General features: G+C 33.6%; 1 long non-coding RNA gene across 1 annotated transcript; it reads right to left on the bottom strand.

Moving 5' to 3' along the window:
- Window positions 1–44,614: 44,614 nt before the first annotated feature.
- On the bottom strand, window positions 44,615–63,138 carry LOC150064636 (uncharacterized). The gene is made up of 3 exons (XR_016535176.1): window positions 63,048–63,138; window positions 55,302–55,454; window positions 44,615–44,814 (listed from the first exon to the last, which is right to left on the bottom strand). It is a non-coding gene; the product is annotated as an uncharacterized LOC150064636 (long non-coding RNA).
- Window positions 63,139–72,089: the final 8,951 nt, after the last annotated feature.

Below are 72,089 nucleotides of genomic sequence, written 5' to 3'. Positions count from 1 at the left end.
TGTCTTGACTTTCTATATAGATATGTTTATAAATGCTTTAAGTTATTTTAAAAGGTTAGTGTATTTAGTGTTATTCATGTACCTTAATCAGAACAGAGCAACTCTTTGAATCTCAATAAGGATCTTCTACCTGTATGATGAAACTGTGACTACAACAATTGGCCCACTCATGAGATGAAATATGTGTCCAAATTTAGTAAAATACATTATAGAACTTCACAAATATAAGAAAAGAGAATGTTCATCCTTCTGAAATTGTGTGACTATGTGCACTGGTAATTTAGGACAAAAGCAACAGGAAAATACTCCTAAGAATATCAGTTTTGTCTCTTTATGGATTCATCAATTGTAAGTAAATGCTGAAAACCAATAAGTAAAGTTGTTAGGATGCAAAAAAAAAAATTGTTTGTGTGCTAAGTCTTGGGTTTCCCTGTAGGGACTTGGTACTATCCCTGTGCTTTTTTGCTCAAAGTTAATGCTCTGTCAGTTGAACCACAGCTCCACATTTTGCTGTTTAAGTGATGATAAAAATCTCACGAACTTTCTCACCCAGGCTGGTTTTAAACCATGATATGCACATATTGGTCTGTGGAATAGCTAGGCACTGGCACCTAGTTGATGCAAAATTTTGACCCAGACTCAAAATACTTTGCTTAAATATTGAGTTATAGTGTAGGAATAGCCCTTGTTCTGAAAGTCATTAAATAATTCTGATGCACATAGACTTTGGACCACAAGAAGAAAAACTAACTCAGACCACAAGAGAACAAAACTAACTCAGTTCAGATTACTTTTAAAAAGAGGTAATTTTACTTATTCTATTTCCTTGAAGTAGTTTTAATTAGTAGGTTCAAATTAGAGATGAAGATCTGTAATGGAACAGTGAACTTCAGTGCCCACCAGATTCTATAATTGGCATGCTACGCATTTGCTGGGACCAAATGTCCTGCTTTAAGGAGAAGCTCGCAATATTTCCTCACTGTCTCAAATTCCTCCATGCCACAGTAATGTTTGCAAGAGGCTTAAGACATAGATACAATAAATTTATCGCATTGAAAATTTAAATAAGGAAAAATGATAAGAAAATGAATACTTATTTAGGAGTAGAAAAAAGAATATCAGGAAAGATATTGTGTGTGGGTGTGCGCACGCGCACGTGTATGTGTGTGTGTGTGTGTGTGTGTACATGCGCGCACATGTTTGTGTGCCTGTATTATGGTGTTGGGGCTTACACTCAAGGTCTGGGGTCTTCCTTTTAGTGTTTTTGCTCAAAGCTAATGCTTTTTCACTTGAGTCACAGCTGTACTTCTGACTTTTAAGAGTCTTAGGGAATTTCATTCTTTGGGCTTCTAACCACAATCCTCAGAGTTCAATCCATAGCACAGCCCTCCTGAATATCTTACATATTTCTTTATAAGACTTTTACCATCACCTGTTTTTCATATTGCTTACATTAAAACTAGTGTGCTTCTACCCACAAGGGAAGCTTTTGATTCACTATGCCTCAAGGGCCATGACGAAGGTATTTGATTACTTAATCAATGAGAAATCAATCTCTCCTTGATTTTAGAACGATTTATGTACTGTATTTTTATTTCCTCAGAATCTTACCTTGCCTCATAATAAATTGTTAAGACATCTATCACTTAAGTAGTGAATGCAGCTCACAAAACTGTTACCTAGATTTGGCCTAGGGTAAGACACTTACAATATATTAAGTGTATTCTGGGAAATACTTGAGTGGTATACACTGCAAGCCAAAGAACTCTCAAGATAGTGGCTATATGTCAAGCCATTCTTTGTCCCAGTGGAAACACTGTCACCAAGACTCGTGCATTTCAGAACTGTGCACTCCTGCCATATTGCTGGGAGGAAACAGACTCATGAGGAAACAAGGGGCAAGAAAAGGCATAAAGGATTTTGAACAGATTCTAATAATAATTTTAATCCAAAACAAATGGAAACTTTCTGTTTTAACAGCATTACAAGAACCAAAGTAAAAGCCTTTGCCTTTCTGTTAGTGTTGAATTATACATAATGGCAAACTGATATCAGCGATTACTCCTTTTGAAAAGGATCTATGCCAAGAAGTTAATACATCTTCCTCTTTTTTCCAATGAATATAATTGGAAGTAAAAGTAATTTGCATAAGCTCTCTTTGTCAAGGTAATGGCAAAATGAAGAAACAGAGATATATGTATATCTCTAAGTCAATGTCCAAGAGGAGGATAGGACTTAGAAGCTTACTTCAAATATCTTCTATTATAGAGACAAAGCAGACAAAGCCAGCCACCACTGGCTCACCCTTAATTATCAATAATTGGCAGTTAACCTGTAGAGTTTCCCATGTTCTTTTGCTGTATTCAGGCAAAATATATACTTTAGAATACAAGGAAACAATTCTTAAGATGATTAGCATAGAGTCAATAGACATTTGCCTGGGACTTTGGAAGCTTGATAGGTCTGAAATGAGGATGTTGAGATGACTACCTCCGTCTGAGGTTTATTTAATTTTGGAGTTCCAAAAAGTCAGATATCCAAATATCACTTTCTAATAAAATCAGGCTCTATTGAAGACCTCTTATTAGACTGTAGCTTGTCAGCGTCTAGTAGTCCTGTGGGGGAAAAAAATGTAAAGTTTCCTAGGTCCTCTTGTGCAAGAGTACTAATTCCATTCATAAAGATCTAATCCTCTCTAAAGGGCCAATTTCAAAATATTACCAGTTGTAAATTAGGTAACTTGGGAAATTTTGGAGATCAATCATTTAGACCATAGCAAACGTCTATGATGATAATCTCCTTATCTCATGATCCTTAATTGTGTCTATAAATCCTTTATCAAAATGAACTAACATGCACAGTTTCCAGAGACTTCATCTGGGAATCTTTGGATCAAAGTTTATTGCCTTGCTGCAAATATCAGTGATACTAAATGTAACTTTTCAACACAGAGATCTTCTACAGCATGCAATTCAGTTTTCAGACATGTGAAATAGTTCATATATTATTTGGGGTGAAGCATAGATGTATGAAGAATAATACTAGCCATTTTTTCTGTCAGGATAAATTAAATTAAGAACACATAGATTAATAAGACACACAATTGACAGTAAATGATGGTTTATAATTATATATAGGCTTATAGATAAATATAGATGATAGTAGAAGATAGATGATACAATCGAAGATTAAAAAGATAATACATTATGTATATAATCTATCATATATACATATACACACAGAGAAAAACACATTTTCATACAAATTTGAATGGTAATGTCTAACTGTACTTGGAAGAGAATGTTGAAATTACATAGCATCACCTAAAGCCACTATGTGACTATGGAAATACCTTAGAACCAGAGAAACCAGAGCTTCATGTAAGGTCTTAAACAGTTAAATGAAGCTCTTCTAGGTTATCTAGCATATTGCTATTTATTTAAAACTCACCAATTACTAACTTTAGTATTATCTGCCCACACAAAAATATCAAATTTTGTTTAATTTTATAACTGTAAGCTAGCACAGTTTTCTCATCAAGTAAACTCTCCACCACCTACAGTCATGATTAAGTTTATGACTCTTAAAGGTTTAGAGTTCAATGCTTTCCCAGCATTCAGGGGAAGAAATCTGGTGTCATGCTTGATGCTTGTTTATCTCCCTCATTCCGCATTCAAATCATTTACAAGTAGAAAATCATATTCAGATATGTTCACCTTCTTAGCATTCTGTGTCCATCCATATCTTTGTGGCTCAGGACTCATAATTCCCTGTTTGAATTATGTCTGTACTTTTTAAATGGTCTGTAAAGTCCAATAGATTTTTGGTATCATCAGCACCTATTGTGACTCTTTTTGCCTTTCATCCTTGTGGTTCATCCCCTTCATGATATTCATTGGACTTCAAATAAGACTCTCAGTATAAACTCTCTGTGTTTTCATTGCAATTTTCTTTACAAACTCAAGTGAATCTAAGTCATACCCTATTTGTGAATTTTTAATCATCTTATTAATTCTTATCTATTACTAAAGTTCATCATTTAAATCACTTTACATAAAGTAGCTTGATCAGTGTCTCTCAAAGCTGCTATAAGGCAATGATAAATGAGTCATTAGCAACTTTTATCTTTGATTTTTATTTTAATTATCTCTCTCATGCTAGGTGTATGATTGCATATAAATACTTGTAAAATAAGTGTTATAATTAAGCAGTGTAACAATTCATTGAAGGAAAGAGACTCACTGAGATGTATTCATGCACTAAGTTTAGCCGAGACTACCATATTAGTAACACAGGGAAGTAGAATTCATTGAGTGAAAAAGCCCCTCACTAAATGTAGACTGTTTCATCTATAAAATACACATAACAGTGAAACTCGTTGATAGAAATGCCTTCACTGAGGTATTCTCTTACACTAAATGTATCTCAGTTCACTATCAATAGCATTGGATAGAAGAATCAATTTGTTTCCTGATAAGAACATGTTTATTTTCATTACTGTTGTTCAGGGGCTTCACTTTCTACTTTATATACAAGTTAATAAGAGTAAGTAATCAGTCTTTAAAATAGAGAAATAATAGAATTAATGTCTTTTTTGTTTGTTCTATAGATGCCATTTGTGATATATAGTATATATAATGTATATCACACAACATTTGACATATTATATGTAAGTATATATCATATGATATGTGATATAAAATGTAAATAGAAATGTAAGCATTTGGGATGAGGGTTTGAAATCAGATTGAGAAGGGGGGTAAACAAGATGAGGGGCAGGGATGGGGAGAGGGAAATGGAGACCAAGACATGAGAAAGGGTATCAATGTTTGTGAATTTATGCACCTTCTATCTGGTGAATATAATGTAATCCTTCTATTAATCACAATAAAAATATGAAAAAAAACATTATGACCAAAAAAGTAAGCATTGTTAGAAAAGTTAAAATATTAACATGTTAATTTTTAAAGTTTTGATCTATATTCTAAAATTTACCTATGACCATAAATTGAATTTCCTATTAAAGCTAAAAAGGTGTTTAACATTTGTATTGATATCAAGATTTATTGATGTCTTAATATTGTTTTTACATTTTTACCTTGCATATTTTAAATGTGAAATTAAAGTTAATAATTAATTTTATATAAGCTCAATATGTATATTAATAAGAAATTACATCTGCTATTTGTAGAATATGAATATAAAAATAGAATCCAGTCATTTATCATTATTTATCAAATATTTTTTGGTTTGCATCTTGCTAAATAAGAATAGTCAGATAGTTCACATCCTCTGTTTGTGAAAGGCTTTGTTCACCCCACTTCATGAGTGGATAATGAATGTAAAATGACTGTCAGAATATGTGCTATGAATTAAAATTAGAGAAAATGAATTAATTGCATGACATGAATTGCTATTTTACACTCATTGATGAAGGAAGATATGGTAGTAACTATCTCAAGACACTGAGACATTGAGTCATTATATGACTCTAAAAAGGAGCAGCAAGGAAACTGAGAAACTGCTAAAGGAATAAGAAAAGATGTTATCAAGTAAGTGGCACAAAGAGGTCTCTGAAAAGCGTTTAAGGAGTTGGGGTTTTTGTACCTTCTTTCTGTTTTGCTTTCATCCTTCAGATCATCATCCAAAGACAGCGAATGTTTCTGAGAACTAGGTGAACTGCTTGAGTCTACAGTTTCCAAAGATAACTAGTGCAGACTGACAAGAGAAGGATAGCAAGGATGAAATCAAGGAAGCCTGTGAGGTGAAAGAGATTTAGGAGGCTAACGGAGCTTGAAATTAGTAAAAAAAAATCATTCCCCTGACACTGATAATAACACATTACTTTATATTATCATGTGAGCTGTGCAGGACAATGCTGATATTTTATTTTCTTTCACTTCTGGTTTCCAAATATAAAAAAATACTAACTCGTGAACCAATTTATATGCAACCACAATAAAATATGCAGCAAACTTTGTTAGCCATCCACATCGATGAGCCTAATAAATTGTCTCCATGTTTGTACTCAAAATAATAATTATGCTATGCAATCAAGAACAGTTTGAAATACAACTTTCCATCGCAACAGAAGAGCAAATTTATTATGATGGCCACATCACTAGAGAGTGATAGCATAATGCCAAAGGATTTGAGGCTACTTTTTTTTTCACTACACTTTAAATTAGTACATTCACATGATTGGAATATAGAAATTAGGACATTTTCACCAACACTAAATTTCCTCATCATGCTTAAGTACCTCAGAGATTTCTAAGCACTGTAAACTCTTTTGTAATCATAACATAATTGCTTCTGTTTTAGATTTACTTTACTTTCCAAAATATTAATATTTAATGAAAAATAGCATCATTATACCCTTTGCAATATAAGAAGTGCTTAGGTACTTATTAGAAGTATGTACTTAAATATGTTTACAACTTGCTTTAAAAATATTGAATTAACAGGACATCATTATAAAAACTGAGTATGTTCAGTAATGTTCTCTTTAGGGCAGGGGGAAATTTAGCTACTACTAAATCTGTACCTTTTCTAATACTAACACACACAGGGTAGTTGCAATTCATAGTATCTCTAGGTATAAGTCAAATATACCCCATTCAAAACTGTTGAATTTTCCTACCTTCATTGAGTCTTTTGATCCATTTTTAAAGTATTTTTGCATAATAAATGTGTGAGCTGGGAATCACATATCATTTATCTTTATATGAATATCTGATCTTACATAGTATATTCAAGCAATTTTCTTATCATGGATGTATAATTTGCCTCCGTCATTCAAAATCCCTGATTACATGAAAAGAACTATTTCTGGGCATTTTGTTTTCTTTTACATTTGTGTGTTGTATGCATGACCATCATGCTGGTCTAATTCTTTTTCCATATACAGAATTCTGTATATCAATTTATGATCAATGGTATCCTTTTGTGAAATATTTTACCTTTCCCACTTTTCCCTCTCCTCTCTATTCTCTCAGTTTCATGCATATATGTATGTAAATGTATGATGAATGGGTTCACCTATCTTTTCTCTGTTCATTAATTTTACTATCTTTCAAAGACCTCAACTCTCATGATACTAAAAGTGACAGATTTCTAATGTTTCTTTGTTGAACTGTAAATTATTTGTTCAAAGGAGTTATACCATTGGAAACCTCCCCTGCATATAACATAGAGCAATATATATATATATATATATATTTGCAATATTCTATGTATATGTATATTTATAATATAATTCCAACTACCACATATGAAAAAAGTCTATATAGATCTCTTTGAACCTTAACATAATTTTTCCAGGCTCATGTTTTTTAGTGAAAATGGTGCAATATCATTTTTTTTAATAAAAAGTAGTTAGGAGACAAATACTTATAATTACATGGACTTCATCTGGACCTTAACTTGAACAACCAAATTGCTTTCTTTCTTTCTTTCTTTCTTTCTTCCTTTCTTTTTTTTTTATTTTGCCAGTCCTGGGATTGAATTCAGGGCCTGAGCACTGTCCTTGGGCTTTCTCAAGACCAGAACTCTACCACTTGAGCCACAGCACCATTTCTGGCTTTTTCCGCATATGTGGTACCAAGGAATAGAACCAAAGGCTACATGCATGCTAGACAAGTACTGTATCAACCCCAAGAGAAACTCTAGGACATAGATTTAATCTGAAACTTGAGACATATAATTCGTAAAAGTAATATCCAAAGTTTGCATAGTTTCTTTCATTGAAAAGAAAATTCTGTTAGATGGATCATAGTCAATCAAATCAGCACAGCATCCAAGTGCTTAGGACTTGTACAGGGCTTATTTTGATGATGACATAAACATGGGTGTAGGAGGGAGTGAATACGTATGTATTATTGGTTGAACACCACATTGGGAATCAAATACTTACATCAGACATTTCATGAAAAATTGACTAATAAGACAGAAACATTCATTCCTAGAGCATTTCATCTTTCTCTCACATCTGTGTTTAATATGAATGAAAAACTATGACAACCCAACAACATAAACCAGGCAGGATTAGTGAGGTCTTATTTACCAAAACAGCATGGAATGACAACCAGCCAAGTACAGACAACAAATTGAATAGCGTAGTAATCAGTTGTGTATTCCAATGATATCCACAATACCCTAGCTGGAATTTATGATTATGAAATATATGAATACTTGATTTTTTATTTTGTGTATGTTTTCCATCAATTCTCTCCATATTGTCATATATGTAATGGAGATTACTACTGATTTCTATTTTGATATTTAAGATACAAAATAGAAAAATGAATTATGAAGGAAAAATAAAAGAAAATTGTCACAAGACCAAAAGGGATGTGTATGCTTTTCTGAAAAGAATCTGTAATTTTCATCTTACATAATTATATTATGAAAACATAACATCAATATTGCATATTTCTGAAAAGTAATTGTCAACATATGTTAACAAGTTCCCTAAGGGTGAGATGTGGGAATGTCTTTACAGATAATCTACTGGAAAAAAAATTCAAATTCCCCATTATTGTCTTTCAATTATGTTTCTGATTAGAGTATAGCAACAAAATAACTTTTTGTAGTGTTTGAAGTGTGAAAGTTAAATAAAAAGTTGTTTTTGCAGAATAGATATATTATCATTAACATACTGGTGCACTAAATTTCCCTTAAGCACTGAACTTTTCACATAAAGCTTTCTACCTTCTTCAGTTCTTTCTTTTTTCTTTTCTTTCCCTTTTCTTGTTTTTTTGGGGGGTGGGGGGAGTGGGGATAGGGGTGTGGTCCTGGGGCTTGAACTCTGGGCCTGGGTGCTGTCCCTGAGCTCTTAAGTTCAAGGATAGCATTCTACTTCTTGAGCCACAGCTCCAATTCTAGTTTTCTGGTGGTTAATAGCAATAAGATTCTCAAGGACTTCCTTGCCCTGGCTGGCTTTGAACCACGATCCTCAGATCTCAGCCTCTTGAATAGTTAGGATTATAGGCATGAGCCATGAGTGCTTGGGTTCTTCTGTTCTTTAAAAGCCTGGTCCAAGTGTGAATTTCCTTCTTCAGGTTTTTAAAGTTTTCATCATAAAGTTGCTTCGCATCCTTAGTTAATTCCCAAGTATTTAATTATTTCAAAGGGATGCCATAAAGTGATCATTTTCTGTGTATGAAGTAACATTTTGAGAATTCAGGGATGGATTTTATCTTATAACAGCAAACTATGAACTTGGTTATAGATGGAAAAACAACAGAGTGTGCGTGGAATTTATTGCTCTTTTTGACAACATTGGAACAAGTCAAAAGCTACAAATATCAATATATGTATATTTTTATGTATACATATATACACATATATATGTACATATATATTCACATTTGTGGACTTGAACTCTGAGAAGCTAGAAATATTTTAACTGTAGTAAGAAAATTATAAAAACCATAAATCTCCATTTCACAGGAGATAGGACAAATGTAAGTTTTAGTAAAATTGTCAAATATACTCAACCACAGCTTCAACAACTTGATTTGTTTATTGTAAAGAGGAAGTTATTCTACATAGAAAATTTCTATAATTTATTTAAATGCAGGAAATCCACAAATCTAAGCTACATCCATATTTACAGTCCAGACAGTTGATTCTTTTTGTCACCTTAAAGATGCAGTTTTATAGTAAGTATAGAATATTTAAACTCAGAACACCAGGAAGTGATGTCTAGACTCTCACTGCTGGAGTCATAAAACACATAAATTATTTTCATATACCGCAGCTGGAAATGTTTGAACAATACAAAAATAGTGGATATTCTTTACCTTCAGAAAGGGAGACCTAAACAGACAGTCTATTTGTAGGTATATTTCTTTGTATGTTTGATGAAATAATTATATATATATATAGAGAGAGAGAGAGAAAGAGAGAGAGAGAGAGAGAGAGAGAGGGAGAGAGAGAGAGGGAAAGGGATTTTACAGTAGTTATTTCTACTTAATTTTTCTATTATATTCTTCTGAAATGTTAAGATATTTCAAGTCATGTGCAATTTTTTTCTGACCTAGGAATTGTTTTATTCACATGGCTTATTGATAAAACAAAACAATATTTAGTAGAAACCTTAAATTATTTAAACTTATTTTTAGCCTTGTTTATTGCACCCGAATAATTCACATATTATATTATTTTTTCAATTAAAAATGACTGCTTAATAAAAGAACTAATAGCTATATAGAATAAAATTGAGTTAAAATCTATTCTCAGCAATATTAGATATCTATAGTACATTGGCTTCCTAGAGTGCTAGAGCAAATTCAGTTTTGAGAGATATACATTCCACTGAATGACTATAAATATATTGACAAATATTTTAATGTAATGCATTTCTCATGAAATTATTTCTTAAAATTCTCATGGTTCTACAACTTTCTTCATTCTTTAAAAAGAAGTTTCACTTAGTTCTACATTTTCTACTTTTGACTGCAAAATTACTATTTAATCACATTCTTGGCTTTATTTTATTTATTAAAAGAATACCAAGACATGTGAAAAGGTATCAATGTATGTGAATTAATGCACCTTCTATCTGGCAAATATCATGTAACCCTTTCATTAATTACAATAAAAATATATTTTTAAAAAAAGAATTAAAATCTTAACGTGTTATAATCAGATGTAAATATCTACTTGTCAACTTTAAAACTCCAGAAATTTGCTTTTATCTGTTCAGCAAGAAATTACTAGTCTCTAGAGGAGGCAAATTAATTAGTGAAATGGATCACTATTTGAATGCATGAGAATAGCAACTTTCCTACTTATACTGTATTTATTATATCATCTTATTACTATGCTGGAGTGGTAGAATATTTATTATATTAAAATCTAGGCTTGGCGTGGTGACTCTTACCTGCAATCCTAGCTACTCCAGAGGCTGAGATCTGAGGATTACGGTTCAAGGCCACCCCAGCAATAAAGCTGAAGGATTCTTACCCCCAATTAACCACCAGAAAATTGGAAGTGATGCTGTGGATCAAGGGTAGGGAGGTAGCCTTGCGCTGAAGAGCTCATGGACAGTGCCCAGGCTCAGAGTTTAAGCCCCACGAACAACAAAAAAAATGTAGAATATTCAAGAATATGGTGTTTGTGGGAGAAGAAATGGATGCTATTTATTTGAAGGAAATTTCTACTCATTGAACTTCACCTGTTGAATGTATAATCCTTCTTGTACTTTAGAGATAAGTCTGTTTCCTAAAAAACTAAACTCTAGGATTAGGATTCAGACAAACTCTACTTGAAATAACAAAGACTGATACATGTTCCTTCAAAGTGATTCTATGATGTTGTATTAAGTGTATTCCTTTCCTCTGCACAAAAGCAAAAAGAATATTTGAGATGGTTGTACCATATTTGGCCTAATTTCTATTATACTTGTGCTTCACCTACGCTTCCCGATTCATCAGTAAAAATAAAGCTAAATTCACTTTTAAAACATAGATAAAATTGAGCAATGAAGACTCATGTCTTTAATCCTAGCTACTGAGGAGGCAGAAGTCCAGAGGATGGTGTTTCAATAGCAGCATGGGCAGAAATGACAGTAAGGCCCCACCTCCAAATTTCCAGTGCAATGCTGGACCGGGAGTATGACTCAGGGGTTACAGTACCAACCATGAGCCATGAAGTCAAGCTGAATGGAGATCCTGAGTTTAAGTGCCAGTACTAGCAAAAAAAGGATTTATAATTAATTAATCAATAATAAAAACATAGGAATACATTAACCAAGAATGTAAAGGACCTTTTTGATGATTGACTTTGGAAACTCACTTCTTTAAAAATATTGGTTATTATATCGATTGTGAATGCATAAACTCATATCAAACTCTAGATTGTTTTCCTATCTGGAACTTAAGTCAAATGATTTAGGTGTACACATATTTAATTAATCTTTTAATTGGAACAGCAGTGTATTGTTTTTTTTCTTACTATGTGTCACTATTATTAAACTTCGAACTGCATTTTAAATAGATTTCCTTTGTTTTGGAATAAGTAAATTTCCTTAAGCTATGGTTTTAATATTAGTACCAAGACACCTATGTTGTAAACGTCACCAAGGTAGTGGATTACATTTTCAATAAAATCATAAAAGTTTAATGAAATGTAAAGTATCCATATCCTCCTGGATTGGCTTTGGCTTGAATACAGTGCACATACTTAAAGCACTACTCTGCTCTTCTATTTTTTTTCATGTATGTAAGTTTCAACTCAGGGCTTCATAATTGCCATGTTGCCATTTTACCACATAAACCATGCCTCCATGCCTCTAGTCTGTTATTTGTTTTTTATTTTTCAATTTGTCTGTGTGTGGGGGGGTGGTCATGGGGCTTGAACTCTGCCTGGGCACTGTCTCTGAGTTCTTCAGTTGAAGGCTACCTTCCTACCCCTGGGCCTGGGCTACTACCTTACCCTTGAGCCAAGCCCCACTTTCTGTTTTCTAGAGGTTAATTGGAGATAAGAATCTCAGGTCCTTTTGTTCCCGGGCTGTCTTTCAACCTTGATCCTCAGATCTTAGCCTCCTGAGTAGCTAATATTAAAGTTGTGAGCCACCACGCCAAGCTCCAGCCTGTTTTTTTTTTTTTAATAGAATCTTATGTTCTTTCATATATGTTTTATTGTAATTAATAGAAGAGTTACATTATATTCACCAGATAGAAGGTACATTACTTCACAAATATTGATATCCTTTCTCATTTCATGGTCCCCATTTCCCTCTCCCTGCCCCTGCTCATTTTTTTTTAATGCTAAATGCTCATACTGGTTTTGACCAACAATCCTTCTAGTCTCAATATCCCAAGTAGCTAGAAATACAAGTGTAAGGTGCTGGTAGAGAGAACCCTATAGGTTTTAAAACAAAGACTATCACATGATGCTTTAAACCTTAAGATTACATTAACAAAATGACTGCAAAATATTAAATTTCTTTAAAAATTGATGTGCAAATAGAATTTCAAATTAGAAATATAACTGCTAATATATTGAAATCCTATAGTGTAGAAAGGAGTGACAAAATATTCACCTCAGTATTCGGAAGATATTATGCCTACTTTCTGTGCCCTCATTTAAAAAAAATGGAAATATATTAAGCTACTTATTTGAGACTATTAAAATATCTACCTAATGCTGAACAACTCACCAGCTAGTTCTATTAACAATAGGTCTATTCTTTCTTTATATTGAAAAAAACTTTATTTATGATTCCAATTATAACTTTAAAATACAATTCACAAGGGAAGACTCTGAATGATTTAATAACTTCCCATAATCTTAGCAATAAGCTGCAATTAAAAATTGCTAACAGATTTATAGTCTAGGTAAAATTAATTGCAAGAACTTCTCCAAGGTAATTTTAAATGATTTAAAGCAAACTCTTAACTTCCTGAAGAGTACTTGACATATGAATGTTCTATTCTATATTCATATGTTCAAGAAATATCACTGAAAGCACCCACATGCTACGCAGTAGGTAAAGTCTGTGCTCACAATAACAAATAAAATCTTTATCATGGAGAATAATTTTCTAATTAATCAAGGTTTATTTTGCCTTGATCTCTGCTTACTCTAGTCTTGAAGTCAGTTTTGATAAGAAAATGACATCAACAAAAATTTCAATTTACCTTTCCTTTTCTAATATTGTCTTACAAGATAGATATATTGATAATAGTAAACAAAGACGATCATGATCCTTATAATTCTCCTGCTAAGTGATGTAGCCATGCTCTTGGTACATTCATTATCCTCTTTTTGGTATTCATAACAGTCCACTAATGATTTCTCATAGCTTTCTCAACAAGAATTCAAGTTTTTTCAAGTTTAAGGTAGATTATCTAAAGTCCTATATAAATGATCATTTCCTATAGAAATAAAGAGAAATATTTCATTTCATTTTTTAACCCCAAGTCTAAATCTTTGCTTAATTTAGGGAAGTGTTCTATTATTGATTGTACACAGGCAAAAAAAGGATTCCCCCAATATATTGACAAATGCATAGACTACTACATCATTCTTTGGAAGATAAAATTAGAGGAAGGCTCAGGGCTTTTTATTTTAAGTAGCAGAATTTTGAAGTTGAGTCCTTATGCTTTTTAAGCATGTGTTCTACCTAGGCATATGCTCATCCCTTTTCACTTTTAGTTCTGTTTAGACACTCTCAGTATCTATGGAAATACACCACAAATTAAAGCCCTTTTACTTACATCTCTCTCAGGCTGGAAATATAGAGATATTTATTGCATTCAAAAATGTGTTAAGTAGAACTTTCAAGTGTTTGAACTCTTGTTAAGCATTATAAAATAGCAAAGACACAAGTCAACCTATTTGTCATTGGTTCTTTGTAATGGAGAAGAAACAACCTTAATTTTTCCCACTTCTAAGCCCATATCACTTTCTTTTGCAGAAGCAAAGACTGCTGGGTATGAAAAACTCCTGAGTAGGAAAAACTTGGTTAAACAGATACATAAGTAACTCATGCTCGACATGAAATATGTACATCAATTTAGAATCTTTCAACCATTAAACTTCTCCTACCCACACATTCCTTTCCCTTCCCAAGGGAGATTGCTTCCTGTGTAAAATTATCTAATTTCTTAATTGGATTAAATAACTTAAGAAACAAAAATAATAAAATTCATAGGAGAATCATTATGTATTATTTTTAATAATTCATTGTAATAGAAAGTAATTATGGAAAATTAATTTTTAATATTTTAATTTCAAATACTGTAATGACTAGAGAGATATAATAATTTAGCTTTGGACTAAATAAAAAGCAATTAATTTTTTAAATTATACTTTGATATGCATGTGGTCTTATATTCTGAATGTTTTGAAATGAATCTTGAAACTTTTAGACTATTTTGTGTACTATTAAATAAACCATCATGTCAAGCCTATGACTATATGTATGTATAAACACATTTACACAGAGACAGAGAGAGGGAGGGACAGAGAGAGAGAGAGAGAGAGAGAGAGAGAGAGAGAGAGAGAGAGAGAGAGAGAGAGAGAGAGAGAGACTTACAAGAATTATATAATTATATATAAAGTTTACTGAGTAGTGGCCGTTTAACTCTAAGTTACCAATATATTACCAATTGTTTCCTCCCTCTATTCTCCCAAGTGTCTGGCATCAGATACCTTTGTAGAAGCCATCTCTTTGCACAGTTATATCAATCAGTCGGTAGGTATATATTCTTCTCATGTTGCTTTTGAATCCATGGGTGACATCCAGTCTTTTCATTTGTGTTTGATACAGCCTGCTCGAATCATTTTCTATCACCTTTGTCAGGATGGAGCTCCTTGGCGCCCTGTTCTCTCAATATTTGGAGATATTGATTGAACTACAAAAGAAATGCATACTTTCTATCTTCCAATATGTGCGATTAGATTATCTCTGCTATCCAGGCCTCAGATTTTTTAGGTTCAAGATGTTATTCTGTCTTCACTTTCTGAATAACTAATACTACAAGGAATGCACCACTATATCCAGCTAAGGATATTTTGACAGCATGTATCTAGATGGCTGTGGAGAACAGAATTTGCAATGTTCACACATGTACCATCCTTAATATTCAATTCTTAATGACAATACTGAGCCTTATTGCTGCCCCTACTTTAAATAAAACTCCATGCAAGATAGGTGAAAAATATTGTGATAGGCAAAATGGGAACAAAGTATTGTTATGATCAGTTGAGTTTGGATGCTTTTACTTTGTGGCTGGTAGGGAAAGTATAACCTAAGCTCTCAATGACTTCTGAATTTGTTCTTTTACCTCTTGTTTTCTTTGTTTATATGGGATACATTTTAATTTTCAGTTATTTTTATGTTTAAGTACTCATACAAAGGAATTGTCACTTAAAGTCATTTATGAATACAATACAATGTCAACCATTTCAACACCTTCCCCTCACCCATTCCCTCACTTTTATTAATTTGTATGATGTACATTGGATTCTTTAAAAAATTTTAAAAGTAACTTTATTGTTTTTAATAAGATGTTTTCAGAGAAATTACCATTTCATAGGTTAGATAATGAGTAAATCTCCTTTTGGACAATTTTACCATTTCCTTTGCTTTAGAGTTTTATTATTTATCTCTTTGCTTATTTATTTTATTGTAAAGTACAGAGGGACTGCAGTTACTAAGTAAGGTAATGAGTACACTTTTTGTTGAGATATTTGTTTAAGGAACACTGATGCACGATATACTCTGGTTTCTTTGACTTTCTCTTCATTAAAAACCTTCTGCTGCCAGGGACTCAGGCCTCTAATCCTAACTACCTAGGAGGCTGAGATTTTGAGGATAGAGCTCCAAAATTAGGTAAGTCTGTGAAACTTTTGTCTTCAAGTATCAAAATCTGAAAATGAAGCCATTGTTCAAGTGATAGAGTGCCAGTTTTGAACATAAAAGCTAAAACAGTGCCCAGTTCTGGAGTTCAAACCCCATCACTAGCACCAAATAAACAAAAAAGAAAAAGAAAATAGTTTACTTTCCTTTGTTATCTACTTTTCTGCGTTGTCAATGGTATATCTATTTTATTAGCAGTGTATATGTATTCAAAAAATACTTATCTAATTACAACTATCCTTTAATTCACACATACTTATCCAAAGATAAATGAAATCAACACTGAAGTACAATAAGTTAGTTCTATACTCCCCAAATGGAGTAAAATTTCATGCAAAATACAAAGATGGAGTGACAGGAACAATGTTACCTTTGCTTCTAAAATATTATCATTTAAATACCCATGCAGCATATAAACATTGACTATTCTAACTTTATAACTTTTTTTTAATTTAGCATAACTATGTGTCAAAAGAAAACTGTGAGGTTTAGAAAACTAAATTCATTTTTATTTAAGCATAAGTGATTTATTTCTATTTATCTTGTTTTCATTTTTCTTTTATTCTTTCTACTTAAAAGACAAAGATGACTCTTCCTGTCTTTAGTTGTGGTATATGCTTGAATAAATATCATGCTAAATAAATCCTAAAATAAAAATCAGTAGGCTGATCAAAGATCTTCCTCTTTTTGCTATGTGAAACACAATCTGCATACTAAAAATCTCCTGCTGCAACGCATGTGTCAAAGAAATCAATGAAGGCCTTGGTTTAGAATTAATGACACAACACCATGATATTAGTTCTGACACCAATTGCTGCCTTTAAGCAACGTATTTCAACTCAGCCAAACATTACTTCTATTTAATTAAAACAATTACTTACATAAACCTCAAATATTAGAACTGACTGGAAAAAAAGAGATTGGACATTTAATGGTTTTATTTTAAAACAATACAAACCTAAAATTTCAGCTTTTGTAAGGATCACACATTCAAAGCCACCCAATATAAATAGTATAGAATGTTTCAGACCAGCCTGGGCTGAAGAGTAAGAATGTGAACCTCTAGAATTACCACACTGATATATTTATATATTCAAGACCACGTAGCAAATCAATGCTTTCTGCAATTTTCAAACATTTTTGTTGGCTTTGTTAGATATATTTTAATGTTTCTTGTCATGACCCCAAGGAATTTCCAGAGTCATACACAGTACAAAATGTGTAGCTGCGGTGTCAGTTGCCACAGTTTAAGTTACCTATCTTACTCATGTGCTCAGAAATAATCCAATATGAGCCGGGCGTGGTAGCTTATGCATGTAATATTAGCTAATCAGAAGGCTGAGATCTGAAGATCAAGGTTGAAAGCGAGCCTAAGCACAAAGGAACCTGAGACTCTATCTCCAATTAATCTCAGAAAAAGGGAAGTGGGGCTTGGCTCAAGGGTAAGGCCATAGCCTTGAGCTGCAGAGCTCAGAGACAGCACCCAGGCCAAGTTCAAACCCCATGACCCACACAAAAAATATAATATAGTGTAACAATAAAATATATATATATATATATATATATATATATATATATATATAGTCTTAGGGCTGAAACTCAGGGTCTGGTCATTATCCTTGATCTTTCTCAAGGCTAGCACTCTGCCACTTGAGCCACAGAGCCAATTCTGGCTTTTTCTGTGTATGTGGTACCAAGAGATGAAGAGTTTCGTGCAGGCTAAGCATCTCTTTCAATATCAGAATTCTTTTTACCTCAGGCTATCAACATTTACTCTTATCTAAAAGGTGATATCATGGATTTATCATATTCTTTATGTTTAATATTATAATTGTTTTATGTAGAGGAACAATACCTCATGAAATGTCAGTTTTCTTTCAAAGTCAAATACCAGACATAACTAGCTAATGACTATTTTATTTGTTTTCTTCTTTGTATTGAAAGGAATGCTAAAACAATTTCAATAATGAAGATCATGATATATCATAATACTTTTGTTTAGTGTACCACAGAGAATTTCACAATTTTCTATTCTTTCTAATAACTTTGAAATATTCAATATCTCTACTTTCTTCAAATTTAATATACTACACTTATCAAAATTCTATTTAGTATAAAATAATTGTGTAAAATATTGTATACAATATAAATGTACTTGAATATATTTTATTTCAACCATTTACATATATATGTAAAAAGCATTTGCTAGAAATTCAGATTCGTTTTAATTTTTTTTTTTTTTTTTTTGCCAGTCCTGGACTTGAGCTCAGGGCCTGAGCACTGTCCTTGACTTTCTCAAGGCTAGAACTCTAGGACTTGAGCCTCAGCACTACTTCCGGTTTTTATCTATATATGTGGTACTAAGGAATCGAACCTGGGTCTTCCTGCATGCTAGGCAAGCACTTTAACCACTAGGCCAAACTCCCGGCCCCTCAGATTCATTTTATTGTTGGGGTGATATATAGAGAGATTACAGTTACATTCATCAGGTAGTGAGTACAACATGAGATAAACCATAAGGGGAAAAAAGAAAAAAAGCGTTAAATTCACACAGTACCTTAAGAACAACAATTACAAAGGTTAACCTCTTGTTCACATATCCCAGAGTTCTTTTTGCTTAGCTTCATCCTATATGGCTATATGGGCTATTGTGATCCTCTGCTAGGAGAATTCTAGACATAAACTGATTGTTACAAATGAAGGAAACCGTGGAGCCTACGTTCCACTAGGTCTGACTTACTTCACTTAATATGATTTTTTCCACATCTTTCCATTTCCTTACAAATGGGGCAACGCCATTCTTTCTTATGGCAGCATAGAATTCCTTGTGTATAAGTACCAGATCTTCTTGATCCGTTCATCTTCTGGGGGCGTCTGGGTTGGTTCCATATCGTAGCTGTGGTGAATAATGCTGCAATAAACATGGTTGTGATGTTATGTTTAGTATGTTCTTGTTTCTGGACATTTGACTAAATGCCAAGGAGTGGGATTGCTGGGTCATAGAAGAGCTTATATTTAGTCTTTTGAAGAACCGTCAAAATGCTTTCCAGAGTAGTTGAACAAATTAAAACTCCTGCCACCAGTATAATAGTGTTCCCTTCTGGCCAGATCCCTCCCAACATCTGCAGATATTGGATAAAATTAAGATTAATTTATATGACCCAAAACTATTACATACACACATATGCTTATGCGTATATTTGAGTGTATGTACACATGCATATATGCATGTGTTTATAAGAATATATATATATGTGTGTGTGTACATATATATGTGTGTGTATAATTTGACCCTTTGGTCTTTTATTCTCTCTGTGTAATATTAATTTGCAACTCTACATAGTTATCTTCACTGACATTTGAATCAATATATTACAGAATAGAATCTCTCCTAATCAAATACTAACAGGAAAGTAAAAATATAGTTATATTTTAAGTCTTAAAATGATAGTTCTATTACACTTTGTTTAGAAAATATCAGTAGCCAGTGCTCATGTGTTATGGCTATGTCTTTCATAGCATGTATCTTTGAAGGAAAAATGTACTTTGTTACACATACTCAATAATTTTTATCCACATTTGACAATTGTATATATAGATAAATGATAAAAAAATAAAGTTAATTTTTAAATATTTTAAAATTTCTAGATACTTCAAAATTTTGTCTTGCTGGAAATATTGTAAAATCCACCATTTGAACTTGATTATAGTTGCTCTGATAATTTATGATCAATTGTTTTATACTTTACAGTTAATTAACTCCTCAACAATAAAAAAATATATTTGAGGCCATTTGCAAGATGAATGAAAATATATATATTTTTATGTTTTTCTTTTTTCAGTCACTTGGATTCTGGGCCAGGGCACTGTCTTTAAGCTCTCCAGCTGAAGGCTACTATCCTAATCCCTGGAGCCACAGCGCCACTTCCGGTTTTCTATTGGTTAATTGGAGATAAGAGTCTCATGTTCTTTAGTGCCCATGCTGGCTTTGAACTTTGATTACAGGCCTGAGCCACCACTCCTGAATGCTTTTATATTTCTACCAAATTATTTCAACAAGCTAAATTTGGTCTGGGCATTGTTTTACAGTCATATGATAAACATAGTTATAATTTATATTTTAGCTTGCATATGACAGAAAATACTCCTAATAAATTTCAAATATTTTCTCAATGTTTCACTTAAAATGTGTTGGTCCATTTAAAACATACATATAAGTACATTTAAGTTAAATCTCTTTTCAGTTATACTTGTTAAAAACATGAACATTTGCATACCTGGTACCAAAAGTAAGTATGAATACCAGATTAAAAACTAGAAGTTGGGGATTTTTACTACACATAAATGGGGAATAAAGAACTATTAAGGAAGAGAGATGAAGAGAGAGGAGGAGACAGAAAGAAAGAGACAAATAGATGGAGAATGAGATAAAGACAGAAAAAGACAGAGAGAGAAAGAGAATATCTTGAAGAGAAATTAATGTAGTCCCAAGGAAAAATTAGCCAATTTGATTTAAAATATTAATTTGATATTTAGCTCAGAATTTTAAAATGTGAGACTACAGTTTATTGCATGGTAACATAGAACCATAGATTTCTCTAATTAACATCTAAAGGAAAGGGTATTTGTGTGTGTGTGTGTGTGTGTGTGTGTGCACCTAGGCATGAGTGTATGCGTGTGTAGATACATGGGTGTGTGTATATTTAGATTATATTGGCATCTTGACATAAGAAGCCAAGGTCTCTCTTCAAAACAATTTTCTTAGGTACAAAGTGATTTGCTTTCTCTCACGTTTAATGTTCTATTTAGAGACATATTTCACATAATTTATTAAGCTGAATATTTATTTGTATGAACTGATGAGTTTACTCTTTCATATGTTTTTCTTTTTTGCATATATTTTTATTGTAATGAATAGAAGGGTTACATGATATTTGCCAGACAGAAGATGCATTAATTCACATACATTGATACCCTTCCACCTGTCTTGGTCCCCATTTCCCTCCCCCCACCCCCACCCCTCATCTTGTTTTCCCCCCTTCTTAATCTTTCATATAATTTTCTATACACATGCTTGAGTGTTAAGGTTTATAATGATACCTGCCTTTTTAAAAGTCTGGTAGGTTCTTTGTTCAGAATTCAGGACTCCTCATTTTATTTATTTTTCAATGACTGTGTAGTTTTGGACTGATGGCAAAATGTTAAATAGCAGGCATAGAGAACAGCACTTGTTAATCTTTTTGACATTAATGGTAAGTTTTATCTCCATAATGCTTCTGCGGATTTGTTCTATTCCAAGGAATACAAATCTATGAAGTGTTTCTTCTATTTTTAGGTCTCTAAGTCTTTATTCATGAATAGACTATGAAATTTAATCAACGTTTTTGTCATCTACTGAGAATAATATGTGGAGCTGAAAAATGAATAGCTATAACAAACTAAGTACTTAGCTGGATATAATTTCCTGGTACCCTCTGTAGACTTTCACACTTTTATTCAAAAGGGACTATCAAAGTTGTCAGTCATATCTTTGCTTTTTCTCATAGTTACACTAACTTTTTACAAGGGTTTGCCTATTTTGGGCCATATTCTAAAATAATGTGTTTGATAACAGATGGAGCAAATGACTTTTAAAAGAGACATAGTTGTATGTATCTTTATAATTGTGTGAGGACATTTTGTACTATTCAAATTTTATATTATCTCTGGAATGAAGTTTAATCAATTATAAATATATACTTTTTATTTTTTAATGATTTTAATCTACTTGGTTTTTAATTTTTTATTAAATAATTTAATATTATTGATTTTTATATTATATTTCAAATGAAGAGTTTAACAAACAAGTATTCAAGAAGAGAATCTCTGTATACAATCACTGTCACTTAGATTTACAACATAATTAAAATTAGGCTGAGGGTTTGTATGTCATAGATACATATTACTCTGTGTATGTCTATGGCCATACCACCCTGAATGCGCCCGATCTCGTCTGAAGCTAAGCAGGGTCGGGCCTGGTTAGTACTTGGATGGGAGACCATATTACTTTATGTAATAAAACACTGTCTATAGAGTCATAAATTTTTATCTCTGTAGTTGTGTTTATATTTCCAATGCCATGTCCATAACATTGGGTATGCAAATATTTCACCATCCCTCTTGTACTATTTGGATCTAATAGCCACATATTAAGGATACCACGTGCTTTTGTTCCTTTGGTCTTGACTTGTCTCACTCAACATGATTCACTCTAGATTCATCCACTTCCCTGCAAATGTCATTATTTTATCTTGTCTGTTGGCTATGTAGAATTCCACCATATATATATATATATTATATATATATCACATTTTTAATCCATTTATCTTCAGTAGGGCATCTGGATTGTTTCCATCTCCTGGCTATTGTGAATAGTGCGGACATTAACATAGCTGAGCAGGTGTCCTTATCATGTCTTGTATTCTGAAGTTCAGGATAGATGCCCAGGAGTGGTATGGCTGGATCGTAGCAAAGTTGTATTTTCATTTCTTTAAGAAATCTCCACACTGCTTTCCAGAGTGGCTGAACTTGCTTACAATCTCACCAGCAGTGCAGTAGGGTTCCTTTTTCTCCACAACTCCGCCAGCATCTGTCATTATCTGAGTGCAAAATCTTGGCCATTCTAATTGGGGTAAGGTGGTATCTTAGGGTTGTTTTTATTTGCATTTCCTTTATGACCATGGATGATGAACATTTTCTCATATGCTTTTTGCCATTTTAACCTCTTCTTTTGATAAGTCTTTCTTTAGTTCTCTTGCCCATTTAGTGATTGGTTTGTTGGGTTTGTGGGGGGATTAGTTTCTTGAGTTCCCTGTACAACTGGATATTAAGCATTTGTTTGATGTATAATTTCTAAATATCTTTTCCCAGTTGGTTGGCTGTCTTTCTACTTTAGTAGCTATGTTTTTATCTGTGCAGAAACTTTTTATTTTTAGGTAGTCCCATTTATCGAGTCTCTCTCCAATCTGCTGTGTCCCTGGAATTCTGTTCAGGAAGTTTTTGCCTGTGCCTATGAGTTCCAGTGTCTCTCCAACTCTATTGTGTAGCAGTTTCAAGGTTTCCGGTCTGATATTGAGGTCTTTGATGCATTTCCAGTTAATGCTTGTGCATGGCAAAAGGCTAGGGACAATTTTTAGTTTTCTGCATGTGGCTGTACCAATAATTGAATAGGTAGCCCCCCCAAAAGTATAAAACACTTAGGAATTAACTTAACCAAAAATGTAAAGGAATTATTTAATGAAAACTATAAAAGCCTAACGAAAAAAATTAAAGAGGATACCAGGAAATGGAAGACATCCCATTCTATGGGTAGGGAGAACCAATACAGTGAAAATGGCTATACTGCCAAAATTGATATACAAATTCAATGCAATCCCCATCAAAATCCCAAAGACATTCTTCACTGAAATAGAAGGTATAATCCAAAGGTTCATATAGAACAAGAAAAGACCTAGAATACCCAAAACAATTCTAGGCAAAAGGAGCAATGCAGGTGATATTACAATACCAGGATTCAAACTCTACTATAGAACCATAATAACAAAAACAGCATGGTACTGGAACAAAATAGAACAGAAGATCAATGGAACAGAATAAAATATCCAGAAATAGAACCACATACCTATAGTCAACTTGTATTTGACAAAGGATCCAAAGATATACTGTGGAACAAACACAGTCTATTCAATTATTGGTGCTGGCAAAACTGGGCAGCCACATGCAGAAAACTAAAAATTGACCCTAGCCTTTCACCATGCACAAGCATTAACTCAAAGTGGATCAAAGACCTCAATATCAGACCAGAAACCTTGAAACTGCTACACGATAGAGTTGAGAGACACTGGAACTCATATACACAAGCAAAAACTTCCTGAACAGAATCCCAGGGTCACAACAGATTGGAGAGAGACTTGATAAATGGGACTACCTAAAAATAAAAACTTTCTGCACAGATAAAAGCATAGCTACTAAAGTAGAAAGACAGCCAAACAACTGGGAAAAGATATTTACAAATAATACATCAAACAAATGCTTAATATCCAGTATCTAGTCAATTATATTTTTAAAACCATTTTTCTTATATACCAAGTACATTAAAATCAGAAGAATGTATATAAATATATTCAGTTTACTCTCTTTGTCTAAGTCCAAATGGGTCATGTTGAACTGTACACTCACAGACTTCATGAGATTTATCATGCTGTGGCTATTTTCAATTATAGTTCCTGGTTTAGGGTCACTTTTGATAGTTTCTTCTCTCCATCCTTTTGAATTAAAATTCTCTTTATAAGTTTATCATTAAAATGGCAAAGTAATGCTTATTTTATTAGAAATTAAATTATGTGCACAATAATTATATTTATTATAATTATGCTAAATATTAAACTATATGCATATTATAAATATATTAAAATAAAATCGTCCAATAATGATATTGATGTATGATGTATTAAAATGCAATTAAACCATCATAACATTTAAGGGCCTAAAAGATTCAATATCATACCTATTACATTATATGTGATATATCGGTGGAATCTAAATGCATATATATGCATACATATGTAATGTGTACATGTTTATATATAATGTATATATGCATATGACCTATCTATGTATTATGTAATATTTAGCTAGTATGCACATGTACTATATGCCCATTATTCTTTCCCATAGGTGGGATGACAAGCCTGCAGCATTGTCTCCAGGCATTGGTTAAAATAGAGTTTTGTTTTGCTTTTTTCTAATTGCCATGTTGGGTCTATATCCCCTGTAACTCTCAGGTGGCTATGATTACTGGCTCAAGCCATTATGCCAGCTTTTTATGAGTTTCTTCTGTCCATAACAATGCTACAATCAGTTATTCAAGCCTCGTTACTAAGTATTTTTATCATATTACTCTTTTTGTGCATGTATTTGATAATCTGAAGGAGTTACACAGGAAGTTTCAGTTCAACAGATCAGCTCAGAGGACATCGTGATCATCGCTTCCCCATCTGTCCCAGTGTTTTCCAGCTCAGTCTGCCTCCTTCCATTTTCACATACACACATTGAATATTCTGCCTGTATTTGCCCACCCTCCTTCTCTAGTTTTTCTGACATCCTTCTCCTTTGCAGTCCATACACATCTGTATTATCCAATGTCTTTTTCTGGGTATTGCCAAGAAATATATGGTCCTGTGTCACCCAGAAAACAGGACTATGGAAACAGGATTTATTTAAAGACAAAGATATCTGGGGAAATGAATAATAATCAAGTGAGATAATTGAGAGAAAATGATAGATTAAAACAAGAAGTTCTATTTATAACAGACAAAAGAGGATCAAAGATTGTAAAGCTCTTTTTGCAAATAAAAGAATAAGAAATTCCATAATAATAATGTCAACTAGTTTTAGTAAAGAATTCATGTTGAGATAGATTTTAAAAGACCATTATTCAAAATGCATTTTCAGAAGAAAAGTTTTACACTCTATATTATTTAAAAGCAGAATATATATGAATATATGAAGACATTCTCTCTGAAACTCATTTTCTCATCTAATCATACAGTAGAAAATGTCCTTTTGTTTGAAAAGTTCTTCACTTGGTATACCAAGATATTATAAGAATCTGAAAGCAAAAAATATTTAAGGGATTATGGTAATGACATTTGAAATAGTGTAAAAAAATGATAGGATTATCCTGAATAAAATATGTCATAACTGCACTTGGAATTCTATTTGTTATTTTATTTGAGTGATTTATAATAGCAAAGTTTACTTTAAATGGAATGTTGAGGAACTGCTCTTGATTAGAATTGTTATAAAGAAGTGTTAGACAGATTCCAATTTTGAGTACTGGCTCCTCTTATTCTTAAAACTTCTATGCAAGTAATATTGCTTTAAATCTATTTGTCTGATGTCAACAAAGCAATTCCTATTGTATATTATAGGAATCTCAAATGACTGGAATAAAATCAGATATGTTATATGAACATATAAAGAAGTCAGGTCAATTAGGCTGTGTTTAATTTTCTTAATGAATTAAAGACAAGACATTTTACTAAAACAGCTCAGTTTATTTTTTTTATAGTAAGAGTAATACACAGCTAAGTATTCATTTATTTTTGCCCATAATCCCTTTCAATATCAGTATTTGTCTCTGGCCCAAAGTAGAGCTATATGCTCTACATATTTTTAATATAGTATATCATTAATTTATTCTTGAATCCTCACTCCTCTATTTTTTTAAATATCTGGTTTAGATGGGATTATAGGCATGGGTCACTGTAATTGGCCCTAAATGATGGCTTTAAGACCAAAATATACATACACCATGTCAGGATATGCAGAAGGAAGGAAAAGAGAGTATTGCAGATATTGTAGATTTCAATCATTAGTGAGAAGTGGTTATATCATTATAGAATTAGCAAAAATACCCATAAAAACAAAAGAGGAGCTGGGCCCTAGAAATATGCATGTAATTCTTAGCTGTCTCTAAGGAAACGGATCTGAGGATTTTGACTACAAGCCATCCCAGGCAGGAAAATTCATGAAATTCTTCTTGTCAATTGACCACCAAAAAGCTGTAAGTGTAGCTGTGTCTCAAATGATAAATTCTTAATCTTAAGCAGGAAAGCTCAACTACAGTGCCCATGCTGAAGCCCAAACATTAGGCCCAGCACCAAAAGCAAAAACAAACAAACACAAAACAGTGCAATAACACAGCCACATGAGCTAGAAGAGAAGGCACACTACTAAGGAGCATGAGCTATATCTAATAGCAAAATTGGTGTTAAGGTCATGTAACGTAAATAACTGATTCAGATGATGTTAGAGCCTGTGAGTTTCAAAAGCACACTATCGCTTACCCATTTTGTAATGAGTATAAAAGTAAAGAAGGAATTAGAATGAATTTGTATTTAAAATACAAACTTCATGTTGGATGTTCCTAAGTAACATCTATAATGCTAGCTACTTAGAAGTCTGAGGGCTGGGATACAGCTCACTGGCAAAGCGTTTGCCTAGCAAGTGCAACATCAGGAACTGGATCTCCAGTACCAAAAAAGAAAAGCCAAAAATTACAATTTTGAAAAAATAAGGCTGAAAGCTGAGGATAAAATTTTAAAGCCTTTGGGACAGAAAATCCTTGAGACTGCACTAAAAACTCTTCCAACCAAAAAAAAAAAAAAAAAAGAGGATGTTGAGCTGAGAATCAAGTGATAGAATGCTTCCTAGAGCAAAAGAAGCTCAAGGACAGTGACCAGTTGCACATGTATACAAAAAGAAACACAGACACACACACACACACACACACACACCTCAAGGATATTTATTTATGAAACAGAGTTACAAGTCAATTAACATAATAACTTGACATTCTGAGATAAAAATAGAAAATGATTGACTTTTGTATTAATGATTATATTGTAAATAAGTGTGTTAATTGTCTCAGGAGAAAGTGGGTAATATAAAGATATTATGAGTCATAAAGAGATTTGGATTTTTATTTGTAACTGTTTTATCTGAGATAGTGAACTGCTGTCAGATAATAAGGAGAGGGCATGAAAAACCTGTCTAGAGCATGCAAAAAAGTAACTGATTTACATAGCGATGGGTAATTTTTTAATGTAAAACCTACTGAAGAACCCTGTTGAAACGCAAATGACTTTACTGCATTGAATCACATTAAATCTCATAAATAGTATAATACATGTAAATCCTAGGAAAACCATTTGTGGAGAGAAAAATAAAATGAGTTAATACTAAAGCCTACATATATTAGATAATACCTATAAAGTAGCCTTATAAAGGTAATGCATTTTATTTGCCATTTAGTGGTTGGATTTCCTACTTATAAAATTATTATAGGGATGGGCTGGCAGATATTTCAAGATGAATATTGCATCTGATTAGAACTATGAACATGAAAGGTAACTAGAATATTTTAAATAAGCAAAAGGAGATAAACTATTTTTGTTTATCCTGCATATTAATATTTTCAGAAGTCATAAAACTCAGAAATATTTTGTCATTACAACTTAATTCATTTAAACCTTTAAAGCAATGAAAGCTTTTATGCGAATATTATTTTAGCATTGTATCAACACAACCATCTAAGATGCCTAATGAATCTGGAAAACTAGAAATGAATTGTCAATGACAAACGAATTGACATCTAATAAATATTTCCACATTTGTGAATCTTTTCTAAAGGTGTTTTGTCTATGAATATCTTTTATATTGATTAACCTACTCCAGATAAAAGCACCAAGGAAAACACAGTTTAAAAAGTTGAATTTTATTTTTGTATTTTGGTACAGTGTACCAGAAGAGGAATTCTGGAGTGCTTCAGTAGATGAGAATCAGACAAGACTTAATACAGGACTTGAGTTCATAATAGGTGATTGTAGGAAATGGTTGTTGTCAGGAACTTCATGTGATTCTATGACTGAAAATGTTCCAGATGAATTTGTGACTCAAGTTTTAGAACATCTGCCTTACGAACACAAATCCCTGAGTTCAAATTCTGGAACTACCAAAATAATAGTAAGTATTGATTTCTTATACATCTCTTCTACTTTGCATACAAAATGGAAGAAGGAAAACAAGAGACAAAAAATAATCCTAATTAGCAAAGTCTCCACTATCACACATTTCAGTGAGAAGAGATGTTTGTTCATACACATTTTGAAGGATTATGACATTGAGTATGTCTCAGATATGGTCATCTGTATTTGCCTTGTTCCCAAATAAACATATTGGCCTTGCTCTATGTCGCTGTTGTATAATATTGCCTATTGCTAGCACAAAAATGCCAAAATTATAACAATAATGTTTCTTTACTTGGTTGGATTTCGTCTACAAGTTTGTTTTGGATCTAAGTCTTTTATTTTTCAAAATCTAGTGAAAATAATATGAATCATTTTTCCTTGAAGCATACATTTTTATTTAAGCAATAATCGTAAAACTTGCCTACAGCTACAGATTATTTAGCATTTATTTCTGTCTTTTGATTGGATATTTTCTAACCACCCTGCTGCCTCTCCTTCTTTTTGTTGATGACTGACCAGCTTCATTTTGATCAAAATGGTTTTGATTTTGAATGCTCTAACTTTAATACTTCCTCCTGGGATTGACTCAGAGAGTATTTAAAACTGATTTAAAAGTATCTTTTATTTGGTGGACCATATACTTTGGTAAATTAATTAGTATGATTAATCATAAGGAGTCTTCCTCTTTCATTGAGAGAAAGTTTGAAAATCAAGTATTTTTATGACTCTCTATATATCTGTTTTGCAACTATGTGTACCTTCCTCATCTTTAGAACTTACATATCTGAAGGAATTTCTGACTGATTTTCCTCTGTAAAATAAAAAAAGAGTTGACCACAAGGCTAGCATTTGAATAAGTCCTCTTGAAGTTCTATAAAAGGCTTCATAGTGCCATTATTGCTTCCATTTTCCTCTATAATAGGTTTTCACCCCATGAATTGACAAAATAAAGAGAAAAGTCATTTGCAAATGAAGTAAATAGCACTTATAAAACTAGCCACATGGGGTAGAGCTAAAATCTATTCAGAGAAGATCTGTAAATGACTTGAGGATTAAAATGAGGAGAAAAACCAGCCATAAAGACACCAAGAAGTTCAGAGTCTGATAACATTTTGAAAATAAATATTCATAACTATGTATGCAACTGAAAATGATAATGGGAACAGAACCAAGTTTGCAAGAGCAGTGAAAGCAAAATATCCAAACAATAGGATAATGTAACTTCTGTAGAGAAAAGAGACTGGAAAGCTAGTGCCTGTATCTGAAAATTTTACATCAGAGAAGTGAGGTGATTGCTCCTACTAAGAGGACAATGAAGCCACCTTATATTTCTCATCCTGAAATGATTCTACCTGGAAAATTATTTTTAATACATTCCCTATATTCCAATGATAAGGCAAACAAATGGATATGAGTTAAGCCTCTTGATCTGGCACAGAACTGGACAGTTCTGTAAAATTACCTAAGGTAGAAAATTTCCTCCAAGGAGTTCTGTTAAGCAGCAGAAGAAAGGATGGAAAGCAATGCGGTTTTGCATAAAGAATGTGTTTGCCCACTTCTACAGACAAGAGTCTGGGTTTCCCTACAAGAATCAAAAAGATTCTCTGTTTTTTTTTTCCCATCTCTTCTTATATAAGTAAACTATCTATCTATCTATCTATCTATCTATCTATCTATCTATCTATCTATCTATAGTTATATATATATACTTATATATAAGTAAATTATAATTATTCTATTCTAGGGGAAAATGTATTGAAATGTAGGATTTATAAATTCAATTACAATTTGTAATATTTGAGCAGTTGACCGGTACCAATTTTTAAGATCTCCAAATATGTGAATATACATTAAAGCTTTACATAGAGAAATATATCCATTTTGTGGGCTGGGAGTTTGCTCTAGTGGTAGAGTGCTTGCCTAGCATGCATGAAAACCTATGTTCAATTCCTCAGTACCACATACATAGAAAAGGCTTCAGAAAATCCCAAGGCAGTTCACAGTCCCTGAGTTCAAGCTCCAGAGTAGCAGAAAGAGAGAGAGAGAGAGAGAGAGAGAGAGAGAGAGAGAGAGAGAGAGAGAGAGAGAGAGAGAGTCAATTTTGTTTAAATGAGCATCAATATTTACCTATTTATTACTAGCCATCCATGACTTGTGTCCTGTAAAATGAAGTGCAAAAGTATGGGTTCATGTATGTGCTTGCAATAAGTTCTTCTCAATTAATTGTACAGGGTCATTCTGCTCCAGTATGGTACTCACTGGTTATAATGTTGTTTTAGTTTTGAGTGAGTAATACCCAACAAGAATTTGCATTGAAAATTGGAAAAGATTACTTCTTAAAATAGAAATAATTTAGTAGTATATTTATTTCCTTGCTATGTAATGAAAGGAAGCAAGTACCTCATTTCCTTATTGTCAGCTCATTTGCTTTCATCTACTGCTATGGCATGTGGTTACTTTTTCAGATCTCCAGGACCACTAGGACTACTTTTTTCTTGTTTTTGATAACCAAGTCTTAGTGTCTTTATATCATTAAATGACACTCTTGGATAACTTCCTCTATTGGGAAAACCAGTACCCTATATGAAAATTGTATCATTAAGTTCAGACTGGTCATAAACCAAGTGGCGAATGATTTATTTTTTGTTTCTTTTTTTTTCAGTCATCTAGAATTCTTTTTTTGTTTTATTTTTTATTTTTTTCATATATTTTTATTGTAATTAATAGAAGGGTTACATGATATTTGCCAGATAGAAGGTGCATTAATTCACATACATTTCTCATGTCTTGGTCCCCGTTTCCCTCCCCCGCACCACAACCCCTCATCTTGTTTTCCCTCCTTCCCTATCCAATTTCAAATAACCAAATACAAATATATCCAATATATCAGATAACAAAGTGAGATACTGTAACAATATGAGATAACCAAGGGACAGCAAAAGAGATGAGAGATAACATAGTACATTAAGGACAACAATCACTCATTATATGACTTTTGTTTCTATATCCTAGAGATCCTTTCATTTAATGTCATACTATATGGCCTTATGTATCTAGGTTTTGCTCTACTGCAAATCTCTGCTAGGAGAGCCCAAGGTTTCTACTGATTATGACAAATGAGGGAAACCATTGAGCCTATGTTCGAGTCTGGCCTACTTCACTTAATATGATTTTTTTCTAAGTCTTTCCATTTCCTAACAAATGGAGCAATGTCATTCTGACAGCTGCATAGAATTCCATTGTGTACAAACACCACATCTTGTTGATCCACTCATCAACTGAGGGACATCTGGGTTGGTTCCACATCTTTGCTATGGTAAATAGTGCTGCAATGAACATCGTTGTGCTGGTGGATTTAGTATGTCCTTATTTCTGGACAACTGGGTAAGTGCCTAGTAGTGGAATTGCAGGGTCATAGGGGAGCTCTATGTTTAATCTTTTGAGGAACTGCCATAGTGCTTTCCATAGTGGTTGAATGAGTTTGCACTCCCACCAACAGTGTAGTAGTGATCCCTCTTGGCCACCAGCATCTTTTGTTGTTAGTTTTCTTGATTCTGGCCATTCTAAATTAAAGCAGAACTGAGGAAATGGAAAAACCTCCCATGCTCCTGGATTAGAAGAATCAACATCGTGAAAATGACAATCTTGCCAAGGGCTATCTACAGATTCAACGTAATACCCATCAATATCCCAATGGCATTCTTTAAAGAAATAGAAGAGGCAATCTAAAATTTCATATGGAATAATAAAAGACCCCGTATAGCAAAAACACTTCTTAGCAGAAAGAACAGCAAGGGAGGAATTTCAATTCCAAACTTTAGACTCTATTACAGAGCTATAGTTATCAAAACAGCTTGGTACTAGCACAAGAACAGACCTGAAGACTAATGGAGTAGAACTGAGGACCCAGATATTAAACCACAGACCTATGGCCACCTAATCTTTGACAAGGGAGCCAAAAAAATAGAATGGAAGAAAGACAGCCTCTTCAACAAGTGGTGCTGGCAGAACTGGTTAAGCAGCTGCAGAAAACTAAAGCTGGATCCTTCTTTGTCACCCTGCACTAGAATTAACTCCAAATGGATCAAAGACCACAAGGTAAAAGCTGACACACTGAAAACTTTACAAGAAGGAATAGGAGATACACTAGGCCTCCTTGGCACAGGTCACAACTTTCTTAATAAAGACCAAGAATCACAACAAATCAGAGAAACGCTGGATAAGTGGGACTGCATTAAAATGCAGAGCTTTTGTATGGCAAAGGACATAGTTAGTAAATTAAATAGGAAGCCTACAGAATGGGAGAAGATCTTCACCTACCATACAATGGACAAAGGCCTCATATCTAAAATATATCAACAACTCAAAAAATCGAATCACTCCAAAACTAATCTCCAAAGTAACAACCATCGCATTAAAAGATGGGCCAAAGACTTAAAGAGAGTCTTCTCTGAAGAAGAAACCAAAATGGCCTATAGACACATGAAGAAATGCTCGACATCTCTGGTCATAAAAGAAGTTCAAATCAAAAGAACTCTAAGATTCCACCTCATCTAAAATTCTTAATGTTACATATATGGCTAGAAACTTCAGAAGTTACCATGATCAAACCATTATAAAATGGTTGAAGCTGTTCTTTTCAGATGGTAATAGCAATAAGGAGCAAACACTTACACAAGCACATGTACAATGCCATCATGTGCCTGGTACTGCTCTGTGCTCTTTGTATGGAGTCACACACAGACATCACAACACTTAGAAAAGTATGAGAAATATTTAACACTGGCATAAGTAGGCTGGTAAATGATAGAATCAGAACCAAACCCAGGCTGACTTAGGACAAGCATGAGATTCTTAGTTCAAACCCTGATATCAATGAAGAAAAGGTTCATTATATAGTTTTTCACTTCTATTATAAACACTAAATCTACATATAAGTAATAAAAATTTGACTCTCACACTGCGTTTGTATTTTCTGATGGGATTTTATCAATAAAATTTTAGGATTTCCAAGCCCTTTATTTTGATAAATGTTACCAATAAATGAACTAATACATACTTGTAGTTAAACATGGCAGTAAGAACAGTGACTTTTGTGTGTGTGTGTGTGTTCCATTGGGTACTTAGTATATGATTAACAAATGGTATATATGTTACACAAACTGTTTAAGCTAACTCAAAAATACATTTGTACATCATAAATACACTGTTGCATTCAAACTCCTTTGCACATCTACATATTAATAAGTGTACATGTTATATTCAAACTTTAAAATATACACATTGTTAGATAGCTACATAATGACAATCAAGTTACCTATTGTTTCTAATTTCATGCCAATACTTAAGCCTTTTGTATCAATACAAGTGGAAATGTCAATAATTGAGGATATAAAAATAACTCAGAATCTTAAAAGCATTTTTCTCTACTTCAGTTTTCACTTTCTAAAGGGCAAATGGAAATTTAACCAAATTTGCCTTTAACTTTAGGCAAAAGTTAACTAAAATGGGAGAAATTCCTTTCTTTAATTATAAGATCATTGCTATAAATGAAATAATTTTGCATTTTGATTAGCAACCTCAAGTATATCTCAGAAGAAAGTATTTGAAACACACGGTTTGTGAAAAACTTTTACTTAAAATGCCTTCAAAAAGATGCAACAACCATACTCACAAAGACATGAGGTTGGAAATGAACTTTACAAGTGGAAAGGGGCGGAGGCCTAGGAGCAGATTCCTGGGCTCCCAGGGACAAACGAGGGAGGGGTTAATAAGGTTCAACAGGAAAATGTATTCACTCCTTACTTCTGTGACTGTAAGCCCTCCCTACATGGCCATTCCAACACCTAAATAAGATATCTAACCAGACTGAATGCCTTTATATTTCCTGTCTGGATTCTCTAAGTGTTTTCATGTGCTGGTAGATAGGAAAATGTAAAAATAAATAAATAAATAAAAAACACAGGGGGATTGATCCTGTGACCTGAGTTTCATTAGCAGGGCACATTTAATGAATTGAGTTATTAGCATGGTCACAGGGATGGCTGGACCTTAATTCATTGACTCATGGATACTATCATAGCACCATACTGTCTCAGTGATTTTATACCTGTATGTAGCGTATGTAGGCTCAGATCTTTTGCTTTATTTTTAATATGGACAGTCACCAATACTGCTCGATCTTTTTCAATTACATCTTGTTATTTCATAAAGTACAAATGCATAATTTTAATGACCTGTACAACTTGCGTGCAGACCTTAAAGGAGAATATTTAGGCATTTAAAACACACTTTTCTTATGATCTTGGCCTCAAACACAGAACCTTGTGCATGCTAGGCAAGAACTCTCCTACTCTATATTCAGTGTATATTAGCATTATAAGATATCCTATTATGCTAATTGTACTACCTTTAATTTGAAATCCAGGCATCAATTAGATTGGGGTTATCCATATAAACACTGGAGTATTACTAATGATAAGTTTGTTATTCTGTATAACACATATTTTAGGAATATAAAAATTCCAAATGACTTAAACATATCACAGTAAAAATTAGACATAGGACCTAACAGAATCTAAGCTGATTATTTACTCTTTGGACATTTAAATGTTTTCACTTGACTGTGAGAATGAGCTCTTCAATATTAATATTAGTAAAGTACTGGCCAGACAGTACCAAATTTGAAGCCTACTGATGAGTTATAATAAATATTTCAGTGAGGGCCGGGAGTTTGGCCTAGTGGTAGAGTGCTTGCCTAGCATGCACGGAGCCCGGGTTCGATTCCTCGGTACCATATTCAAAGAAAAAAAAAAAGCCGGAAGTGGAGCTAAAGCTCAAGTGGCAGAGCTCTAGCCTTGAGAAAGTCCAAGGACAGTGCTCAGGCCCTGAGCTCAAGCCCAGGACTGGCAAAATAAATAAATAAAATAAATAAATAAATAAATAAATAAATAAATAAATAAATATTTCAGTGAACATTTAAATTCCGATGAGACTGGCTATGTTTCTCACATCCTACAAGCTTTCCTACATTCCACATGCTATTATGCACTTGCTGGGTTGCATGGGATTATAGCAGAGGAACTTCAAACGAATGATCAGTTTTTTTTTCCCCCTAGTAAACAGAATAAAGCCCATTGCCTGTTAGTTCTATGACATGAAAGAAGTGGTAGCTTCCACTGGTATTTCAAGGAAATCACTTTTCTCCACCCTGGTAGAATATTTTCCCATCGACTTCTAAAGCAGTGATGACTGACTTGAATGGGGACAGAAAGTATTCATTTTTTTGGTAGAAAACAAGGCATAATAGACACCAAGATTAAGTATTGTCAAGATAGACATAGGGCAAGCCCTGCCATTCTATGAAATGGATATAAACTTTGCAAGTGCTCTGTTCCCTTTGTTCAGATGATTTGAGACACACAACTACTGCAGAGTAAAGACAGGCAGCCTCCCCAAAGAAGGAAAAGTACCATATTTTCCCATTGAAAGTTTTGTGGCTGAGTTCAAACGCTACTTCTTTTTACTAAAGGCAATGCATTTTTTTTCCCAAAATGTGTTACTTTAGACAAAGACTGAGGATATCCTGATATCCTCAGGATAACAAGCTAGTGAGGGAATCCCATATCTGACAATTGATTGACACATGTGAACACATCAATTCTTGTCCTTCAGCTTTGAGGATAGTGATTTTCTCTTTTTTTTGTGAGAGCTTTTATATATGTGAGTTTTGGAGAGTGATTTTTCTGACCTTTGATTTGTCACCATAGAAATAACCTTTGATGACACCACAGATCTTTCTGATCAAGCATCACATTTCATTGGCTTCTTGTGCTAAGATGTAACCTGGGCTGTCACTTCACAGTGACAAATTAGATTGCCAACAAGGGTAAACACTACTTAGGTTGGATGAGGCAGTCTATCAGCTGCCTGGAGGAGAAGAGGCACCTATGACTTAACTGTAGCTTAGACACAGATCGCATTGGAAGGATCAACCATATGAAATTTATGATGCAAATGTATTTCTGCAAGAAGTGTGTTTGATTCCCAATTTTAGAGCAAGTATTAAGGAATGGCTTCTTAAGCATAACATAAAAACCTAACAGTATGTTGTACCATAGGGTGCAATTGATCTTGACAGAGAGGATGGATGAAGAAAATGAATGATTTCTTGAAACATGTTTCAACGGCACATTCTGAGCCTCCTCCTTCACGAGTCTGCATGGTATGAGAACTGAGGTGGCTGTGTCATAATCAAACAGAAACCGTCTGCTGATTTTCACTGACTTCCTACCTTAGGCAAGCAAGACACAGACACACACAAGGGCATTATCTTTCTGCCCATGCTGTTGACCTCTGAGAACATTCTCCTTCCTTAAAAGAATGTCTCTGCATGGGATTCTGATTCTTCTTCAGTTCTATGTGTGTGTTCTAATTGCCTGGAATCCAAGCGGCTCTTCAAAAACTCAAAATCCCTCTGTACAAATGCAAGTCTAGGGTCATCTTTTTGAATCTGGTATTCAGCCACAGTGGCATATGTTAAATGAGTTCTGGATTGTGATTTATTTATTTATTTTTATTGTGGAGCTTGGGGCTTGAAGTCAGGGTCTGGGCACCAAAGCTCAATGATTTGACTCAAGGCTTGCATCCTACCTCTGCCTATGCTGGCTTTGAACACAGAAACGGGGCTCCCGAGTAGCCAAGATGGAAGGTGGGAGTCACCAGCATCCTGCTGTGAATTCTGGATATTTTGTCAGGCCCACTTCCTACAGTTCAACACATTGCATGGCTGGCTATCAATAGATGCCACTCAAGTGCCAGATCCCAGGAATCTCACAGTTAACTGAACCATGTGTTACAGCTTTACCTCATTCTCCCAAACCTCTCGCTGTTTCTAGAGGATCATCTTGATGGCTGTGTCTGTGAGAGGGTGGCTCACTGTTTAGCTACTAGTTCTAAATAGCCTTACCACCTGGCCTACAGAATCTGAGCACTTCAAGGTACCTTGGGTTTTTATTACACAGAGACAAGCTATGGTTATTAGTGACTTATTTTTTTTTATTCCTTGACTCTCCTTTGTTTAACTATGTTTTGTCTTTCTGTCTTCACTGAATTGCAAATTGAGAACCCTTTTTTCACTTGTATCTTGAAGTGAAATAATACATTTACAAAATTACTGCTTTGTACCTGGTTGTCAGAACAATTATCAATTACATGTTCTAATAAAAAGTTTAATGGGGTCTGGTACCACATGACTATATTTCCAGGTACTCAGGAGGATGAAATGTGAAGATTGTGGTTCAAAGACAACCCAAGCAGAAAAGAATCCTAAAATCAATTATCATCAAGTAACTTACTCAAAAGCCAGAAGTGGAGGTATGGCTACAGTAAGAAAGCAATATCCTTGAGCACAGAGGTTAATGAACAGCACCCTGATCCTGAGTTCAAATCCCAGTGCCAACACACACACACACACACACACACACGCACACACACACACACACAATTTGCTTACTACCATTTATGTATGTTTACATGTATTTGTTTTCTTATGTATTTTTGGTTGTACTAAGGATTGAATTCAGTGCTTAATAATTGTGCACTCTCTACCACTTGTCCATCACCCATAGCCATTTTTAGTTTGTGTGTGTGTGTGTGAGTGTGTGTGTGTGTGTGTGTGTGTGTGTGTGTGTGTGTCTTTTAGGAATTGGCTCTCTCGTTATTCCCTAATAGTGTCTCAAGATTTTGTTAGGGACTGTCCTTGGACAACAGTAGTCACACCTGCACATCCTGGTAGCTAGGGAAACAGGCACATACCACTTCTACGATCTTACTGAAGAGATTATGTTCTCAATAACATTTTGCCTGGATTGGCCTCAAAGAACAAGCTTCCCCATTTCCAGTTATGATCATCCAGCTCTTTTGTCCAAAGCCTTAGTTTATGTATGTGAAAAACCAAGATCTGTAACTTTAGTCTTGTTTGAGTCAAATCTTCAATTTGAGAGAAATTATATTTGCAAAAAGTGATGGCAAAGCAATCATAAAAATCTAATCATAGTGTAGTTGATGCATTTATTCCTCTGCATAATATAAATATTTTTACTCTAATTCTAAAATAGACATTATTATTTCTAATACTTTTTTCTTGTAATTTTTCCTGTTATATCACATATCCTGTCTTATCCTGTAAATACTTCCTTTCCAAGGCTCCCATCTCTTGTTAAATTTCCAGGATTTCCAGGTTCATAGAAGTCGACTTTATACTGCAATTTTTATTACTCTAAAACCATTAGAAGAATATCAATGCTTCTCTGAGTTGTTTTTCTTTTAAGGAAATGTAATATATTTGATGAATTAAAAGGATAGGGATAGCAGCATATTGGATTACCCGATAATTTTTCCTTTTCAAATATTTTATATTGAAGAGGATTGATTTGTGGAGAACATTTTAAAGCCAATTTCATCTTTGTTTCTAGAAAAAATACATTTTGTCCGAGAAAGCTATTGACATTTCATCAGGAGAAATAGATTCAGAATTGCTGCACAGTAAAATCTTTCTTAGCAATAGTTCTCTATCTTTTGCCACAGACAATGCAATTGACCTTGGGTCGGAGGATAAAGAGCTGCCATTATGAAGTAGCAGAATAAATGGTTGCCTTCCTCTGCTAAATTTTTTTTCTTTTCTTTTTTCTTTTTTGCATCAGAGAGCTCCTTGAGTAATGATGTTAGATGAAGCACAATGCAATAGCTGTAAATACCTCAAATTATTAAGTTATTTTATCTCTTTAAAACTAAATTATTAAATCTGTAGACCTATCAAGAAGAAAAACAGAACATTAAATATATTTAGAAATAATTAACCTAAGTGAAATAGGACTTGGAAGTATTATGTAACCTAAACATATAACAGGTCAATGTCATAACTCCAAATTATTCATCCGTGGATATTTTTTTCATTGAAGAGCAGGAAGCCAAACTCACATAAATATTTCCATTTCATAGGAACAATTCAAATATAAAGGCATTATTTCTCTTTCCATTATTTGTAACATTTCTTAACTGGAAAAAAATTTAGATCAAATAATTATTAAATTAATTTAGATAATCTGAAAATAGTACTTAAAATATACAATTATTTAAATCATTATATTATACTAAACAAGAAGGATCATATAACACAACTTGAATGTTCTTAGCTTTTGTGTATTGTATGTGTGTGAATTACTATATATGTTTTTCTGGGGACTTAATATGGTATGCAATTACTGTATTGTTTACCTAATCTATTTTTATTTATTTTTACTTAAATATAGATTATAATCATATCTATGAATATTCCAAGTAACATGGATATAATGGAAAAGTAACTATTAAAGTAAAGAATATGGCATGTTTTCTAATTTTGGTTGCCACTGAGTTAAGGTACAATTAAGTACACTATCTCAGATATCAAGAATTGAAATTATTATTATTATATCTTCATTGATGAGTCTTACATTCTTGTTTTTGTCATTTATTTTTCTGGATCTGGCTTTTCAAGCATCACCATTAGCTACATAGCTGTCTTTTAACCTCCAGAACTTTTTTGTTGTATATATATATATTCTTGTCCTACAAAACAGTTCATATTGTTAGTCTATATATTCTGTAAGTTTGAAAGACTTTCACTAATTAGAACACTACATATAAATCTCTCTTAATTGAATTTGGATAGCTAATGTATTAACTTCAGTATGCATTGGTGACTCTAGGGATTATTATTGTTAAAGGTGCTGTTAATGTAAAACTATAGCTTCTGTTCATTTTCTATCAAGTAATACAACTTTATTGTACTGGGTATGTGACAAAGAAGAAGATATAAAGCAAAACTAAGAGTAATCACTTGAAGTATAATTAATAATCCAATTACAGAAGGTAAAAAATATTCTAATAGTACACATTCGAATATTGAGTGTGAGTTTCGGTTATGACTAGAGAGAAATAACTTTGACACTTACTTTAGATTTCTCATATTCTTAATGTACTATGTGACGTTATTTCTTTTCTCTTCTTTCCCCATTTTATATCATGTTGTTACTGTATCTGACTTTGGTATATGGTATACTGTATATACATACATATATTTGTATAAGTATATAAATATACATACATATATAAATATATGTATGTAAATATGTATATATAAATCTGTTCACTTGAAATAGGGAAGGGAAGGATAAAAACAAGATGATTGAGAGTGGATGGGGGAGGAAAAATGGGAGAAAAACATGGGAAGGGCTATCAATGTTCAAGAAATAATGTATCGACTACCAGATTAATTGTAATCCTTCTATATATTACCCTGACAATAAAATACAATAATAAAAAATACTTGAAAAAAGTGTTGAACTGATCCAAAGAATAGTAAAGAGTTTTAGGAGAAGAAAGGATGAAATCTGAAATAATCATCTCAGACATGGGGAATGGAATATACTAAAGACATTGCTTTCTATCACATTATCATAGATTTTGATAAGTCAATAACAATGTTTAAAGTTTTTCCCTTCAGCACAGTTTTATAGCAGAACTTGTTAGAAAGTAGATTATCCATGGGTAGACTTTTGCTAAGTTCTAGTACAACTTCTGTTCTAGCTTCAACTTTTGAGAACAGAAGTTGAAGCTGTATAGAAAAGGATTGCTATTTTAGTAGAACACATCTAAATCCATATTTATTTTTTTTGTAGAAATAACCTGACATACCACTAGTAGCCTTCATACTAATCTTTCTAATCATATTCTTTTCCCTCTAGCATCTACAGCCAACACAGTAGCTTAAATTATTATTTTATATTTAGGTCATATCATCCCACACTTTTGTTCAAAAGCCTATCTCCAAAACTTTATGAAAAATATGTACTTAAATCCCCCTCCTTTCCTGACATCAGCCTCCAGCTCTCATAGCAATAGCTATACATGCTCTGATCTGGCTTCAGTGGGACGTTTTTTTTCTGACTAGTACTTTCTTAACTATGGAGATACATTAATGTTTTCCACAAATCTTAAATTTTAGTCATGTCTATCCCAACAATCCATTTAGCTCTATACCTTAACATCTCTTGCACATACACATTTTTATCTCTTGTACCTCTAACCCTCTAAGTTATTCTGTCATGTTACTTAATATTATACTTTTTTTTAGCTTCCTCATTCTAAAATTCCAATGAGAAAGAAATGGCTTTGTTACATTTATTTATTGATGCATTTCAAGTGGTTAGGTCATTTCCTGGTATGCAGAAAAAATTCAATAAACATTCATTACCCTCAGGAGTAAGGTTGGTTATTTCTTCTATTTTGCTCTGTGGGATTTTGTTTTGTTTTGTCTTTTGTTTTAAATTTTGCTTCTTGAAATAAACCTAAAAGGAGTTTGCTCCTCTGGTATTGTATCAGTACCCTACATCCAAGGTAATATTTCATTATTTAGAACTTCCTTATAGAAATCCATCATTCTGAAATAACCATTTCTTTCCACAATTCTCTCTTGTCAAAGCTGTCATATATGAAGACTGTGTTTCAACTCTGGTTAGGCTCAGTGCTTTTAATGGTATATTATTTTCCTAATATGTCACTGTCTTAGTATTTAAATGTGTTTTTAATCTAGTAATATATACAGTAAAGTGACCTAAAGGTGCAAAATGTATAACTTTAAAGGGGCTCAAAGAATAAGCAATAAAACTTTTACTAACTCTACTTCTATGTGAAATATGTCACACATTTTTATCTTCTCTATGCATTCTGATGCTTGATAAATTAGGGTAATATAAGGTGATTCAAATGCACAGTGATCTCTAACTTACAAATATTTTACAAACCAGGATTTATTGTTTTTTGTAAGTTTTCTAATTTCAAGGTAATGTTATTATTCTCTATGTTCTGAAATTTTGTCTTTGGATAATTACAATGTGTTCTAAGATTCAAATCTGGGGCAGAATGCTCTTTCAAACCCAAATTCATAGATCTAACTTTTCACTAACATTTTCTTGTAAACACTGAAAGGATCTCCCAAAATGAGTGTCAGTATGTATATATGTATACATATGTATATGTAGATATATGCATGTATATATGTATATATATATACTTCCTGATATAATATATGTCATGTATATATGTTTATATACATGGGTATATTTTATGTGTGTGTGTATATATATGTGTATATACACTGTAATTTCCTCTTATTTCAAGTCTACTATTACTATTCCAGCTTAATCTTTTCTATCTCAACAAAGAACAATACAGTCTTTTTTTTGAAGTTTGAAGTGTTGAGATCATTCATATTGTTCCATCTTTTTAATAACCATCATCCCATGTCTTGACTATGTGAGTTTAGCAATCTCCTGAAAAATCAGCTGACACTTTCCCAATTTTTAATTCTCCTACTTCCAAACTGTTTCTCTTTGGATAATTACAATGTAATTTCTCCTAAACATGAAAACTGATCACAGGAATCTTACAATTTCTCAGTATTTTCGTATTATTTCTAGAATAAAGTCTAAAGTATTTTTTCTCCTCATAGTCCCAATCTCTTCTAGAACTCTCTAAGCTCTCATCTTAATACTCTGTTCCAGCTACATAGTACTGTCTTCAATTCTCTTTGTACACATTGTTCTTTCTATCCTTGTTCTTGTTACTCTTGGCTTCTTTTTTCTTTCTTTCTTTTTTTTTTTTCTGTCAGTTTTGGGGCTTGAGCTCTGAGCCTGGGTGCTGTCCCTGAGCTCCTGAGCCCAAGACTAGAGTTCTACACTTGAGCCATAGTGCCACTTCTATTTTTCTGGTGGTTAATTAATGATAAGAATTTCACAGACTTTTTTTTTTTCCCTAGGCTGGCTTTGAACTACAATCCTGAGATTTTAAGCTCCTGAGTTATTAGGATTAGAGGTGTGAGCCAGCAGTGCTGGCTACTCATGGCTTTTACACGTCACCATTTCTTGGCCTTTAAAGCTCCTTGCTTGCCCAGCACGGTGGCTCATGCCTGTAATCCTAGCTACTCAGGAGGCTGAAATCTGAGGATCAAGGTTAAAAGCCAGCCTGGACACAAAAGGACCTGAGACTCTTATCTCCAATTAACCACTAGAAAAGGGAAATGGAGCTTGGCTTAAGGGAAAGGTGATAACCTTGAGCTGAAGAGCTAAGGGACAAAGTCCAGTTCCATGGGTAGGGAGGGAGCCTTGTGCTGAAGAGCTCAGGGACAGCACCCAGGCTAAGTTTAAACTCCATGACCCATCCAAAAAAAAAAAAAAAAAAGCTCTTTGCCTGACATATCAGCACCTCAGCCCCCTGTTCTTTAGATCATGATGATCATGTATTAAATGACCTCTCCTCCAATGGAGACCTTTCTGCTTCAACTCATCACATCAAATGTAACCCTTCACTGTCCCACCTATGATATTTCAGCTCAGTACATTTGATTTCCTGTAAAACATCAATATCTATTTTCCAAATAATAAAATTCCAGGTCAGTAATGTGTATTCTTGTATTTTAAACCACATTATTTATATTATACAAACATCTAAACACTTCTTTATGTTGATGTATGGATCATTTTATTATGTGCATATAATTGTGAAGAAAATGCTACAAAATGAAATTACTGAAATGGCACAATTACAATAAATTTAAATTCTCCATTTAATCAAGATTACAAAATATAAATATATTTCTTATGTCCTCCACTTCAGTGGCTTTTCTGGAATGAAAGTCGTGCTTGAGGCAGAACAACAGACTGTCTTACATCTGTGAGTTTTCAAGATCTGACCAATATCAGTGTGTCTTGAGGCTGTCGGACATCTGGTAGATTTCACTTCTGTATCTTGGCATGTAGTTCTTTGCTATATTTGGGGGAAAATAAATGTTTGCAATGTGTGACTAGAATATTTGTGAAAAAGTTATCCTGGGATGGATTCACCCTTTTAAGAAATAATTTTCATTTCTTCTGTCAAGCTGGCAAATATCATTTTAAAAATTATTATTAGAACCTAAATAATGACACAATTCACAAGTGAAAAATGGCGGAACTATGTGCCTTAAGTATAGTGTTTTCTGTAATTGTTGTAATTATTATTTATTATATTATTATTATTAATTTATTTTGGCTCATCATTCTACTGAGGTTAGAACCATGTACCATCTCATCTGGATACCATATTTCTTTTTCATTTTCATTTCTTTAAAATTACTGGAAAACAGTACAAAAGGGAGGATTTGAGATTAATTCCATCCTCACAAATTGTGAGCCTCTACTTTTCCTCTCTTTAGTTTGCCATCTGATTTCCCTTGTAATATAAAATTGCTAGGTTACATACAGCACTGTTTAGAATTTCACCATTTCTTGGAGCTCGGAAGCCCATTCAGCAAGTGATAGATTTCAGAGTGAGAATACCCAAGAGCTCTGACAATACTATGATGTTCAATATGGTGCATAACAAAGTCTAGAATAAGCCCATTATCCAAACTTGCCCAAGTCATGTGCAAGTGATCATGGCAGTTGGTGCAGACAATATAAGGCAATGTAAGCTGCCTTATATGGCAATGTGCCCCTGCATACCCACTTCCATTTGCACTTTCAAAGTATGTCACAGAAATAGTTTATTCCTCCTAATTAATGCTCTCTTGAGCACCAGGCTTACAGAAGCAGAGATATGTCAATTTGTCCACATGTCCTCTTCCTCCCTCCAGCACCATCACTATCTCATCTGGATTAACTCAAAATGCATACCACATTAATGAGATTTTCCAAAATGTACAGTTACTAGCTCTTCACAAATTAAGACAACCTTCTTTATCAAGGAGCAGGACACAGGCTTTTAGAGTTACCTTTGACATAATTGAAACCTTCCCATCGGTGTTTTGTTTTATTACTAGTTCTATGGCTTGTTCTCTAGGCCTGGGCTCTTCAGCTTAAAGCTACTGCCCTACCCCTTAAGCTACAGTGACACTTCCGGTTTTCTAGTGGTTAATTGGAGATAAGAGGCTCATGGACTTTAGTGCCTGAGCTGGATTTGAACTCACATCTCAGACTCCTGAGTAGCTAGGGTTACAGGTGTGAGACCCTGCACTGGGCTTCATGCATTTTTTTTTTAATGCCTGGTTATAAAGACTGAAATGCTTCCTATCATTTTGGTGATAATACAATCAAACTTCTAACACTGGGGCCTAGTGGCAGAGTGCTTACCTAGCATGCACCAAGTCCTGGATTCGAATCCTCAGTACCACCTACAAAGAAGAAATCAGAAGTAGTGCTGTGATTCAAGTTTTAGAGCTCCAGCCATGAGAAAGCCCAAGGACAGTGCTCAGGCTCTGAGTTCAAGCCAGGAACTGGCAAAAAAAAAAATCTAGCACTGTCAGAACCTCTAAGGCCTAGCTGGACTCATTTGCATAATTCCTCCTTCTCACACCTGATGTTTTCCTATATCCCTTTTGGATCCCTTATTGTTTAATTATGCTCCACTTCCCAATTACAATTAGAGCTCCTCCTCAAAAACCTTCAGATTCTCCCTAGAAATATATGTCAAAAATCACAACTATACTCACTTTTCCTCTCTAACACAGATACAGTTTCTTTCTAAGCTGCTTGAACAATCTCTTTTCTAGTCTTTTCCCCAGAAAAGTGTGATTTTTCTACGGAAGCCATCACTACCACAGACTGTTGGAGCAACTCAAGTTGATTCTCAACTCCTCTGAGACATCTTGGAGTTCCTTCGATTTAAAATGTACAATCAAAGTTAAAACACAAAAATAATCTCCAAAGTAACAACCATCCCATTAAAAGATGGACCAAATACTTAAAGAGAGTCTTCTCTGAAGAAGAAACAAAAATGGCCTATAGACACATGAAGAAATGCTCAACATCTCTGGTCATAAAAGAAATGCAAATCAAAACAACTCTAAGATTCCACCTCACTCCAGTTAGAATGGCCAGGATCAAGTAATCTAATCACAACAGATGCTGGAGGGGATGTGGCCAGGAGGGATCACTACTACACTGTTGGTGGGAGTGCAAACTCGTTCAGCCACTATGGAAAGCAGTATGGCAGTTCCTCAAAAGACTCAACATAGAGCTCCCCTATGACCCAGCACTACTTGGCATTTACCCAACCATCCAGAAACAAAGACATACTAAATCCACCAGCACAACAATGTTCATTGCACCACTATTTACCATAGCAAAGATATGGAACCAACCTAGATGTCCCTCAGTTGATGAGTGGATCAACAAGTTGTGGTATTTATACACAATGGAATTCTATGCTGCTGTCAGAAAGAATGACATTGCCCCATTTGTTAGGAAATGGAAAGACTTAGAAAAAATCATATTAAGTGAAGTAAGCCAGACTCAAAGGAACTTAGGCTCAATGGTTTCCCTCATTTGTCATAATCAGTAGAAACCTTGGGCTCTCCTAGTAGAGATTTGCAATAGAGCAAACCCTTGATACATAAGGCCATATAGTATGACGCTAAATGAAAGGATCTCTAGGATATAGAAACATAAGCCATATAATGAATGATTGTTGTTCTTAAGGTATTATGTTATCTCTCATCTCTTTTGCTGTCCCTTGGTTATCCCATATTGTTACAGTATTTCACTTTGTTATCTGATATATTGGATATATTTGTATTTGGTTATTTGAAATTGGATAGGGAACAGGGAAAACAAGATAAGGGGTGGGGGTGGGGGGGAGGGAAATGGTGACCAAGACATGTGAAATGGTATCAATGTATGGGAATTAATCCACCATCTATCTGGCAAATATCATGTAACCCTTCTATTAATTACAATAAAAAATACTATGCAGGAAAAAATAAAATAAAAAAAAATAACATGAATGTGAGTCAAAGTTTTACACCCAATTAAAATTCTCATATATTACCCCTGTATTGTCCTGTGTGGCTGTGTTATATACACAGATAAATAATGGATCACAAGCTAATTTGGTATTATATCTGAAAAACAATACAGATGAATTTTTCTGAAGCCCTTAGTTAACTTTTTTGATCAACACATTTACTTTTATAATTGACTCATTAGCAATGATGAGAATACATGCCCTCCTGTTCCCTATTAGAGAGCTGTTGAGTTATGGGTACTATGTGTAGCTAAAATTTTAAAATTGGGTTGATATGAGCTGTATTAACTAGTTACAATTTCATGACTAAGGTCCTATCTCATTCCAGCCCCAAAGGTTATACCGAATCAAACACACAACATCAGATGTGTTATTACATTTCAATCAATTTTTTTTTTGTAATTTAGAAACACAACAAATCAGAGAAAATCTGGATAAGTGGGACCGCATTAAACTGCACAGTTTCTGTGTGGCAAAGGACATAGCTAGCAAATTAACTAGAAAGCCTACAGAGTGGGAGAATATCTTCACTAACTATACAATAGACAAAAGCCTCATATCCATGTCCATAGCTAAAATTTGAATCACTCCAAAACTAATCTCCAAAGAAACAACCATCCCATTAAAAGATGGGCCAAAGACTTAAAGAAAGTCTTCCCCGAAGAAGAAATAAGAATGTCCTATAAACACATGAAAAATTGCTCGACATCGCTGGCCATAAAAGAAATGCAAATCAAAACTACTCTAAGATTCCACCTCACTCCAGTTAGAATGGCCAGGATCAAGTAATCTAATCACAACAGATGCTGGAGGGGATGTGGCCAGGAGGGATCACTACTACACTGTTGGTGGGAGTGTAACGCGTTCATCCACTGTAGAAAGCAGTATGGCAGTGCCTCAAAAGACTAAACATAGAGCTCTCCAATGACCCAGCAATTGTACTCCTTGGGATTTAGCCAACTGTCCAGAAACAAGGACATACTAAATCCACTAGCACAACAATGTTCATTGCAGCACTATTTACCATAGCAAAAATATGGAACCAACCCAGATGCCCCTCAGTTGATGAGTGGATCAACAAAACATGGTATTTATACACAATGGAATTCTATGCTGCTGTCAGAAAGAATGACATTGTCCCATTTGTAAGGAAATGGAAAGGCTTAGAAAAAAAAACATATTAAGTGAAGTAAGCCAGATCCAAAGGAGCATAGGCTCAATGGTTTCCCTCATTTGTCATAATCAGTAGAAACCTTGGGCTCTCCTAGCAGAGATTTACAATAGACCAAAACCTAGACGCATTAGGCCATATAGTATGACACTAAATGAAAGGACCTCCAGGTTATGGAAACAAAAGCCATATAATGAGTGATTGTTGTTGTTAATGTACTATGTTATCTCTCATCTCTTTTGCCGTCCCTTGGTTATCTCATATGGTTACAGTATTTTATCTTGTTATCTGATATATTGTATATATGCTTAATTGGTGTTTGAAATCAGATAGGGAAGGGAGAAAACAAGTTGAGGGGTGGGGGTGGAGGGAGGGAATGGGGACCAAGACATGAGAAAGGGTATCAATGTTTGTGAAGTAATGTACCTTCTATCTGGTGAATACAATATAACCCTTCTATAATTACAATAAAAATATATGAAGAAATCTCCAATGACTATAATTAATAGAGCTATAAAAAGTTATATGTAAGAATTCATAGAATAATTGAAAATAATGATAATTGTCCTCATGTTTCAACTTGTATAGGTAATGTGCATTCAAAACCTGGTAGAATGAAAATTACACATCATTGTGAAAATTCTTTTTTTTTTATTCCCAATCCTGGGTCTTGAGCACAGGGCCTGAGCACTGTTCTTGTGCTTTCTCAAGGCTAGAGCTCTACCACTTGAGCCTCAGCACCACTTCTGGCTTTTTCCTATTTATGTGGTACCAAGGAATCGAATCCGGGCTTTCATACATGCTAGGCAAGCACTCAACCACTAGGCCAAACTCCTGGCCCAATGTTATTTTTTTTTTTTTAATGATTTATATGGACTTAAGTCATGCACGGTGGCTCACACCTCTAATCCTAGCTACTCAGTAAGCTGAGATCTGAGGATCAAGGTTCAAAGCCAGCTCGAGCACAAAAGGATCTGAGACTTCTATTTCCAGTAAACCTCTAGAAAAGGGGAAGTGGGCTTGGCTCAAGGGTACAACGGTAGCCTTGAGACGAAGTGCTCTTGGACCATTCCTAGGCTGGACAGCGCCCAGGCCGAGTTCAAGCCCCATTACCCACACACACAAAAAAAATTATTTATATGGACATAATAGATTTTTCCATGCAGCCAGTCACTCTCAGTGATGTGGGTAAGGATTGCTCAAATAATACAGGGTAATAAGGGGGAAAGACTGAGAGCCTGAGGAAATGTTCATTTTAGCGGTAGCTTGCCTTCAGATTTATGCTTCACCTATTATATTCTGAGCCTCTGGGTGAACTGCTGCACAGAAATCAAATGTTCTAGTTAATTAAAGCACGGTTTTCTCTTTTGGTATATAAATATATGGCCTTATTGTTTTGAAAGCTGACTAATGCTGCAAACTCAGAGTTTTAACACATTCTATATGAGGACTAATAAAACATAATGTACTAATAAAAATATTGTATTCTGCAATAGAAATAACAGCAATTGTAAAGTAAAACACAAGAATGTGAAAGGAAGGAAATTGACAAGCAATTGATTAACTATAATTAAAAGACAAGAGTTTGAGCAAACTGATTAGCAGGTAAGATTAAAAAGCATTTTCTTTTTGCAAATATGAACTATTCCAATGGCATTTAATTTGTTAAAAGGAGTCTGAGTAGCTCATTGAAAATTCTGACAAAACTGGAAAATTAGCAAAAATTCAAAATTGTCCTCCTAACATTTTTCCGGAATGGTGAGGAAGTATAGTTAAGGAAAACACACACACACACACAAACACACACACACACACACACACACACACACACACACACACACACACCACATTTAACCATATGCTAGAATTGCTCCATTGCCAAAAGATATTTACTGGTTCAACACTTGAAATAATGCTTATTTACATTTGGACCAAAAAATACAAAAACTTTCGCAGAGAAAACAGAGATGAATTGTTTTGAATCCTTCCTTCCTTCCTTCCTTCCTTGATTGCTTGCTTCCTTCCTTCCTTTCTCTTTTTCTCCCTGCCTGTCCTTTGTGGGGCAAGAAATCAGGACCTGGACTCTACGTCTGAGCTTTTGTGGACATGTTAGCAATCTACCACTATAAGCCACAGTGCTACTGCTATATAGAGATCGAGTCTGGCCTGTGCCATCTTGTCCACATGGCACATGGGTCTGCCATCTAACTTCATGGTCGAGGAAGGAGAAGCCACTGCCTGCCACGTGATGGGTATGCCTGAATCCCTGGAGGTAGAGGAGAGCACTTGGCCTATATGTTACTAAACCTTTCAGTTCAGTGCCTGGGACTGGTTGTTTCCTGTGACCCTGACCCCTGCCCTGCTCCTGTTTAGACTGGGGCCAGCACGGGCACCATAATGCCATGCCACATATATCCCTGTTCCTGTCTCAGGGCTCCTGGCGCTTTTCAGGTTGCCATGGCATCCCAACTCAGTTCTCCATTGGAGCTGAATTGCTTTTCCGGTACTGTTTTTGTTCTCTCTTTCCTCTCTGGCCTGTTTCCTAACGGTGTTAAGTGTGTTTGCTGGCTGCAGGCCTTTGTAACAATTGGCTGCTCACGGACTGCTTGTTCTCCAGTAAAGACTCCCAAAATTGGACTTCTCAAAATGTGGCTTCTCTATTTTCTCACCACATAACACCACTTTCATTATTATTTTTTTTTTCTTGTAGTTCACCAGAGATAAGAATCTCACAGACATTTCTGCTGGAGCTGCCTTCAAGCCTCAATCCTCAGATCTCAGTTTCTTGAGTAGTTAGGATTACAGACATGAGCCACCTGTAAGTACCTTTGAATTTTTTCTTTAACCTCGTTATAACATATTCATTTTTATGTTTAATACAGTTAAGTTTGGAGGAGCAAACTAACGTGTCTCCACCACATCTTGCAGAAGATTGCATTACTTGGTTTTACTATGGCATAAAGTTTCAAGCACAGGTTGAATTATGGAACTTTTAACTAAATTTGAGTAGGATGAAATAATTTGAGTTCATGATAAAAAGATTATATCTCATCCAAGGCAGAATAAATATCATGAGACAAACAGACAACAAAAACTACTATGGATATAGAGAGAAAATAAAACAACAACTTAAATGGTAATCACAAAAAGGTAATTTAGGCAAGGCTCAGTGGCTCACGCCTGTAATCCTAGCTACTCACGAAGCTGAGATCTGAGGATCAAGGCTCAAAGCCAGCCTGGGCACAAAAGGACCCGAGACTCTAATCTTCAGGAAGTGAGGCTTGGCTCAAGGGTAGCCTTGAGCTTAAGAGCTCAGGGACAGCGCCTAGGCTGAGTTCAAGTCCCATGACCCACATTTTTTTTTTTTTAAAGGAAATTTAGGGTAAGAGTTTTTTGAGAAACTAAAAGTAGAGCTGTAATTTGATATAACTCATAAGAATCAAAGTCAATATATAATAGAAATACCTATAGGACCTCCATGATTTTGTGCCCTCATTCAAAATAGCTTTCCAAAGATCCTGCCAATGAACAACAAAACTCCATAAATGAATTTCTCTCTCTCTCTCTCTCTCTCTCTCTCTCTCTCTCTCTCTCTCTCTCTCTCTCTCTCTCTCTCTCTCTCTCTCTCTCTCTGTATGTGTATTGATTCTTTCAGAACATTTATATGAGTTTTACATACTCTCAGGCAGAAGAGTGCTACATTTATCTCATTTTTAGGGAAACAGACTCTACTGAAAAAGTTTCTTGTTCAACTTCACATGCATAATCTATAATATTTTTTCAAAAAAATTAGTTAATTAAGAAAAGGAAGAATAGTCATGATAAGCTAAAGAAAGCCAAGACGGGTAAGTAGGGGTAAATGTCAGCTCAGTACATTTTATGTATATATGAGTATTTAAAAATGAAAACATTAACTTTTCAAATTAATAAATGTTAATGAATCAAATTGAGAAAATAACCCAAACTGTACAATACTCACTGTGTTCTTTACTTCCTGACAATAGCAGTTAAGAAATACCAAATTTTATTTAATTTTATTTAACATTGAAGTCTTGTATATACATACTTTTTAATATTTTGTTGGAAGAACTGAAGAAGTTTGCATAAAAACTTCAGCTTTTAGTGAAGTATACAAGTTCTCTCAAAGTACCAACTTTTCTCAGGGGATATTCTTCTTGCTGGAGAAGGTGAATGGCATAAAAAAAATCCATGGTTATTCAGATTTATTTCACTGGCAGAACATTCTCCAGATTTCATGAACTGAGATTGTCACTTCAAAGATGGCAACTTGCATATTTGATGTCAAGGATGAAATTCAAGTTGTTATGGAAAAATTAAACTTGGAAAACTTGTCTCTGTCACTTTGGATGTGGCAGCTCTCTGACTCGGGCTTCTCTGAGTAAATCACTGGGGAAGTCAAAACTGTGATTTTTGTTACCCATAAGAATTGCCTCATACTATATGACCTTATGTATCTAGATTTTGCACTATTGTAATCCTCTGCTAGGAGAGTCATAGTTGTGTATGAATTATTACAAATGAGGGAAACCATTAAGCCTCTGTTTCTTTGGGTCTGGCTTACTCCAGGATATGGAAACAAGAATTTCATCTTGTGTGATTGTTGTTCTTAATGTACTGTTATTTTTCTTCTCGTTAGTTGCCCTTTGATTAATCTTATATTGTTATAGTATCTGACTTTGTTACCTGGCATATTGTATATACATTTATTTATTTATTTAAAATAGGAAGGGGAAGGGATGATTGGGAGGAGATGGGGGGAGAGAAATAGGGACGGACAAAAACATGAGAAGGGGTATCAATGTGTGAGAAGTAATGCACGTCCTATCTGGCAAATGTAACAATAAAAAAGAAAATTGCCTCATCTTAAAAAAACTACAAGAAAGTAAATTATAGCTTAATATTTGGAACACTATGTAATATTGCAAAGTCATGCAAACATAAAAGATCCTCGTAAAGTATATAATGGATCATTAATATAACTCACTAATGAATATTGTGTTTTAGATCATATCTACAATGAATTTTCAATAAAGTGTCTCTTGCCAATTATCAGTTTAATATCATCTGCATATCTATGCAGATATCCATATTTTATATAATATGCATTACAGATACATTATATATGGAATATTAAATATATATTTATCACTTGAGATATATTATACTATATATAACAATTGTATAAATTTTATATAATACATATATGCAAAGAATATATATACAATATATAGCATATATAGTATATATTATACAAAATATAAATAATTATAAAACATGATATATGCACAAAACACATACAATATGTATATATCTTGTTTTCTTTGTTTTCATATATTTTATTGTAATGAATAGAAGGGTTACATGATATTTGCCAGATGGAAGGTGCATTAATTCACATACATTGATACCCTTGCACATGTCTTGGTCCCCATTTCCCTCCCTCCCACCCCTACCCCTCATCTTGTTTTCCCCCCTTTACTATCCAATTTCAAATAATCAAATACAAATATATCCAATATATCAGATAACAAAGTGAAATACTGTAACAATATGGGATAACCAAGGGACAGCAAAAGAGATGAGAAATAACATAGTACCTTAAGGACAATAGTCATTCACTATATGGCTTATGATTCTATATCCTAGAGATCCTTTCATTTAGCGTCATACTATATGGCCTGTGTATCAAGGTTTTACTATATTGCAAATCTCTGCTAGGAGAGCCCAAGGTTTCTACTGATTATGACAAATGAGGGAAACCATTGAGCCTAAGTTCCTTTGAGTCTGGCTTACTTCACTTAATATGATTTTTTCTAAGTCTTTCCATTTCCTAACAAATGGGGCAATGTCATTCTTTCTGACAGCAGCATAGAATTCCTTTGTGTACAAATACCACATCTTATTGATCCATTCATCAACTGAGGGTTGGTTCCGTATCTTTGCTATGGTAAATAGTGGTGCAATGAACATTGTTGTGCTGGTGGATTTAGTATGTCTTTGTTTCTGGATGGTTGGGTAAATGCCAAGTAGTGGAATTGCTGGGTCATAGGGGAGCTCTATATTTAGTCTTTTGAGGAACTGCCTATATCTTCTTTTCAAGCTATATCTCAATGGAATCTATTTTGTTCATCTACTCCAAATAAAATTCATATTAAAACACCTTAAATGTAGAAACAAATATAGACACACAAACACCTACTATTAAACTAGTTATTAAACAGATATGCTAACAAATGAAAGTCACATTTCTCATTAACTGTTTTCAGTTTTAAAATGTCACCTTTCTGGAAATCTGTTGTTGATGCTAACATGAAAGATAATTATCTTGCATTGTTATCACATCGTAGAAGCGGTGCATTTCTTTCGGAAACATGCTATGGTCATCATGAAGACTCCATTGTCTACTTTTATAATTATTCTTCACAGTGACAATCTGAAATCCAATAAGGAATGAATGTTTAATATTCATATTGAAGAACTTACAGGATAGGTGTTACTATTTTGGAAGGAAGCAATAGAAAGAAAAGAATAGCAGTTATGGAGCAAGTCCAAAATGTTAATATATCTTGACATATATTGTTGAGCTCAGTACTGTCTTACAGGAAAATTGGCATTGAGGCTCTACTTTAGTATGCCCCTATATCCCTCAGCTCTGCTGGTCAGCTGTTGGACCCTTAAGTCTCTAGGTCAGCACAACTTTCATTCTTCATACTATAACTTATATTTCTTTGTACTTACAAATTGATATTTTGAAGACTACATATTCCCCTGGAGACGTGTTGATTAAAGGCCACCCCAGAAGATAGAAGGATTTAGCAAAATGTCAGATATGTGAGCAAGAAGTAAATATAAAAAGTAAATAAATAAAATGAAAATAAATTAGAAAAATCCATTTTTGAACCAGGTAACTTAAAATGATGGGTGGGTTTGGAAGAAATGGAAGAGCTAAAAATGATCAAGATTCATATCATAAACTGATATTTAACTGAAAGCCCTTTGCATACAACTTAAAGGTAACATATTTTCTTTGTAAAAGAAAGGATAATATTTACTATTAATTTTACCTAAATGTTTATTTGTTAATGAACATACATTTCCCCCTTATTAGACCACATTAAATATAATACTTCTTATCCCTATCTTTCATGCACTTTGAAAACCATGTGTGTTTTTCCTTAGAAAAATAAAAGTGTTTGTACTCAGAAAAAGTTGTCTGGATCCATAAGATAAGACTATTTGCATAGGAATAGACAAGGCAAATCATATTAATTAGAGGCACAGTGATGAGTGAATCCTCCATCAATATGATATTCTAAAAATAAATTTCTAAGAATAGTCTCTCAACATCTTAAAAGAATACATAAAACTAATTTCTTCCAGTTTTCTTGTAACAAAATAAAACTTTCCCACGGTTTTTCAGATACCACAGATGATTAACACTTTTGGGGATTGCATAACCTTCACCTCTGAGATCAGGCAGCCATTGTTGAAAGCTAAGAAAAACTCTAGCAAGTCAATCTCCACAGAAACCTACTTGTCCATTCATCTGCCAAGCTTCTTTTTCTGATATGAGTCATGCCATGAAGGATATTTCTGCCACTCCATCTATTTTGCGGGCTAATTACTATGCAAGTCAGCTTCCAGTGAATTCTAAGACTTGAGAAAAAATCCTAGAAGGTCATATTGCCTGTGCAAATCTGACTTCAGTATACCATGGCAGACTAATGCTCATGGTCTCAGAGAAGAAGAAGGTCACCAGGGACAGACTTCCCCAAAATGTTATCTGTAAATAGCTCATGGGATAAGAAGAGAGGAAGTGGATTGCTTAGATGAAAGTTATTGTTAAAGTCATGAGGCCCAGTTTTGTGCTTTGGGCTCTGAACTGAGAGTTTCCATGGTGAAACCTCTGGGGAATGCAATTTTCTTCGGATTCCCCTGAAGGTTATATCTGGCAGTAACTTTAAATTTTCAGACACTTTTATGTATGAAGCTAGAGTCCAGCTAATTTTTACTGCATGAATAAAATATTTCAAATCTCAACTTTTGTGAATTATCAAAATCAATCTTAGAAATGGTTTTCCATTACTTAGGGGTAGCATAAAGTTTAATTTTATGCTGTTTAATATGTTTAATAACTGCAGAGAAGTGAGAGACATAGTCAAGGAAAAGATATTAAAAATTTACAGCAGAAGAAATTCATTGGCTTTCTGTAAAGAGTCATTCTATGCCTTAATGTGGCAATGAGTACTTTCCTGGTGTACTTTTTCTAATGGATGAAAGATCACGTTTGAAAAAGTTAGACACAAAATTCTTTATTTCTATTATGCGACTTTATATCTATAAATGGAATGGATTTCATTTTAAGTTATATATGAATTATATATAACTAAATATATACTTTTGTCCTTTCCAGTAAAATACATTTACAAAACACATTAGCCAGGTGCTAGTGACTCATACTTGTAATTCCTTATGTCCAGGAGACTAAGATCTGAGGATCATGATTTGAAGCCAGCCCAAGGAAGAAAATCTGTGAGACTCTTATTTCCAATTAGGTGTGTCTCAAGTGGTGAAAGCTAGTTGAATAAAAAGTTAAGGAATGGTATATATACCCTGAACAAGCATCAGCATCTACACCAAAAATTTAAATAAGTGAATGAATACAGTAATGAAAGCATTTCCTTTCTCATTGGCAAGCCTGTCTCCCATAACCTTACTATTGAGATATTTTCTCCTTTTTAAACTATTATTTACCACAATTTTTACTACTATATAATATATGGCTATTGTATCATCAAGGTTGATTATGCCGAAGTTCTGTTAAGATGAATTTATTTGCTAATTATCTATCAGCTAGACATTCATTATTTTTTCCTATGTCTTTGGTGGTTAATAAGACCATTTTCATACAATTCTTGCAAATAATATCAAAAGAACTGGTTATGAATTATCCATTTCTTGATGTTCTTCTTTTGCCATTGGTCGGGGGACAACATTTTGAAAGTACAACCAGAAGTTGAAAACTGCTGGGTGTCTCTCAGTATGTGGAGAACATATAATTCCTAGTGTTGCTTGACTAACAAAAAGTTCTGTGTAAGAAGAATTAAATCTATGTTTTGTTAAGTGAGGGAATTGATGAGTGTTCAGTTACATGAGAGATATGTTTTTATCATTTTTAAATTTTTAAATAAATGAGTTTTATTGTCAGTTTAGGAGTTAAAGAATAAGTAAAATTCTCCATTCATCTTTCCCTAATCATAATGTAACTGTGTCATAATTATCAAAATTTATATGTAGATAATAGAAAATACATGACAGAAAAATGGATTAAAACTTTTAGTTAAATATATAGATACTTGATTGTTTAATACATTGTAAGTATGTGATTTATACATATATACATATACATAATTGCAAACATATATAGATAGGCAGATAGATTTTACCCCTAATTGCTGACTCTACAGAATTTTTTAGCAACGAAGGTAAACAGTGGTTGAAATCTTCCCAGCATGAAACTTTCTAATTCACTTATTCAAAAGTGAATTGAAACATTCTCCCAGCATGAATATGCAAGCACACTGCATTGTACGAATATAATATATATTTGAGATTATAGTTAGAATTTGTTTGTTATAGATTCACTGAAAATATAATTTAAAAACTAAAATATGAGCATAAAATATCTGTTGCTTCACAATGACTCTTCCAATGGGAAAATGGAGAATTTCAGTGATAGTGAAATTGAATTATTCAATATCTTATGCCTACATGCTTAAGATCATATTATGTGGGAAATGGTAGTATTAGTTGTATTCTTATTTCCATAAAATAGCAATGACCATTTGAGAGACACAATAAAAGCTGATGTGTCTCCATATTGTGTGCCCTACATTAACGTTCTTCCCTGAGGCCTAATAGACTTGCTAAACCACACGTTGTTACCCAATTTTTGTGCCAAAGCATTCACAAGGCTTCTATGGGTAATGATGCTTTGCCAGAATATTAGTCTCTTAGCTCAATATTACCCTTTTCTCAGCAATACTTTTTATTTTCTTTCTTTTTTTTTTTTTTTTTTGGCTTGAGCTCAGGGCCTGAGCACTGTCCTTGGGTCTTCCTCAAGGCAAGTGTTCTACCCTGAACCACCGCACCACTTCTGGCTTTTTCTATGTATGTGGTACTGAGGAATCGAACCTGGGTCTTCGTGCATGCTAGGCACTCTACCACTGGGCCAAACTCCCGGCCCAATTTTCTTGAATTTTTTAAAAAGTGGAAGATAATCTTAGAAAACACCAAGAGATGTTGAGTTTTGGTTCTTCATAGACATTTATCAGACGGTTTCAAAATGCGTTCAGAGAACTTTCATTCAATGCAAAATGTTATGTGATACATCACTAATAAGATATTAGTACAACTTAAAAAAAAAAAAAAAAAAACTATTTTTAGGCACTAACACTTGGCCTGATGGTAGAGTAATTGTCCAGCATTCATGAAGACCAAGGTTCCGATTCCTTGATACCACATACATAGAAAAAGCCAGAAGTGGTGTTGTAGCTCAAGGAGTAGAACTTTATCCTTGAGAAAACCCAAAGACAGTGCTTAGATTCTGTGTTCAACCCCTGGGATGGACAAAAAAGAAAAACAGAAAAACTTTTTTTTTTATTTTCTTTAAGTAGTTGCACAAAGGTGTTGCCACTCAAAAAAACATATTGATTAATACCACCTCTCTCAACATTCTCACCAATGCCTCCCTTCCCTTACTTAATTTTTGATTGTGTATTCCATTTGGGGGGGCATTAAATTAGTTTACATTATAATACATCTTGATCTGTGTCACTTCAATATCTTCAAACCCCCCTGGAGCAATTTCTTCTCTCATATTTCTCAACTGTGTAGTAGGTCAGTGAATTCTTGACCTTCTTCTCATTCCTTCCCCATTCATCTTTAGTATTTTTTATATCAGGTTATCCATCTTTTAGTTACTTCCGACAGATCTGAAACAAGCACTGTGAGTAACAACAAACCCCAGAAACACTGTATAAAACAATTTCAGTGATCCTAGCTATAGAAGCCCCATCAGGAGAGAACTCCACCCTTACATTGGTGTTTAAGTCACTTAAGTATGACAATTCTCAGGTAAAAAGCAATAGGAAACGTATATGTAGAAAATGGTCATGAATCTTGAAGATTAATAGTGCACTGTCACCTATAAATATGTTCACATACAGAAAAAAACCTGCATTTTAATTTATTTGTGGAGAGGCAATTTAAATTGGTGGAAGGCTAACCATTTTTATTTTTCTTTCTAAAACAAGCAAATGTTTGTGGCCAAAGGACTGAAGAAGAAATTGTTCAACAATTGTTATATAGGATTAGTGATATAATTGGATGGAGACCTTAACTTAAAAAAAAATGATGCTAACCAATCTTTTCAGACTACAGGAAATGTGATTTCATAAAACAAACAAAAAACCCTATATAAAGAGATTATGGATAACAAAGAGAATTGTCTGTGGAAATTGTGATCTTGATCTTCATAGAGTCTTAGAAACTCCTTTAATTTAATTGTTCACTCTTTTATTTGGAAGCAAGAGGTAACAGAAATCATTTTCAAAAACCTTACTTATTGTTATTAAGATAGCCACAAACCACCAACTCCCATAATGATGCATACTATATTTACTATTATGTAATATGGTTTATTATTATTTATTATTTTCCTGGTACATTTTCAAACCTGAATTCTCTCTGTTTGCCAATTTAAGCAAGGAATAGGAAAAATTTACACTGTAAATGTAGAATTTTGCATTGTGCAAAAGGCAGATACCAGGAAATTACAGCAGAAAGTTAATGTGTGTCTTTATGTTCAAAGAAGCAAGTAGAATATTAGTGAAATTAATCATTCATATTAAAATATAAACTACATTTTAATATGGAAGAAAACCTTAAGATTATAGCAAAAGACAAATAACTAAAAAAATGAACAAATATATTAAAGAAATTCATAGAATAACTGGTAAATTTATAGATGATTTAAGTTCTGGCTTCTGTACTTTGGTAACCAAACTGAAATGAACCAAACCTTTTATGCAGTGAAATTACTTGAGCCTAGTGATTCTATATGTGCTAATTCTACAGAATAATATACATGTTAAAATATTTTATAAAGCCTACATATTGTAAATTAACAGATGGATACAATATCTTAGCTAGACATAATGACCTAATGTCATGTGAAATGATCACATTCATGTACATTAGAGGCATCAGAAATAGGTGTGATGTGGAAAAAAATTCAGAATATTGGCTGCATTTGATGTTTCTCACCAAAGCAGCAGATCACAATCTGGAGAAAAACACTAAAGAGTAAAGAGCTGGGAGCATGGATTAAATTTTATTTCCTGGCAATAGTTAGAGCCTGAGGTTAAACTACAGCATTATGAAGAAGGTCAAAATTTGAAATTACATTTGGATATTAAACTAATTATAATAACATATGATTATAATTATATTTGAGATTCATTTTAAGGTATATCTAATATTTTTAGTATGGGGAAACATTCAACTACTTTATAGAGACTTTTATAAATGCATATCAATTATTTTGCTTATTTATAGAATATTATAATAATAAAATTATAAGTAGTAGATGACTAATATGTAAAATTTTATTACTATTGATGTACATCTCATGTATAATCAAAAATGAAAATGTAAATAAAGCATTATTACTTTTTGAAATTTTAGGAATAAATCAACAATGACGTCAAAGGACAATGAGGAGTAAATATTTTTCAAGTAAAATATAAATAAATTGAATTATCTGAGAAGAACATTTAATTTATATTTATGATTTTTGGTTAAAAATTTCTGAAACACAGAGAATTAGATATTATCATGTAAACATTTGACTAAACTTTCTCTCAAGTACTTCAAAAGTAGAAATTTAGAAAAATACTTATAGATAGAGAAGACAATCTCTAAGCAAACATAGATAGACAATATATAATTTAAAGAAATAAAAAAAGAAATAAGTTTAAAAAAATCAGAAGCAACTAAATAGCTAATTTCTCATTGTAAAGTAATCATTGGAGATATCAATGGAATTATTTTGAATAATATAAATTAAATATTAAAGAGACAAAAATATAAACTAAAGAATAAAACTGAAAGAAGTTTCTTTTTAAATCAGATGCAAGTGAATATCTAAAGCGATGTAAAACAACCTTTAGAAATATAAGTGAGATTGTTTTGATCATTTTTAAGTAAAGAGAGCAGTAATGGTCAGTAATCAGTAATAGCTATATAAGGATGATCACATTTTCTATAAAAACTAATATACCCCACCTCAGCATGGCTTCAGCAAGGACAGCTTTTGAATGTGAAGGAAATGTATTTAATTTGTTCTCCTATTTTCTGCACAATTTGCAAAAAAAGGCTAACTAAGGAAATATATAGAAAAGGAGAAGGAATAGGACCTTTGCTTCTCACTTGGTAGACTTGCAATCGTTAATTGCTAATATCCTGAAATAATTCTTAGTTTTTCTTTTTAAGATCCACAATTGAGTTTATATAATGCTATTATTCATAAGTGAAAGTGTCTTTACCACTTTTTTCTGTAGCTTGAAAACCAGATTCATCAAAGTATTTGCAGTGATTTATGACTTCTGAGCCATCCCATGTCCTTACTACTTACTAAATTTATAAATTTTTAATTTGAACCATGAGGCAGACTTAAGAAAGCTCAGGTTTATATCGGATAGATAACATTACTATTGGAGTATATGCTAATATTATATGACTATAATAGACTTCTAAACAGTGGGATATTACTTGTCATTAAATATTTGTTTCCCTGAAAATAGAGGTACACATTTGGATATACATAAGTAAAGCATAAAGACAAGAACCTGAACACAGTATGTAGACTGGATAAAACAAGCAGGGTGAGGAAGGCCGGGAATTTGACTTAGTGGTAGATTGCACACATAGCATGCACAAATACCAAGGTTCAATTCATCCATACCAGCTACACAGAAAAAGCCAGATGTGTTGCTGTGGTTCCAGTAGTAGGTCTTTTGCTTGAGAAGGCCCAAGGAAAGTGCTCATGCCATGAATTCAAGCCCCAGGACTGGCAAAAAAGAGAGAGGGGACAAAAACCTATTTGATTGTTGAGTATACTGTTCTGTTGTTATTATAGCACAGTCTGGGTCATAGAGGAAGATAGACAAACACCTTTAGGGACTTGTAGAGATGAAGCTGGATAAAGCGTGGGGTAATGAATTATCTATGTATCAGCCACCCTCCTTTCCAGATTGAGAAAGATTTCCTGTAGGGACTATGTCTCCCTCAGTGTTTGAATACTGGAAAAATTTTAGGGCCTACAGCAGGAAAATGGCATATATGTACACCACAGGGAGGAAATCTAAACAAATAATAAGTGTAATCTAGTGTATATATCTGCTTCTACAATCACATTTCTGTTTGTTATGCTTGTGTGCAAGGCCGTCGGGATTATTTAGAGAGCTCAATGCTAATGGACAAAAGTTCAGATACCTAACGTGTGCTGTTAACCTGGATGAGTTGAAAAATAAAACAATTTAAATCAGCTTCGTGAAAGGAATTTGGCTGTTTTGTGAAAGTTAATTTGTTGAAAGTCAGTCTCCTAACGACATTAGAATCTGCTTGCCGGCATTGAACATTTAAATTTTCTTATAATAAAGCTTGACACATGGTATGAACATCAGTAGCTGGGCACAAGTTTTTAAATGAAAGAAAGAGAATAAAAATTAAAGGGAAACCAAATAGCCAAAGAAATTTATCATGGAGAAGGAGATTTACAAGACATGAGTAATTGGAAATTAGGTGAGCTTTACAGCACATAAGTAATTGGGAAGTTATCTGTGCAATAATGTTTATAGTGGTCTATCACACCAGTTTATTATTATCTAATGTAATGTTTTAGAATAGTAAAGGTTTGAAATATTAATTAAAGGAAGAAATCATTACTGCCCCCGAAAGTCAAGCCAGTAAAATTAACTCGGCTTTTCACTTAGATGTAGAAACAGTATTCTCACAGATGAACATGCATTGTATCCCTGCACTCCTTTGTTAAATGACATCTTCCTTATGGACATACTTAAAGGTAATAATATTATAAACATATTTCAATAATGTTCCAGGTGAGTATTAAATGAATCATATTTAAGAAATAAATGTTTAACTACTGAGAGCAAAATTTAGTAATAAAAATGGTTGAACATTCTTATGACCAGAAGCGTTTCATTTGTTTTTTTTTAAATTTAATATTTACCTTTTTCTACTCAGAATTCTTTGTTGTAGAGTTTTTGAGATTTTCTTTTTCTGACATTGGTGCTGACAATTAAGTAAAAGTTTGCAGCTTACATCTTTTCAGACCAAATTGGAATGACTATATTTATTTATTTATTTATTTATTCATTGAAAATTGCGCTAACTTTCCAGCTCATATACAACTAAAACTAGTTTTGTAAAATCAAAGTCTATGTCAAGTACCTTGTCATCTCCAAGGGACATTTTCTAAATCCCTTAGAAGTTTAGCTGCTATTAAGTAAAAGCTTACCAAATTCAAGCAAATACATATAAACCTGTGACTTAGGGCAGGTGAAAAACAATAGTGTATAGGGGCCGGGAGTTTGGCCTAGTGGTTAAAGTGCTTGCCTAGCATGCACAAAGACCCGGGTTCGATTCCTTGGTACCACGTATATAGAAAAAGCCAGAAGTGGTGCTGAGGCTCAAGTGTAGAGTCCTAGCCTTGAGAAAGTCCAAGGACAGTACTCAGGCCCTGAGCTCAAGCCCAGGACTGGCAAAAACAAAACAAAACAAAACAAAAAAACAATAGGGTATAATTGACTCCTCTGTTCTTAAGAGAGTCATGGCTTTTAAAGGACAGTTTCTCAAATGAGACTCAAAAACATAGGACAACAGAAAGAGAAAACATTATTTAAATTTATACTCTTTAGAAACCAAACATAAACCTTACTGGCATATGGATTTCAGAAAACATACACATTTCCAGCTCTGGAAGATTCTGTGGATTTCCAGAGGTTTGGGTCATTTATTATCTATGGTAGAGATTTCTCACAGGACCATTCGTTAGACTTCAGACTAATGTTTGTTATTCTTAGTAAGGAAAACTGGAGACGTATGAGGCAGCAATTATGTCTATCAGCCTCCTCAAGGAGCGGTTGACCAAACCCTAAAAGTTTTCCTATGTAAATGAAAATGACACACAAATAATTTTGTGGAGACACACAAATAATTTTGTTTTTCAAAATGTCTGCAGAGATCACAGATGCTAATATTGATTGTAGCAAGTCAAATGACTGGGGATTGGCAATCAAGATTGGGAAAAAATAAGATTTAGCCTATTTGTGAGAGAAATAACAAACTTTTATAACCAAAAGGGAAGAAGGAAAAGAATAGTTTCTAACCTTGCAATTAATTTCTCGAACCTTACATGCTACCTTAGCAAAAGAGACTTATTTCTGATCCGTACTACAAAATGTAATTGTACGTTATAAAATCATTTATACTCACTATTAATGCTCAGCAGTCACTTGAAAAGCTGTTAATGTTCTGCTAGATGTTACTATTCAAATTTTAATGATCATAAACCTATAAATTACAATGAAACGTTACCTTTTTTGTTAAGCTATATGCAATGTCTTAAATGGGCCCATTAGTCTCTCGTTGGATATTGATAAATATAATCGTAGGATATCCATTAGGTATTTAAAAATAAGCCTGTTTTATATTAAGGCAGAAACAAAATGAAAACAAATTATGTTTTCATGATAAATGATTATTAAGTCTTTTGTTGATAAAAATCAAACAAATAAGCAAAATGCTTCTGAATGTACTTTGACTCATTTTCTCTTCTAATCTTGGTTTTCAGGAAATTCCCAGCTGATTTCTAAGTAACAATATTTCGTTGACCTCCCATTTTCAATTAAGAACTGCCATCTCTGCATTTGTGCTCTCTATAATGAACAGCAATTATTCACTGGCTACTCTGAGTAAGGTGGAGCTGAAATGAAAAGCATATGATTTTGTATGGATGTATTTGAAGCTTTGCATTTTCTAAGGATTTACCTTAGGAAATAAACAGCATGTCCATTTTTTTCTTTTCATCTACTATCATTCATTGTGAGGATTCCTTCTCAAATTTCAATAAAGACATTAAAGAAGAGATAAGTAGATAAAACGCCATTGAAAGATAAAAGATAAGAAAATATTATTTTGTTTTTGGAAATCCAATGTAAAAGAGAATTAACAAAAGTTAGACTTCATGGATTTACATGTAGGTTTCAACATACACACTGCTAATTTTTTCTTTATGCATAGTTAAATATTTTTAGTAGTACTAAGGATTTGAACTTCGAACCATAAACTTCTTAGACAAGCAGTCTACCAGCTGAAGTATTTTTCTTTAAATTTTTGGATAGGCACAATTTTACTCAAGAAAGACTTGATGAGTAATCCACCCTGGATATGTCTCCCACATAGCCAGGATCTCAGGTGTGGACCAATACATCCAGATATAGTTTTGTAAGTGAGGGAGGGTGACTGCCCTCTGAAGTACAGGGCAAATCTGAAGATGAATGGTCTTACCACTTATCTGTTTAGGTGTTCTTACCATTCACATCCAACTACAGAGTATAGTTCCTTGTTTTCTAGAGTTACTATGAATAAATTATTTTCATGAAGTTAATATTCTGTTTACTATAACATTTTATTTATAAAAAAATTGTATTTGAAGGTCCAGGGGCGTGGCCTAGTGATAGAGTGCTTGCCCAGCTTGCGTGAAGCTCTGAGTTAGATTCCTTGGTACGGCATACACAGATAGAGTTGGAAGTGGTACTGTGGCTCAAGTGGTAGAGTGCTAGTCTTGAAAAAGCTCAAGGATAGTGCCCAGGCCTTCAGTTCAAGTCCCAGGACTGACAAAAAAATTGTATTTGACAAAGATGAATTATCTAGTTAAAATACAATATATATGACTAATGGACTCTCTTCTCAAGATCATAAAGAAAACAGTCTACATAATGAAAAGACAATAAACAGTTATATAGCATTTATCATGCAAGTTATGAATATTCAACTGTTACATTTGATGAATATATATGCTAAGAATTCTAAATCCTCAGGACAAGTCAAATTCTACTTAAAAATGAATAAGTAAATAAATAGATAAATAAAACAGGAGAAATAACCAGATCACAGAAAGAAAATAATATGCTATGAATTGCTTCATATACTTTAAATTGTATGCTTAAGAATGTTTTTGTGGGCTGAAAGCATGGCCTATTTGCAGTGTGCTCACTCAGTATGCACGAAGCCCAGGGTTCAATTCCCTGGAACCACATACACAGAAAAAGCCAGAAGTGGCTCTGTGGCTCAAGTGGCAGAGTGCTAGCCTTGAGCAAAAAGTGTTCAAGAATAGTGCCCAGGCCCTGAGATCAAGTCCCAGGACTGACAAAAAAATAATATTTTTGTTTAAATTCAGTATCTATTATCTGACAGATATTTTTAGAGTATGTTCCATTTATTTTTCCTTTGTACATAGGAATTCTGGTCTAAGAAACATAACCATAATCAACATCTTTACTGAAGAAAGAAACTACTTGCTTAAATATAATTCCATTTATACAGATAAAGTTTGAGATAGTGTCTAAATAATTTTCTAAGTTGATGGAATTTGGCTGTTAATAGAGCTCCTCCTATACTGAGTACTAAAGACTCAGGACTTGACACCTTATGGAATATGTGCATAGCACATTAAGACAAGCATCAATTCAATATGCTATATATATACTTGTTATCTATGTATTTTTGTACTTGTAGAGAAAGCACCATTAATGTTGTGAAAACATAGTGGAATATCACAGACTGCAAGTGACATCATCTTAGTTCCTTACTCCTGATGAAATTTCTCCAGCAGTTGTTTCCTCTCGGGAGTCATCAAGCACTCTCTTTCCAAACTATGTGACTAAATTTAAGACCTTCTCCCAAGATCTGCCTGCTCACTTGACCTTATTGTACCTGCCCTCTTCAGACCATTTTGTTTTTGTGATAGCTACAAGTAACACTGAAATATTGAAGCAGGTTAGTTTCTTCACAGGGAAGGTAGCATCACTGTGAAATCCATTCAAATGCATTGTTTCACAGGGGATGTATTTTAAGAAAGGGCAGATGGTAGCATTTCCCAGAACATCTGTTACCCATCATTCTTTCACAGAGCAACCCAGATGCTGTTGACAACTTGTATGTAAATCATGCTGACAATTTGTTCAATGTCTTTCCTGCTGAGACTGAGGTTGTCCTGGTCAGACCATTTATCAGACAGAGGAGATAGGGGTTCTTCAAGTGCAGGACTAACTGTGTTTTGAGCAGGAAGCAATAGCAGCCATTAAATCAAAGGAATAATATATCTCCCTTGAAGTTATCTTTGTATTACCTCAAGAATTTCCTGCCTCACATTTTCCACTCTTATCTGAAGGTTTACATTGGGCATTAAATACTCCGCACAATAAGAAAATGCTGAATTGTGTGCTGACACTAGTCCTCAGCTTCTTTTGTTATTTGTTGGAAGTAATCATTTCTTTGACCTTGCCTTCTAAAATCACTTTCATCTCAGTGAAATGACATATAACAGGAAAATTATGCATTCATTGCTGTATAAATGTCAAATTTTGAGTTTGCAAATGCTTACTATAAAATATTCACAGTACCTAAAGTTGATTTACAATCCATTTTATCCTATAATCTATCTTATTCTTATTTTGTACTTTGTATCATGAGTGCATATTTTTACAATTTTGCAAAGAAAACAAAAAGAAAAGTACTTCATTTATTTAATTAACCTACAATGAAAATGATGAACTAAAGCCACTGTCATTTATTACATGATTATAGCCTTTCAAAATAAACTTAATTAGATGAACATACTGGTTATGAAGTAGGAAAATGAATAATTAAATTTAAAAATATCTAAGTTTAAGAAGGCATTATGCATAAGCTTGTTAAATTTTATGAAAATAATTTATATGCAAAGGTAACTTTGCAAACAAATTTTGTCTATGAAATAAAGATATAACTTGAAAAGTAAATAAATTGTCTTTTGAGATCAAAACTAATCTGTATTTCATAGTCTGCATTCATATATTTTGTCTCCAGTATTTATATTTCACAATTACATGTTAACTGAAACAGCTAAAATATATGCCAGGGTATAAAATATTGCATATGTGCTTTATAACATCTGAAAATTATGTACATAAAATGATATAGGATAATAATGAATAGTTGATATATAAATGATAGATGATAGAATGGTATAATTGCCAAACAAAAGCAGTAAGAGGGATATACCAGTGTATTAAAGTAGACTGAAAACAAATGATAGTAAGTTTTTACAATGAAAGAGAAGTTAAAGACAATTTATTGTAGAATTACTTAAGAGGTAGCCATATTACTAAGTTATAATTGCCCTAACATATAACAATATAAAATCTCAATTGTAACCAAGATTGAACTTCTTAGTGTCATGATTTAGGGACATTCTTCCTTTGTAAACTAGCATTTTTAATCAATTTCTTGCAAAGACAAAAAAAAGATTTGGTAATAGGTTACAAATGTAAAAGAAATTTTAAATAAAATATTTATTTATTAAGTATAATATCTGAAAGATATATTTCATCTGTTATCTATTACTTAAATGGAAACAATGATATACTATTATTTTAGCAAATCAAAATCTATACTATTTACTAATGCTTTATATCAATAATAATGTTTTTACCAAATTCTTCCACTATTAAGACATCATCATAAAAAGTAATTCATTATTTAATGCATACTCATCAATGAAATAAATTCATTGAGTTAGTTGTATTATGCAGGCTATGAAGCAAGATTTGGATGTTATTTTTATACAAATCAAGTACACAGTAATATCTATGTGACTTTTTTTTTTTTTTTTTGCCAGTCCTAGGCGTGGGCTCAGGGCCTGAGCACTGTCCTTGGACTTTCTCAAGGCTAGCACTCTACTACTTGAACCTCAGCACCATTCCGGCTTTTTTCTATGTATGTATGTGTTAGGCAAGCACTCTACCACTAGGCCAAACTCCCGGCCCCACCTCTGTGTGACTTATGTACACACATATGGTTATTTGTATTCATATGTGTGACAGAACAAATATATGCACACTTTGTTTTCTTAGGGCCTGAAATAAAGTACCTAAGTAAGTGAAAAAATAATGTGTTTTCCTTAGGCATGTGTGTTTCCCATAAGCATTTAGTCTTTTCAATATAGGTTGACTCACAATAATAACTGAATCATATCACACAATACCCAATAAAGGACCTGAAGCTTTTGATCTTAGGTATAGTGTTCCATTAACTCATGGCTCTGTTAAAACACAAAATTCATTACAAGTTCTCTCTATTTGCAGAATAATTGATATTGGAAATAGTAAAACCATAATTCTAGCTTGATCAAGACATTCACTACTGGCCTTTTTCCTGAATAATTAATAATGTGCCCATTCACTCTAGGTACAGATTAGGTAGGATAATACACTATATGGCTGCCTTTCTTGTTATCCACCCAAATACATTGAAGTTTTTGAAGTAAATTTTAATCTCAAAAGATATCTGGGCAACATTTAAAACATTTTGGTTTTGGTTTCACGAATTGTGCATCTCAGATGTTTTGGTCAATTTTCCCAGTAAAAAAACTTAGCAATTCCTTGTTATGCATTTTGATAAAAGAATTTCAGTAAAGTCCATTTATTACTAACTTCCACACTGTGATTCTAAAAGAAAGCTGCAGATTCCTCCTCCCATACGAACAAACTGAAAACCATACTAATTTTAGTACCATCAAACATTATATAAAGGATGTCTGTTTGCAGTTGTGGCTAGCAACTTCAATATTCTCAAACACAGGGAAGATAATAAATGAATGGTGTTTAAATGAAAGATAGCCTTTGCTTCCCCATTTATCTTAAGTTTGCACTAGTAAAAATGTAAGATTCCAAGAATCAGAAGGGATAAGTTCCTGATGAAAGCTGACCTGAGACTGTGTCTGTAGGTGTGACATATCATCTCCTAAAAATTAGATCAGTTGCTTATGATGTGCATAAGTTTTACTATGACAACTTTTCTCATTTTTTTGCCAGTCCTGGGCTTGAATTTAGGGCCTGAGCACTGTCCTTGGACTTTCTCAAGGCTGGAGCTCTACCACTTGAGCCTCAGCACCACTTCTGGCATTTTTCTATGTATGTGGTACCAAGGAATCGAACCTGGGTCTTCGTGCATTCTAGGCAAGCACTCTACCACTAGGCCAAACTCCCAGCCCAAACTTTTCTCATTTTTGTAGATATAGAAAATATTTTGTCTTGTTGATCCCAAAGTACAACATAATTTGTTTTCCATGGGTCATTAAAAGTTGCGTCTCTCAGACAATACATACATTCATAGCTAAATTTTATTATTCTTTAGTAACTATTTCTTCTAGACCAAATTAAATCTATATTGCATAGTATATGAAGTTCTCACACATCAGTGTGTATTTTAAATGCACATTTATTTAAAAGAACAAAATTAATTTACCTAGATACAAACATTATATATCTATAATACAAAATATCTCCAAGGCAGGCATTGAGCTTATGATAGCCAACAAATGCTAAGATGAAATTATTAGTGTCATTAGTTTCAAAATGGAAAGTGAAATATAAACTGTTTCTACTTTGCTCATCAAATGCAAAGTATTTACAATCCATATTAGAAGCAATAAATAAAATGAATGACAATGGTTCACACCTGTAATCCTAGCATTAAAAGGATGAGATTTGATAATCATGGTTTGAGGTCAGAAAGAAAAGTTTGCAAAGCCCCTTTACAACACATAGCTCATGCCATTTATCCCAAGTTACTTGGGAAGCTGAAAGTAACATGACTGTGTTCCAGGCCAGACTAGAAGGAACAGTTCATGACACTCTGCTTCCACGGATGAAGTTGACTT

The sequence above is a fragment of the Megascapheus bottae genome, chromosome 4, assembly GCF_031878675.1.
Source record: "Megascapheus bottae isolate mThoBot1 chromosome 4, mThoBot2.hap1, whole genome shotgun sequence".
NCBI classification, from domain to species: Eukaryota; Metazoa; Chordata; class Mammalia; order Rodentia; family Geomyidae; genus Megascapheus; species Megascapheus bottae.
The sequence above is the reverse complement of the archived record's forward strand: the minus strand, read 5'-3'. Positions and strand labels throughout refer to the sequence as shown.